The sequence below is a fragment of the Budorcas taxicolor genome, chromosome 12 (genome assembly GCF_023091745.1).
Source record: "Budorcas taxicolor isolate Tak-1 chromosome 12, Takin1.1, whole genome shotgun sequence".
NCBI lineage: Eukaryota > Metazoa > Chordata > Mammalia > Artiodactyla > Bovidae > Budorcas > Budorcas taxicolor.
The window spans coordinates 32,280,491-32,341,438 of record NC_068921.1 but is presented as its reverse complement, the minus strand read 5'-3'; the positions used below and the strand labels follow the sequence as shown (position 1 = coordinate 32,341,438).

Here is a 60,948-nt window from a genome sequence, read left to right as displayed (position 1 = left end):
GGGGAGGTGCCAAGGGCCGAGCTCTGGCGCCCACAGGCAGGTCTCGGCCTCGGGGCGGGGCAGGAGCCCGGCTCCACCTGTCTGCCACCACCGGTTCAGGGGGAGGGCTCACTCAGCACCTCAGGTGAGCCGCTCAGGCTCGGCCACCGCCCTCCTCACGCCGTGGGCGGGGCCGGGGCGGGGCCAGGGGCTGGGCCTCCACGCCCCGCCCAGCAGCCGGGCCCTGCCGCGCCGCTGCGGCTCCTCCCCCCTCCTTCCGTCCGCACTTCTTCCGTCGGTCCTTCCTTCCTTCCTTCCTTCCTGCCTGCCGCGCCCGCACGCTTCGAGGCATGGGGCAGAGCCTCCGGCCGGCCCGCGCCACCTGAGGATCCCGGAAGCCGCCCCCGCCATGGAAGAGGACCAGGAGCTGGAGAGGTAACGGCCGGGGGGGGGAGGCGGGAGGAGCGGGCCGTGCCGGGCCCTGGGAGCCGGCGGGTGGCTGGGGCCTCCGCCTCCGCGGCCTGGCCTGGCAGCGAGGGCCTGACCGGGAGGAGGGCGAGGAGGGGGCGCGGTGGGCGCACCAGGGCGGGGAACGGGGCCCCGGATTGGGAAGGGGTGGGGGGAGGGGGGGGAACAGGATTGCTTGAGTGGAGACGCTCAGTGCACTAGATACCAAAGAGGGAAGACGGGTTGTTAGAGCGGAGTTCAGTCCCCAACGGCCCATCCCCATTAGGAACAGCCAGAGTCAGTAAAAGATAACGTGCACCCGGCCACCGTTCCCCGAGTAATGGGCTTGGCCTGTGGGCCAGGCCCAGGCCACTCCTCTGGGTCGAGCGCTAATTGGTCGTCTCTGTGCGCCGAGTTCTCTTTTTTTCCCCGTGCTTGGAGACTCTTCTCAGACTTTCTAGTTTCCGTACCTCGTGTAAACGGAAACCGTAGTTGAAAAACTGCACGTTGATGAACTTTAGTATCTATTTTTATCTGCGTTTTCCCCCACTCCTTTCAACTCCCCTTTTCATACTTTAGCAGGACCCACCCTATTCTAATCCTGCTCCTCTTCTTGTGGCTCTACTAAAAGAATGTTGTAGCAAACTTTTTGTTGAAGGACACTCCCCTTGGTCGTCATGTGGACGGCCAAATGGAGTAGGGAGAAACTGTAGGCAGTAAATTATTTAGTGGTAGAATAAGTGGAGGCAGAAGAAGATAATAATAAGGGCTAATGCTAATAGTTCTGTGTAATTGGAGTGCATTAGAGTAGTAACCTGTTGCAATTGTGATAGATTTTTTAAAAAAAAGGTAGTTTCAAAACCATACTCTGTGATCTCATTTTTATAAAAACTATGTGTGTAGAAAAATGTCTGGAATGAAGACCTCAATGGCTGAAGGCGAGAGGAAGACAGCCCTGGAGATGGTCCAGGCAGCTGGGACAGATAGACACTGTGTGACATTTGTGTTGCACGAGGAGGACCATACCCTAGGAAATTCTCTTCGGTACATGATCATGAAGAACCCGGAAGTGGAATTCTGTGGTTACACTACAACCCATCCTTCAGAGAGCAAAATTAACTTGCGCATACAGACCCGAGGTGCCCTCCCCGCGGTCGAGCCCTTTCAGAGAGGCCTGACTGAGCTCATGAATGTCTGCCAGCATGTGCTTGACAAGTTCGAGGCCAGCATAAAGGAATATAAAGATCAAAAGGCCAGCAGAAACGAAGCCACATTCTAGTCTCTCACTCAACCATACAGGGAGAACTGACCTCTAGGATATTCTGTATGTGCTCTTGGCAAAACCCAGAAGTAAAAGATTGTGGTGACAGCACGATGTGACCTGCAGAAGGGCCTGCTTCTAGCTCGTAACTCATCTTAGCTGTTGGAGTCCCTGCGAGAAACTGTATTCTTCTAATAAATTCCCTCTTGTACTCAAACTGATTTGAGTGGTTTCTGTTCCTTTGTTCTGGAAGTGGACTCTTATGATTTTGTGGTTTTTTTTTTCCTTTTAATTGAACCAAGGTTGAAAGTGAGGAAACAGATAACCAGGCACCTAGAGAAAGACCTTGATGGAGGAAATTAAAAGGATTTCCCTCCCCTAGTCACAGGAGAGGGAAAGATGCTGTAGAGCAGTGGTCCCAACCTTTTGGGTACCAGGGACCGATTTTGTGGAAGACATATTTTTCCACGGACTGGGGATGGGAAGTATGGTCTCAGAATGATTTGAGAGCATTGCATTTATTGTGCACTTTATTTCTAATCTAATGCTGCTACTGATCTGATAGGAGGTACCTGCCTGGGGCGGGGAGGTTCGAGACCCTATGCCGTAGAGCATGACCCCACATAGGCTGTGAAAGATTTAGAAAAGAAAGGTGGGAGTGAGGGGAAGACTTGGCCTCTTCCTAGATATTTTTTAGTAATTTATGAGAATTGCATGCTTTGCTATGATTGGCAGATTGTGCAAGGGAGGAAAATAATTTGAGAGAATTCTGGTTTCATGTGAGAGAAGTTAGGTGGCCTCAGGCTTCATCTTTATGGTAGTGTTTAGAGGAAGATTCCAGTTTAGTGCTGTAATTTTAGGTCCCTAATATAAGAGGAGACAACTGGGATGACCAGATAACATTTTCAGTTCTTGGGTAGGTATCTCAGTACAGCCCAAGGTCCCATGAAAAGAAACAGTATTTGAGAGAAAGTAAAGACAGGAGGAAAATTGAATGTGTGGAAAATGATTTTGGGGGAAACCTAAAATACTGATGAATCACTTAAGAGCTGCCCTACTTACCTCTTAACCTTGTGTCTTAGACCTGTCCTACCCCAATTTGACTGATAATTCAGCCTATATATCTGTCAACCTTAGAAGCTCAGCACCCCGCCTTACCCCGGCCCCACCCTAGTACTCTGAGAGGGGAATCTGCTTTAGGTATGGAAGTCAGAGAGGATCTCCCAGAGGTCACAGGAAGAGAAGGAGCTGGCCGTGCAAAAAAGAAGAGCATTCTGGTGGAGTAGCACTTGCAGAAGCTCTGAAGCAGAACACCAGTGGTCTGAGGAATCAAAGGCCTTGAAAGGAGATCTGCATGTCTAGAGCAGGGCAAGCAGGGAGGACAAAGGCCTGTGATAGGCTCCAGGGGAAGAGCTCTGGGGCAGAGACTTTGGAAAGTACAAGGGGAAGGCATCTGGGAATCTGATGACAGTGTGGCGGAATGGACGGTGGAGAGGCCAGGGTAGAAGCAGGCGAACTGTAAGAGCTGGAAGGGCCAAAAGCTAGTGATGGAGACGAGTCGATTTGAGATATGTTTGTGCGCCAAATGGTACAGAATTGGTAGACCTCAGGAAGTGGGTGTAGAAGATGAGGAAAGAGAAGGATGATTTCCACCTAGATTTGGGGCTAAATTTACTGAAATGGGAAGCCTAGAGGGGACAATTCGTTGGGAGGTGGAGTGATGGAAAACTTGGGTTGCAGGGAGGGGATTGGTTGGGAGGTGGAGAATCAGAAGTTCATCTTGAATGAGGTAATCAGTAGATATGAGTTGAAGGCCATCAAAGAGATTCAAGTAGAGATCAGCTTTGTTAGTTCTTGCCACAAAGATGAGGTAAATGCATAAAAACTGGAGTGATAAAGAAGAGAGTCCAAGCCAAGCCTTGGGCAAGCTCAGTATTTAAAGGTTGGTAGAAGAGCAACCAGTGAGGTGGTGGGGAAGCCTGTAGAAAGTCAAGTTGTGGAAGACAGCGCTTTCAAAGAGAAGAGTGGTAAATGAGTCACCTGAGGACAGAAAAAAATGTCAGCTGAAATTAACAGGGAAGTCACTGGGCAGCTGGCAGCATTAGTTTAGTGCCTACAAAGGCTAAAATATTAACCCTGGTAACAGATGAATGGCTTCGTTTGGGTTTTCCAATAAAGAAAATACACTGTAGGACGTTAGAGGCTAAATTTAAGTGGGAGCAGGAGTGGGTGGGGAAAGATCAAAAGTTCCAGGGCAAGGACAGGGAACATTCTCCTAGGGTGACAGACAGTAAGAAACAGTTAACAGAAAGCCGATGTCAGCATAAGGAACTTAGCACTTGAAGACGCAGGGAAGTCCTAAAGGGATCAGTGGGAAATGATCAAACACTCGTTTGCCTCGTCTAAAGTTCTGCCTATGAGTAGTTCAGTGGGGACCAGAAACAGGGTAACTTAAATGAAGTTTATACCTATGAGCCAAGACCTGTCAGGAGATGAAGGCCAGATTTAATTAGTGGACACAGCAGTGCAGAATGGTGACAGTAGACTGAAGTAATCAGTAACAGTGCCCGTGGGGGATGCACCCACTGGTGGCCACCCGCCACATCTTGTGGCCTCTTTGCTCCTCAAAGGGCTCATCATCACTCATGATTTGGCATGGAGTCTTGAATCTGTTTGTTGTTTAGTCACTTCAGTTGTGTCCGACTCTTTGCGACCCCAAGGACTATAGCCCACCAGGCTCCTCTGTCCATGGGATTTCCCAGGCAAGAATACTGGAGAGGGTTTCCTCCTCCAGGGGATCTTCCTGACCGAGGGATCGAACCCGCGTCTTCTGCATTGGCAGGCAGATTCTTTTACCACTGAGCCACCAGGGAAAATGAAGTGAAAGTGAAAGTTGCTCAGTTGTGTTTGACTCTTTGCGACCCCATGGACACAGTCCCTGGAATTCTCCAGGCCAGAATACTGGAGTGGATAGCCTTTTCCTGCTCCAGGGGATCTTCCCAACTCAGAGATTGAACCCAGGTCTCCTGCTGAGCCACCAGGCAAGCCCAGCCCTAAACACAGGTTCTTACAAAAACACCATCACAAGGCAGGTGTGTGAAAGGAAAAAGGGCAGGGCAGGCAAGATAACCAAGAGTCCTGGAGACCAGAGAAGAATCTTTGCAAAATGTTTGTCAGAACCTAAGGGAAGGCAAAATTGGTCGATGAGAAAGGGAGGGAGATTGATATGAATCATGTATCTACTTAAATAAACTGAGAAAACTTACTCAGTATTTCTGATTTACTAACAGCAATAATATCAATGGTTCAAGCTCAGAAATTCTGTTCAGCTATAAAATATCTATGCCTAAAAATATAAAATATCTATATCATATCTTTAAAAAAGAGGCAGTTATTAAATAAAATGACTATATGCTAAAGGTTTTTTTAATATATAACAACTTGAGTACTTGCCTAGCACTTCCCATTTTCAAAGCACTTGACAAACTATTTATAAATTGCGTATAGTTGCAACATCTAAGTATTCTAATTGGTCATTATAACGCATAGGTGCCTGTAGAACCTCTGTGGAGATGAAAAGGTGTCTACCTAGAAAGTGGTCCAATCAGTGTCATTCTGAACCAGTGTCTCACATTTTTAGAAATAATGAAAGCACACCAAGTTCTGTGGCCACCGTTCCTCACCCTTCTTTTTGTTTCCCTTTAACATGTTGTTAAGACTATAGTCTCCAGATCACTAAAGTCATCTTTTCCGATAAGCAAAATTTAGAACCAGAGACGTTTGTACTGGCCCTCAAACTGGGCTTCCAGGAAATTTGCTCAGATCCACCGGTCTGCTTTCAAGTACTTATGACCCCAGATCCAGTCCTGCGCTCAGATTCTTAATGCTGGTTTTTCTTTTGCCATTTGAAAGTGTATAACCCAGGTGGTGCTAGTGGTAAAGAACCCACCTGCCAGTGCAGGAGACATAAGAGGTGCGGGTTCAATCCCTGGGTCAGGAAGATTTCCCTGAAAGAGGGCATGGCAACCCACTCCAGTATTCTTGCCTGGAGAATCCCATGGGCAGAGGAACCTGGTGAGCTACAGTCCATGGAGTTGCAGAGTCGGACAGGACTGAGCAAGTAAACAACAACAGCAAGTATGTACCTAGTAGTGGTATCAGTCCTGAGAAATGGTGGAGATAAGAGAATATGAGTCTGCCCTCCAAAGCCCCTTGATTTTGAAGAGGACAGACGAGCCATACACATGAAAAAGTTAGCCAACTGCATTTACAATGAAGTGCCCTCATGTGCATTGTAGGGCATTACCTGCTGAACACAGAATGGAGCTGGTGAGGGACACTCTTGTAGCAGAGATCGTTCCATGCGCACCCAGTCTGCCAGCCACTGCCGTGGGCCCTGGAGAAATTAAACCACACAGTCAGTGTGCCTTCCAATAACTCATGGAGCACTGAAGCAGGCAAACCTGTGAAAGAATTAGTGCTCCAAGATAAACGGTTTCCTTTTTCCCAGTGTAAAGAGGCCATTACAGATTCCCAAGCTAGGGAATGCTCATGCAGGATGGACGAGTGGGAGGAAATGTGGGAAGACGGCGTGGGTCAGGGGGCATGTGTACCAGTCCAGGTGTAATGTAAGGAGGGTACCATTGTAGACGTGGAGGTAAAAAGATGGATACCAGAAAGCTGCTGGAAAAAATTACGGTGGAGCCAGAGTCCGCCAGGGAAGCAGATGAGAGAGGCTGTGCACAGCCCCGGTCCTTCAGCCCAGCGTTTTGCTACCACTCCCTCCCAACTAAAACCAGCACGGCGGGATTCGCGAGCTCCTCTCCCCACCTGTCCTTGCTGACAAGAGTCCACCCTTAACCTCCTTCCCTGCCTGTCAGAGGAACTGCCTTTAACAAGGTCGAGACTCCAGGGCTACAGATGTGGACACTGAGGGTGGAGAGAGGAAGTCGGGCAGTGAGCTGACCAGCCCTTGCTGCCCTCTGCCCGTACCACGCAGCTCTCCTCAAAGGGAGCATCACCATTCATTCATTCATTTGTTCGTTTGGCAAAATGAGCACAGTTTAGATGCAGACATGGTTTAGGTACCAGATGGACAGCAGGGAACAAGCTGTCTCACGTATGGTTTGTTTTCTGATAGCAGAAGTAGAAAATAAAGAATAGTGCATCCACAAATGTATCATGTAGTTAAGGTAGTGATGTAGCAGAGGAATCATGGGCTTGGGGGAGAAGGCACTCAGAGTCTGGATATCTAAGAAAGGCTTTTCTGAGGAGGCGACCTGAGCAGAGAAAAGGAGAGACCGAGGAAAAATGAGAATACACTCGGAATTTCCTGGGCGACAAACTATTCAGCCAAGAAAAAGCAAAATGATGAACCTTTTCAAAGGAATAAACTTTCAGCATTGGATGTGTGTGTAGTTTTTATTAGTACCCAGATTCATATCATTCATCTTTAATCTGTATATTAATTACTAGTAATGATAGTAAAGAATCTGAGTTACTGTGTGGGGCAGTAGGGTATGGTCGAAGTTTGGGATCCACTGATAGGTGTATATGTATTAGGAGAGTTGACCTTAATTTCGGTTTTGGCATTTTTGAGAGAAGCACATCTTTCTTAGAAGCAGAAGTGGACGTGCTTGGAATCCTGCACCCCTTTTCAGGCGAAATAACTGAGTTAAGAGCTCACACTGTTGGAATCACGCTGCCTGAGTCTTGGTCTTTGTGCTAGGCTTTTTAGCTGTGTTACCCCAGACAAGCTGTTTGACCTCTGTGCCTGAGTTTCTTCACCTATAAGATTGGGATAACAATACTTACCATACAGGGATATTATAAATATTAATTTAGATAATAGAGTCAAAGTGCTTAGAATAGTATCTGGCCCATAAAGCATGCTTTCAATTAGTGTTAGCTGTTGATATTATTGTAATACCAGTTGTGTCAAACAAACTGGTTTCGTTCATATTTCTTCTGAGTGAAAGCCTGAAAACAAAAACCTTAGTGCCCTCTGTTATTTTTGTTTGTCTGTTTCCTCTGGCTCAATACAAAACTACAATATAAATTTGTGGACTCCTGTGTGGAAGGTTATTAGGAGAAGGCGATGGCACCCCACTCCAGTACTCTTGCCTGGAAAATCGCATGGACAGAGGAGGCTGCTGGCTGCAGTCCATGGGGTCGCTAAGAGTCGGGGGCACGCCTGAGCAACTTCACTTTCACTTTTCACTTTCATGCATTGGAGAAGGAAATGGCAACCCACTCCAGTGTTTGCCTGGAGAATCCTAGGGATGGGAGAGCCTGGTGGGCTGCCGTCTATGGGGTCGCACAGAGTTGGACACAACTGAAGCGACTTAGTAGCAGCAGCAGCAGTGTGGAACGTTATTAGTCTGCTAAAGCCATTGCTTTTTTAAAAAAAGATAGTTTAAATAAAATAGCATTCCTAATATAATTGAATATAGGTAAAAATCGAAAATAAGTGGATTGTTTCTTCTTTTCATGAAGAAATTAAGATTCTAATGGAACATGCACAGTCTTCCTTAAGCTGTAAGACAGAGGTTAAGCAGGAAGGAAAAGTAAGTTCCATAGCAGATGGATTCCTGGTTTGGTGCCAGATACGTGAATACTGATGGGGAATCAGGGTTCAAGCTATACGCCAGCCAAGCATCGAATTGCATAAAATGTAACATATTGGTATTTTATCTGCCATTGCTCCATAGATTCCATGTTTGCTATGTAAGACTGTTAATAAATGTCAAAAAGAAAAGCTACCACCCACGTGCTCTTCTTAGTTTACATGCTGTCTTGGGTCAGATGTCAGAGCAAGTGCAGATAAAGCCCAGAACAGTTCTGTCCAAAGGGCTCCTGGAGAAGATGAAGCTGCCCGGAGCGTCTAGTCAGACGAGCTGGACTGGCTGGCTTTTAACAAGTTTGTGGTTTGGAGGTTTGGGTTTTTGTCTCTTTCTTTTTTAAGGGTGAAAGAGGCTTTCTTCCTAGGGGCCTCTTTGGACAGGACTGTGTAGAGGTGAAGTGTAAGGACTGTGAAGGCAGGGCCTGGTTGTCATCTCTGCTTCACCGCTTCCTAACTTGCAAACGTGTGGAAGAGCAGCCTAGCCTTTGGGAGCCTCAGTCCCCTCATCTGTAAAATGGAGCTAATAATACCACCTACTTTACAGGGCGTTGGTGAAGTGTAAATGCTCTAAAGCACTCAGCACAGTTCCTCGTAGACTTAAATACTCGATCATTAGCCATTACTGTTACCATTGTTGTGTTGGCCGCGTTGAAGACTGTCAGTGGTGGCTAGAACAGCAGCCTTCTAGAACTGGGCATGTCTCTATCCCCGGAGTCCCTGCCTGTTTCTTCTCGCCACATGGCCAGCTGGGACCACAGGCCATGCTGGCCTTTCTGTTTCTTTCAGTTTTGCCTGGAGTGTTCCATCTCGGGGCCTTGGTGCTTGCCCTTGACTTCCCCAGCCCCTCTTCCCCAGGTCTTCACCTGCCTGTGTCTTTCCAGAGTACTTGCTCAGGCCATCCTTGATCACTGTGTCAGTTACCCATTGCTGTGTAACAAACTGTCCTAAAACTTAGCAATTGAGGAATCTAATTGGAGCTAAGGTAGAAGAATCTGACTCAGGACTTCTTGCAAGGCTGCAATCAAGGCATCGTCTGGGCTGCAGCTTCTCAAGGCCTGAACAGGGGTGATTAATTTCCAAGCTCGCTCACATAGGACAGCCTTGCTCCAGGGCAGCTGGCTTCCCCCAGAGCAAGAGATCTGGGAAAGGGAGAATGCAAGATGGAAGCTGAGTCTTCCTACCCCATCTCAGCAGCGACAGCCCACCACGTCCACCCTGTTCCGTCTGAGAGAAGTGGGTCCAGCTCCCACCGGGGAAGGGGATTGTACGCGGGCAGGAATACCAGGAGGTGGGGATCCCCAAGACCATCTCAGAGGCCACCGACCCACAGCTGCCTTCTCCAGGATAACACGTGCGCATCCATCCAGACTGCCCTGTCTGTCCCCTGACCCAGCTTCATTCCTCCCTGGTCCTCACATTAACTGACATTGTATTCTGTATTTCTCTGTTTATCGTCTAATTCCACTTGAACATCGACTTCCAGAAGGCAAGGGCTCTTTCCCTGTTTGCCTTTGTGTCCCCAGCACTTGAAACCAGGCCAGGCAGGCAGCAGGCTTTCATTCATGCCAGGCCAGTGAACGAATGACTGCGCGCATATGACTTGAGTGTGAGTGTCTGAGCACAACTTCCCCGGCAGAGAGGGAAAGCTGTGATCACACTGACATGACCATGTACACTCACAAGCTGACACTTGGAAACTCAGCCAGGACAGTGACAAGCTCCAAGAAGAAAAGGAATTCTCGACAAGCAAGGAAGCAGGCCCATTCTGTGGCTGCTAAGGGAGAAAGGGCTGAGGCGTGAGCATCACGGAGCAGCTCAATGAAGGTGGCCACACGTAGTGACCCCGCTCTCTGATGTCTTCTCTGCGAGAGCCTTAGGTGCTGACCTCCCTCACCACCTCTCCCATGGGACAGCCTTGCATTTGGTACCTTTCCTCCTGTTGGTATAAAACATTCGTTACAAGAGCAAATAGAAGATGGGCATCCTGCACTTTTAATTGCACTGAATCTGAATTTGTGAGGCTGAGATAACTATAAGCTCAGGGATTGCAAACCACCAGTTGGTAGTTGATGGTCTTTTGCGTCCTCTGTCCATACGGAGGAGTTCATTAGGCAGAAGGTGGTCGTGACGGGAGCAGGTGGAGGCGGAGGTGCTCCTGGGGGAGCAGCCTCCACAGGAGGAACCAAGCGGATCTCACACACACTGACGGGGCGGAGGAGTGCAGAGAGCTCACCTGAGCTGAGCCAAGTGGGCTCTGTTGTTTTCTCTGGGTCTGGAAAGGAAAGGAAATGGTTCCCACTGAGTGCATCTCACAGTCGTGAGCACTGACCCCCAGGGCAGTGGCGGCTGGTACTGTGAGTGCCTGCTTTACACTTTACACACCTACTGCATGGCACCAGATTTGGGGAGTTCACTGATCAATAACACTTCAAAGAATAAAACCTAATAGGGTGAACTGTTGTAGAGTTGCATAGTTTTATTTCGCCATTGAAAATCAACTTTGTTTTGGTTCAAAATTTTCAGAAACCCCAGTCGTTCTGTGGCCTGATAGCACGTAGAGGCCTGCAGGGTGTGTTTTCACTCCCTCCGACAGTTGGTCAGGCAGTTCGGTTCTGACACGGTCTGCCTGGAGATGGTATCAGCGTGCTCAGTCCCTCAAGGCTCTCCTGCCCACCCCCGCTTCAGACACTGGTTGCAAATCCAGGTTTTTACTCGTGCTTCTGACCTACTGGCTGGAAGTTCTCATGACCCTTTCCCTGGGCTCAGTTAATTCGTTCGAGTGGTTCACAGATTTCAGAGAAACATTTACTCATTTTTATCGGTTTACTATAAAGGATACAGATGAAGAAGGACATGGGGCAAGGCCTGTGGGAAGGGGTGGGAGTTTCCACGCCCTTCCTGGGCACTCCACCTCTCCTCAAATCTCCATGCAGTCACCAACCAGAAGTTGGAGAATCGGAAGAGAACCAGAAATTCTCTGCACCCTGTCCTTTTGGAGTTTCACTGAGGCTTCACTCCACAGGCACAACTGATTAAATCATGGGCCCCTGGTGGCTGAACTTCATCGCTAGCCCCTCTCTCCTTCCCAGAGGTCTGTGGATGGGACTGACAGTTCCCAGTCTCTAATCACTAGTTGGTTGCCCTGGGTAACCAGCCCCCATCCCTAGGTGGTGGTTCAGTCACAGAGTCGTGTGCTACTCTTTGCGGCTCCAGGGACTGCAGCACACCCGGTGCCTCTGTCCTCCACTCTCCTGGAGTTTGCTCAAACTCATGTCCATTGAATCGGCAATGCTATCCTACTAGCTCACCCTCTGCCACGCCCGCTTCTCCTCCTGCCCTCAGGAATGGGAGGAAAACCAAACATACGCTTTTTTCAGTAAATCAGCATACCATAAGACCAAAACAGAATTAAATTACACATTCTGTAACTTGACATCTGTTGTGCCATTTTCATCACATTGGCTCCCCACTAAGACAACAGAGACCTCAGTTTTCTCTTGGATCTTCAAAGGACTTGGTCCACAACTCTTAATGTCTCACCACCATACTTGGTAAATTATATAGGATCTCAGAATGAATTTTAATTGGAGCTTAGATTTCAAGATAAGGGTCACATATCATAGAGATGCCTGATCTAAAATCATTTCAGGTCCCGGTTTGCTTGCTTACTGTGTGCTGCATACTTAAGCATAAATCCTGGTGCTTGGAATACTTAACAGGATTTTTATTCAGAAGTGATTAATATACAGTTGGGGAAATAAGTATCAATTATCATCTCATTCCCTGAAGATAAAGAAACGCAACTTTCTCATTGAGTTCAGTGTCCATTAAAGTAAGAGTCCAACTTATGTTTTCCACAGACCTTGTAATCTAAGCCTTCAGAACTTGGTTCTATGATTGTTTTCCTGGGTTTTTGTTTGTCTACATGGCAAACACGGTACATTATCATTAAATGGATGAGAAAAAAATGGGGATTCTACAGCCTTATGATTAGAAACTATTCTGCTGCTGGCACATCACTAAACATCCAGGAAATGCAAACTAAATCCAGGTGAGATACTACCTCCCACCCATCAGAATGGCTGTTAACAAAAAGACAAGAAATAACAAGTGCTGGTTGAGGATGTGTAAAAAGAGAACACTCCTACATGGCTAGTGAGAATATAAATCAGTGCAGCCACCATGGAAAATGGTATGAAGTTTCTTCGAAAAATTAAAAGTAGAACTACCATCAGCCCAGCAATTCCAGTCCTAGATATATATCCAAAGAAAATGAAAACATTGATTCAGAAAGATATATGCACCCCTATTTCATTGCAACATTATTTACAATAGCCAAGATACAGAAGCAACCTAAGTGCCCATTGATAAATGGTTGGATCATGGAAAAAGAAAGAGAGTTCCAGAAAAACATCTATTTCTGCTTTATTGACTATGCCAAAGCCTTTGACTGTGTGGATCACAATCAACTGTGGAAAATTCTGAAAGAGATGGGAATACCAGACCACCTAACCTGCCTCTTGAGAAACCTATATGCAGGTCAGGAAGCAACAGTTAGAACTGGACATGGAACAACAGACTGGTTCCAAATAGGAAAAGGAGTACATCAAAGCTGTATATTGTCACCCTGCTTATTTAACTTATATGCAGAGTACATTATGAGAAACGCTGGGTTGAAAGAAGCACAAGCTGGAATCAAGATTGCCGGGAGAAATATCAATAGCCTCAGATATGCAGATGATACCACCCTTATGGCAGAGAGTGAAGAGGAACTAAAAAGCCTCTTGATGAAAGTGAAAGAGGAGAGTGAAAAAGTTGGCTTAAAGCTCAACATTCAGAAAACTAGGATCATGGCATCTGGTCCCATCACTTCATGGGAAATAGATGGGGTAACAGTGGAAAGAGTGTCAGACTTTATTTTGTGGGGCTCCAAAATCACTGCAGATGGTGACTGCAGCCATGAAATTAAAAGAGACTCACTCCTTGGAAGGAAAGTTATGACCAACCTAGATAGCATATTCAAAAGCAGAGACAGTACTTTGCCAACAAAGGTCCGTCTAGTCAAGGCTATGGTTTTTCCTGTGGTCATGTATGGATGTGAGAGTTGGACTGTGAAGAAAGCTGAGCGCCAAAGAATTGATGCTTTTGAACTGTGATGTTGGAGAAGACTCTTGAGAGTCCCTTGGACTGCAAGGAGATCCAACCAGTCCATTCTGAAGGAGATCAGTCCTGGGTGTTCTTTGGAAGGACTGATGCTAAAGCTGAAACTCCAATACTTTGGCCACCTGATGCGAAGAGTTGACTCATTGGAAAAGACTCTGATTCTGGGAGGGATTGGGGGCAGGAGGAGAAGGGGATAACAGAGGATGAGATGGCTGGATGGCATCACTGACTCGATGGACATGAGTTTGAGTGAACTCCGGGAGTTGGTGATGGACAGGGAGGCCTGGTGTGCTTCAATTCATGGGGTCGCAAAGAGTCGGACACGACTGAACGATTGAACTGAACTGAAAGAAAATGTGTGTGTGTGTGTGTGTGTGTGTGTGTGTGTGTGTGTGTGTGTGTGTAGACACACATAATGGAATTTTATTCAGCCATAAAAAAGAATGAAGTCTCGGCATTTGCAACAACATGCCTGGATCTAGAGGCAATGTGAAATAAATCAGAGAAAGACAAATATTGTGTGATTTCACTTACATGCAATCTAAAACAGAACAAATGAACAAACATGACTAAACAGAATCGGAGTCATGGATACAGAGTAAAAACAAGTAGTTGCCAGAGAGGAGGGATCCGGGGAAAGGAGAGAAAATAGGTGAAGGCGATCAAGAGGTGTAAACTTTTAGTTACAAGATGAATGAGTCACATTATGAAATGCACAGTATGGAAATACAGTCAGTAATTATGTACTCTCTTTGTCTGGTGACAGATGACAACTAGGCTTATCATGGTGATCGTTTAGAAATGTTTAAAAATATCAAATCACTTTGTTTATGCCAGGAAGTAACATAGTGTTGTAGGTCAATTCTACTCGAAAAACAAACTCAGAAAAAAGTGATCAGATTTGTGGTTTCCAGAGGCAGGAGGTGAGGGGAGGAGAATTGGATGAAGGCGGTGAAGGTACAAAATTCTAGTTACAAGAACTAGGGGTATAAGTACAGCATGACAACGATAATTAACAATGCTGTGTTATATATGAAAGTTGCTAAGAGTAAATCCTGAGTTCTCATCACAAGGAAAAAATTTTTTTCCATTTTTTTTTTTAACATCCCTCTGTATGAGATGATGGATGTTCACTGAATTTATGGTCATCATTTCATGATGATGTATGTGAGTCAGGTCAGTACATTGTACATCTTAAATTTATATGGTGCTGCATGTCAATTATATCTTAATAAAACTGGAAAAGAACCTATTCTACTGAAAATTTCAGTCTTTAAAAGTGTCAGCCTACAGGTGTGTCACCACCTGCTGCCCAGACTTGTAGCAGTCAGGGGTTCCCTTTCTGTTTTCTTGTTGTAATAAGTTGGTCCCCATCTCAGGGCAGCGTGCTTCAGAGCAAGCCAGGACATGAAGAATCCAGCTAGGCTTATTTCTAGCCAAAAGCAGACACGTAACAGTGAGTGTAAAGTAAGAAGACCAGCCAGGTGGAAAAACCAGTTTAAATCTCCTTCAAGGTAGATGGTGTTTTTCCCATTTATAGAAAAAGAAACTGAGGCCTGGAGAAGTTAAGTAACTGTGCTGAGTCTGTACAGCTAGTCAGTGGATATGAACGCAGGGCAGCCCAAGCCCTGAGGTCCAGCTGTCTGTGTGCATGGTGTTGCCTGCATACCTCCCACAGGTTCACAGGAAGACAGCAAGGCTCTGCTAGAGTGTATGTTCCAAGAGGTCAGTTCAAGAGATGGCACTGTTGACAAGTAACCCTTGTTTACTTCTAAGTTCAAGCTGAAACATGTTGAGAATGGGACTGTTTTCTGTTAACCTTAACCGTGAAAAGAGTCACTGAGTTAGAGACACTCTGGTCAAGAACCTAGCTTCCCAGATGACACAATGGTGAAGAACCCACCTGCCAATGTAGGAGACGGAAGAGACGGGCGTTCGATCCCTGGGTCAGGAAGAGCCCCTGGAGGAGGAAATGGCAACTCCCTCCAGAATTCTTGCATGGGAAATCCCATGGTCAGAGGAGCCTGGTGGGCTACGGTCCATTGGGTTGCAGAGTCAGACATGACTGACAGACTGAACGCACAAAACTTGGTTCATGAAAACATCATTTTCCTTACTCTTAAACTTCATGGGCATCATCTTTAAATACATCAACTTGTAATCAGTGTTACACCAAAGCAGCACTTCAGCTGAGTCGCTCGGTCATGTCTGACAAAGCAGCACTTGATCATCCTCAAATGTATAAAACATCTTCATGGATGGGATGGAGAAGGCAATGGCACCCCACTCCAGTACTCTTGCCTGGAAAATCCCATGGATGGAGGAGCCTTGTAGGCTACAGTCCTTGGGGTCGCTAAGAGTCAGACACGACTGAGCGACTTCACTTTCACTTTTCACTTTCATGCATTGGAGAAGGAAATGGCAACCCACTCCAGTGTTCTTGCCTGGAGAATCCCGGGGACAGAGGATCCTGGTGGGCTTCTGTCTATGGGGTCGCACAGAGTTGGACACGACTGACGCAACTTAGCAGCAGCAGCATGGATGGGATAAAATGAGGGTGTGTGTGAGCTGAAGGCTGTCTGGATGTGGAGTCAGAGATGTCCAGGTCAGATCAGGTGTTCCCTGACCCACTGACCCCGGACTAGGCAGCCTCCCTGAGCCTTCCTGGTCTAACGGATACAAAGGGAACAATAGCTTTTAAAAGGTTCTTCTGAGGGTCAGTAAGATAATATGTTCTGCTGTTAATCACTATGCACCTGATAGATGCCATTATATAGTATTTTTGTGTTTTAGTTAACAGTTTAATAATTGATCCTGTAGACCCACACTTTTTTAAAAATTATTCTTAAAACCTTACATTTGTTCATTTCTTTATAGTTACAGAGTAATTATATAACTAACTGTATTTGATCCCCTTATGAACTCTGGAAGGGTAGTAGAAATATCTTCATTTTATAGATGATGTAACCAAGATGACAAGGTCACAGAGTCAGTGAAGGCAGCAGTGGAATCACCCTCTCTCCACGCATTGTGGCTGCTTCCTCATTTTTTAAGGTGACCCGAACATGTCCTTGATTCAGACCTAAGAAAAGGGAACTGCTGACTCCCTCTTCTGAGAGCGTCAAGAGATGTGGTAGAGAACGTATTGTAACCCTCCTCAGTCTGAACTTTCCAGGTGAGAGGCTCGGCTCTGAAGGGTGAACTGTCCAGAGCATGTCCCCGTGTTGGTCACATCCTCTGCGAAGTTGTCCAGCTCCCGGCTTTGCACAGAGCAGACGTAGTTCCCAAATGAACACACTGAACTGTTGGAAAGGCTGAAGAACCAGGAGCACCAGCTTTCTTTTTGTACACATGGGATAGGACACTTTCATATTATGTGCTTCTGGTCAGGGAGTTCATCGGTCATGGCCATGTGAGGGCTTTGTGTGCCTGCTGGGTCTGCCCATCTCCCTATTGGCCCCTTAAAATCTCGCTCAGTGTCATGAGGGGATTTGGGGAGCTCTGTCAATCAGGCTGGTGATTTTGGTATCAGGTACACTGTACACAGGAAATCTCCTCCCACTTCATTAACCACAGGAGGATAGAATTTCCTTCGTATTCTTTACATTGATAAATAATCCCTCAGCTTCTCATCGAAGGCAATGGCACCCTACTCCAGTACTCTTGCCTGGAAAATCCCATGGACGGAGGAGCCTGGTAGGCTGCAGTCCATGGGGTCGCTAAGGGTCGGACACAACTAAAGTGACTTAGCAGCTTAGCAGCAGCAGCTTCTCATCAAAACAGAATTATGTTCCCTGGAAATCCAGTGGTCAAGAATCCCCCTGGGAATGCAGGGGACACAGGTTCAAACTCTGGTTGGTTGGGGAGCTAAAATTCCACAGGCCCAGGAGCAACTAAGACCCAGTGCAGCCAAATAAATATTTAAAAACAAAACAAAAAGCCAAAATTGTGCAGCAGATAAAAATTAACATTCTGGAAGTTTTCCTTTACAGAGAATAAATGGAAGGAGATAATTGAGATTAAAATGTTTTGGCAAATTCAGATACCTAAGTGAACCCTGTCCCTCCCAAGGAACATCAGTACAAAGAAAATCCTTTACATGTCTCATCTCTTGAGTTCTCCTAATGCCTCCGTGAGCTGGGCTTAGTCTCCTTTCACGCAGAGGAAAGGTGCTCAGAGGAGGTCCCAACTGGCCCAGAGCGCCCTGCGGCTGGCGGGGCTAGCTCCCACTGTACCGCACTGTCCTCAAAGGTAAACGCCAGTTTCCACAGCAAAAGCTTTTGATTTGTCATGCTTTGAAGTTATTAATTTAGGTCCTTTTATACAGGTTTCCACTTTTATATGACTAAGCAATCATAGCAAATTATTCAAGTAACATTTTCCAGGCTGGGTGAGTTTCAGTCAGAGTACACCTGAATAGCAGCCAGGACTGCTCCCTGTGAAACCATCGCTGGGTGGGCTCTCCTTGTGGGACTTCACACAGCTAGAGACACACTGCAGTGCTGGTCCTCGCAGTGTTATACTCCAAAGGTAATGACCTTGGGCTTATGGTCTATCTTGTCCTAATTTCTCCCCAGGATGACTGAAACATGACATCTAGCTTCTAGGGAGAAGACAATAATTGTGAATCAAATAATTGTGAATTAAACCCCCCCCCCCAAATATCAGGTAACTATTTAGTTTAAGCAAGTTATTAACCTCTAAACCATAATCTCCTTGGCTTTATCCAGTGAGCCATCTAAGTTAAGTAGTACACTGAACTTTAATAAACATTTTCCTCAACAAGACACTACTCCCCAAGTTAGGTCTGTGTGTCTAACTGCTCAATTCCATGAACTGTATAATAGAACTCTTGAGTTTTCCCCCAAAGCACTTGTATGTATATTAACTAGGTTTTGGGTTTGTTATTTTTTTTGGAAAATGGGCCTTAGAATTGCCTTGTCCTACTTAAATACATTGTTAGATACTTTAGCCCCTGAAAATCAACTTGATAACTTGACACTAGAGGATTTACGAGAACATACTGGTTGTTTTCAGTAAATTATTTCGTACCTTAGATCCTCAGATTTAGTTACTGATGTAGAAAATGTCTGCGCATGTGTGTACTGTTCGTTTTCAGAAACTCTCCCTGCCAGTTTTGTAGGGTGAAGCACCATCTCAACGTTCTCCTTGATCCCTGGAGTGTGAAAGACAGGGCGCTCCTGGCACTCAGGAGGTGGCAGGGTGTGGAGGTCCACATGGCGGGGTGGGGGAACGCTCACTGCCCTGGAGTGGGCCGCACCCTCTGTTTCTTCATCTCTTGCCTTGTCCTGAAAGGCCCCAGGCAGCTGTTGAACCTGAGCTGGTGCCTGAAAAACACAGGCTTTCTCTCCCTCCCATCTCATGATGCACTGCGAGACTTCTAAGAATTAGAAGCATCAGTATGTTTTCTTCCTGGGTTCCACATTGCTTAATTCCGCTGTAATGAAAACAGGTTTTAAAGAGCGAGCATTCAGTAGAAAATCCTACACGTTCTGGAACATTCTCTCTTTGTCTTCTCCAGTCCTTGGCTCTTAGCTCCAAGGATAGTTTGTAATCATTTGATGAATCAGACATCCACAAGGAGTGGACAGCTTGTCTTCGGCAGGCTGCTGCAGCTTTGACACCGCTCAAGGAAACAGCTTCTGCGGGCTGACCAGGCTTTCCGCCGCACAGGCCACATTTAGGGCCGAGAGCCAAGGACTCTGAAGCGCCGTCCAGGACGGTCTGCAAGAGCCTTGGTCTCTGGTGTGAAACGAAGCGCTTTTAGGATTAAGAGTGATTTATAGACCACACTTTCGGTGAGGTGGTGTTTCTGGTATGTGGTGTGTTTATCAAAGGACAGCATGCCAAATGTCAGCCCCTGTTAACGAAAGCTGTAGAGGCAAAACTTCAAGGCTTTATACTGGAATATTTTCTTTTGCATCGACTGTAGTGATTTTCTTTCCTTTTTGCGTTTGAAACAGCTATTTGGTGAGAGATGACAAAAATTTTTGTCATTGAGTAAGAGACCTCGATAATTATTCTGACTTTATGTCCTTTGACCAAGTTTATTTCTCCCAACTAGTCTTTTTGTGGAAGGTGTATATACTTTTAAGCTCAGCTGACCTATTGAACAGACATGTTGTTCCTGGCATGGCGTGATTCATGGGCTTTTTAGTCAGCACTGACTCTTTTCTAAGGTAGTTCCCTGCCATCCCCATCCCATCTCCACAGAGTTTTTTCAGTAAGAGCTGCTTTTCTTCATAACACACACCATTTGTTGTTGTCTAGTCGCTCAGCCATGTCCCACTCTTTTTTGACCCCATGGCCTATAGCCCACCAAGCTCCTCTGTCCATGCAATTTCCCAGGCAAGAAAACCAGAGTGGGTTACCATTCCCCTTCTCCGGGGGATCTTCCGATCCAGGGATCGAACCCAGTCTCCTGCATTGGCAGGCGGATTCTTTACGGCTGAGCCACTGGGGAAACCCCATCCACAGCTTACCATGGCACATTTAACTAAGTCTTATAATTGGAACTGAAAATGAGTCGCTGTATTTTCTGTGTGTGTATTTTCACTATATTTTCTTAATCAGGACTTAAGAATAGATATTTGTAGAAATGCTACTTTGACGATGAGGTGATTCCTGTGGTGAGATGTTTTGTGAACTGAGAAATCAGGTTTTCCTCTAAAAAAATAAACTATTAGGAATTGGCCCCCATGTCAGCTGAAGAAGTCATCACCCCACCCTCAGAGGTCACCTCGGACGGGGAGATGTGGACGTTTGAGAAGGTCCACGTCCAGGTGAAGGGCCAGGAGCTCGTCCTCATGGCAGCAGTGCTTGTCGTGAGCACAGGACACATGTGGCCACCCCTCTCCTTGCTTCCTCTCGCTCAGCTGAGCTGCGTGAGGCTGAGGTCTTGCCTTCCCACACTTCGCCTAGCGTGGGAGTCAGCTAAGAGTCAGCTGCCTGGGTTCACATCCCAGCACCAGTTTCTCGTTTTTCTTACTTTCCCCTTATCACTGAGACAGTAGTCTCTTAGAGGAGTCGTGAGGGTGAAGTGTTCATCATATTCCTGGGGTGCATGTTAAGAGCTTATCTAGTATGTTGATATTCAAAGGAGAGTCTCCTTGAACCTGCACAGCCCCAAGTATCACAGACACGTGCGAGTCCCCTGCCGGGGCAGCTCCCAGCCCAGGAAACACCCTCCTTGTGTTCCGACGTGTCCTAAAGTGAAGAAACAGTGGGGTCTGTGGCGATGGGGGGCTGTGCCCTGTTGACCTCAGAGCAGATACTGCCTCAGAGTCCAGGAAGGATTTGAGCCACAAGTGATCCAAAGAGAAAAGACCCTGAACATGTCAAGATCATCTTATCAGCATGAATGCAGTAGCTTTTGCCATAAGGAAATATCGTTTCCCAGTCGAGCCAAGTTTCCATTTGCTTGCTTGTCTCAGGATTTCAGGTCAGTGTTCTGGGGGTTCTCATGACTTTGTTCAGTATGAGGAATAGTTATACTTGGAGACTGACTAGTATTTGTAATGTTAAATCAGATTACTCAAGCATTTGTCTGAGTCCATAACACTTTCTTTCACCATCTCTCAAGAAAGTGTGTACAGATGTCTTTTTTGAGCAATTACTTGATATTTAGCTTCTCTGGTATTCTTTTAAAATCTCATTTTCTTGTGTTCATTATTTAACTTCTGTTGTTTCCTTGTAGTTGCCTTGAATATCTCGCCTTTTGTCTGGGCATACGAACGTGCCCAGGGCATGCCCAAAGGGCATATACCCTTTGTCTGTCCTGACACAGTTAACATTCAGTTATGTGAATAAAAAGGAACACAGACCCAGATAAAACTCAAAACTAATTTGTTTGACTCTGGACTTTAAGACGATTTTGCGCCAGATTTGCGTCCCCACTTGGATTTTATTTAAGCCGCTGTTATGATCAGTTTACATTCCATAAGCATGTACCAGCTGGCTAATGGAACGAACAGGCAGGCCTGAAGAAGCCGCACTCAGATGGAAATTGGCCATAGATGATACACACATGGATCATTGAAAACTGACTGCAGTTTGTTCCTATGCCCAGAAAACTGTCTGCTTAATGATCTGGCTTCCTTGGACTTCTTGTCTCCATTGCACTGTCTATTCTACTACAATGAATTTGGTTTACAAAGAAACCTTTAGGATGTGTAAATGATCCAAGTATAAAAACCATGGCACTTAAATTTGTGTCTGAAATTCCATTGTTCAAGTTCTCCTTGTACTTAGTTCTTGTATATTCTCCCGACTGTTTGCTTTTCCTATACTTTAATTGCAGTTTATAACTCCTGCTTCACGATCTCATTAAAAACTATCTTGATTCGTGATGCCGATGCTTCATTATCTTTGATCATTTAAGTATCTGGCCTCTATGATAATGTGCGGTAGGAACTGACTTTGTTACTTCCTTACCCAGGAATTCATTAGTCAGGAGTTCCAGGGAAAACAGCAGAGGCTACAGGAGTGAAGAAAAATACTTGATTTTTTTTCTTCCTCCTTGATTTTGAAGGTGATGTTGTTATTTCAAGGACAAAACACAGGACAGCTGGAAGCTGTCGCTTTCCTGTTTGGAAGGAAAGCCCTGCAGCAGGAGCATGTGAGGAGTCGGGTGTGAGGCGTCAGGAGGTCCGCATTCCCAGGACCAAGGCTGGGCTCCCGGGCCCCTCCTCCCCCTCTCCAGCTCTCTGAATGAGTGTGAAGCAGTGGCAGCTCTGTCAGATCCCTTTTCTTCTTTTCCATTTATTTTGTGCCTTTTAATGATAAAGAGAAAACGGCTTCTCCAGGTCTTGCCATGCCAGTGCTTGTGGAGGAGACAGGAAGTACAAGAAGATGGAGGCAGGCAGCCTTAAACACGCTGGGCCTTTTGTTCTGTTCCTCTTCCTCCTGCTCTCTATGTCCCCACTACCTCCTTCCTCGTCTGAAAACTGGTATTGATAACTACATAGTCACGTTCAGATAGGGCAGTACTTTGTAAACTGTATTACCGGGTCCGCCCCAGTCACAGGCAGCCTGCTGGGCCTGCATTGCAGCCCACCTGTCACCATCTCCCATCACTCGTGAGCTGGTATATGCCAGGTGGTCCTTCTCATACTCATACCTTCTTTTCTCTTGGGCTGTTATCATAAATCAGAAAGTGAAAGTGAAGTCGCTCAGTCGTGTCCGACTCCTAGTGACCTCATGGACTGCAGCCTACCAGCTCCTCCGCCCATGGGATTTTCCAGACAAGAGTACTGGAGTGGGTTGCCATTGCCTTCTCCAATCAGAAGGTATCCTTAACTGTGGCAGATCAGGTTAACAGCAGCACCGGAGACAGTGTTAGGAGGAGTGACAACTACAGAAGAATCACATCCAACCTCACTCTCTTGAAAGTGCCTGGATGGGTCCTCAGGACCTGGGCAGGGGTCCTGACTGAGTGTTGTCTCCTGCAGATGGCATTTCAACTGCATCACCATACAAAGTGGCTTCTGTAGGCGCGTATAGAAAGCCAGGCAGACATTTAACAGTTTTTATGGGAGAATGCATCCTGGCTCGTTTGTTCATGACTGGGGACCTGCGCGAGCAAGTTCGCTCCCTGACGATTTTCATTCTTTCTGCCGTCAGGAGGGAGGACACGTGTGGATCCAAGGATGATTGACCTCCTAGTTGTTTTTGTTTGTTGGTTTTTTGAAAACTACTGCTCTAATTGATGGGAAGGTAGGGGTGTATTTGGAATATTTTTACCCTTTGATTACTATTATTTTTTGTTTACATCAATATAAGGGTGAAGTCGAGATCTCTGTTTTGGAGCCAGACAGGATAAATTTTTCCTGAAATGCCCTATGAGGCAAAGCCCTCAGATCACATCAGTAGGATATATTATTATTTTAAGGAGATGGAAGAAGGCTATGTGGCGACCAGCTGCACTTAGTATTCCCGACACCAGGGGGCTGGGCTGTGACCCCTGGTCTGAGTCCAGGGATGAGAAGTGGGCAAGTTGGTCAGTATTTCTGTTTTTCATCAGCCCATCAGTGGGCCCTCCCAGGATGGACCAGAAAGCATCCAGCTGCTGAGTTAGCTGAAATGACATTTTCTGAAGATCTCACTATTAATAGGAGTGTATTAAAATATATGTAAGTTATGTTAATATAAAAATAGCCAGATATATCTGCTGAGGACTAAGAGGGTGGTGAAACAGTTTGAAAGAATACTGTTAGAAACCTGGAGGTAAATATGGAGAAACAGATAAAGGAGTTGAAGTTTTTAGTGGGCAGGGAAGGGTGATGCCTTTAATTTTTTCTTCATTGTTTTTCCTCTTTATGGAAAGGATTTCTTTTTAATTTTTATGTATTTAAAACCATCAACCATTTAAGAACATTTTTAAAATTTGTCCCCCAATTTTGAAGTTTTATGCCTTGAAAGCTGTTCCTTTTCCAGAGTCACATATGTGGGATATATAGATTTTCAGAATATAGTGAGGTGACGACCTCTCAAATTTCTTCCCTTTTTTTCCCACCAGGAAAGCAATAGAAGAGCTGCTGAAAGAGGCAAAACGTGGGAAAACAAGAGCAGAAACAATGGGACCAATGGGCTGGTAAGTACTTGAGTCATCATCCTAAAAATTTAAAGATATGTAAATACACATTAAAGAGAAAAGTTTGCATGCAGAGGGAATGTAGAACCATGCGTGTAGAGGCGATCCCCCAGAGCCAGGTGGTGGAGGACGGACACTGCTGAGGGTGTGGCCGTGGAGCAGGGGGCAGAGGGGTGCGGGCCAAGAACACCAGTCATGGTGTCAGCACCTCCGGCCCACAGGTCCCCGGTCGACCCTGCTGTGCCTGAGGCCACCAGAGTGCGAGTAATATTACGCCAGAGTTCCTTGTTTAAGAATTTCTGGCTTAATTATAGTCCTCAATAAATTTACATTTACTTGTAAAAATTCTAACTTTAAGTATTTTGTTTTTGTGACAATTCAGCTGTGTAGAACAAAAGTTTAACCATTGTGTTTTTTTTTTTTTTAATAAACAGAGCTTGTTAAAACTTAATATAAACAAAGGAAGAATTTAACCTTAAGAACCACATCTACTCTTCTAAGTGTTGCTTTAGCAAGAGCATTTGCATCCAGTAAATATGCTGACTTAGATCTTTTATCTATAGTTTAAAATTCACTCTAATGGAGTACTTTGGGCTGCTAAACAGTGTAAAATGTAAAAGTGGATGGGAGTACAGGCTAGGTCTCTATGGATTTGACTCTTACAAGAACAGGGCCTACATCAGATACAAACCAAGGTTAAAGTCAGAGAAATGGAGGAAGAAGGCAATTCCTAAAAATCAAGCAACATAAAATAAATGGACCTAAATGTGCCATATAGTAGACAGTTTAGCCACATACAGAGGAACTATTTCAGGTGATCTGTGAAACTTGACTGTATTTCCAAAAGACAGACAAGAACTAGAAAGAAACTTTACATTGTTTCTCCAGTCATCACATTGTTAGTAATAATGTTGATACTGTTATTCTGAAAATACTCTATAGTAGGATAAAGCGAGTAAGTAAATATTTATTTGTTATAGATACTAAGGTTTTTAGTATAAAAGCTACAAATATAAAATTAAAGACATAAAATCCATAACCCTAAATTGTAATTGGTAATACCATTATGAAGTTGTGCTAGATTTTCACTTTAGAAGAGAAAGAAAGGGCTTCCCTGATGGCCCAGTGGTGAAGAATCCACCTGCCAGTGCAAAGGACACGGATTCGAGCCCAGGTCCAGGAAGATCCCCCGTGCCATGGGGTAGCTAAGCTGGTGCACTGTAGCTCTGAGCCCGGGAGCCACAGCTGCTGAAGCCCATCACCCTGGAACCCGAGCTCCCCAACAGGAGAAGCCAGGGCAATGAGGAGCCCGTGCACTGCAGCTCGGGAGCAGCCCCTTTCCACCACAACTGGAGAAAACCCACACGCAGCAGCAAACACCCAACACAGCCATAAAGAAACTATGGAAGAGAGAGGAATCAGCTTCTCTAACTCTGTCCACAAAAAGCCCTAGAAACAGTGACCTTCCACTCAGTAGCAGTGAGGACCCCCCAGCACCCAGAGATGGCATATAATACTACAGTGGTGTATATAAGGCCGTCTCTCACGGACAGGAGCCAGAGATCCTTAGAGAAATAACTGGCTGCAGATCCGAGCCTGAGCCTGGAGTCAGCCGAGCTGCACACGAGCTGGCACAGCCTCCTTACAGCCTCCAGCACCGCCCACACCCCCTGTGCCAACTGCACATTCAGGGAGTTCCCAGAGCAACCCTCAGCCTCAGTGATCTGCTAGAAAAACTCATGTAATTCACAGAAAGCTATTATACTTACGGTTACAGTTTATTACAAGGAAAGCATACAGATTAAAATCTGCCAAAGTAAGAAATGCAAAGGGCATGGTCTGGGGAGGTTCCAGACACAGAGTTGCTATTGCCCACCGCCTGTGGAGTCAGGACAGTTACCGCGACCTCCCAACCCAGCGACCAGCATCAACCTATGACAGTGTACTTGGCATTCTGCCAACCAGGGAAGCGACCCTGAGCCTCAGGTGTCCAGAGTTTTTACTGGAGTTCCTCTCTGTAGCATGATTGATAGATTGCTCACATGACGGATCCCAGTCTCTGGCTCACCAGTGCCCCAGGAACCCAGATGCCCACCCTGAATCATGTGGACTCTCTCTCTGGCATTGGCATCCCTCACGGTCAGGTGTGGCCAGCTCCACCCCAAGCAGAGACGATTCTATCAGGTATGACGTTGCCTCCCAGAATTGATATTACCTCCCAGAAGCCAGGGCAAAGTCCAGACAACTCTGTGGGCAAGACCACTGTTTACTGTGCAATCAGGACACATATAAAGCTGAGCCAGGAAACCTTATCATATCAGAAAGTAAAACTCTCAACATGACTACAGTAATCATGTCAGAAAGACTAGGAACCAAGTTGAAAGGCCTCCCGCTAATTGAATCATCAAAAAAATAAAGCTGTAGTGCCAGAGATACCTAAAACATGTCACAATCCATAAGGTCATAACAATAATCACATCAGGAAACTCAGTGGTCCCTTTTGGACAATGCTAAGGAACCGAATCATTGTTTGTAAAACTGGTAAGCAATGAGAAAGAACCAAGTATTTATCCTGTTGCTTATACAAATTATACATCAAAGTTATATAACAACTGATGAAAGAAAACTTCTTTATAGAATTGTAACTGTTAAATGGGAGACTGCAGAATAAGATTATCATTTGTATTCTTAACAACTCCATCATAAGACAATCTAAGAACAGACAAAAGATTTGAATAAACACTTCACTAAAAATGATATCAGATTGGCTAATACCTTTTCATTGGCATATGAAAAGATGCTCAGATCAGTTACTAGGAAAATGCAGATTAAAACCACAGTTTTTCACTACAGATGCACTAGACTGACTAAAATTTAAAAAGATGGACAGCAGCAGATAGAGAGGAGGATCTGGAACAACCAGAATGCTCACACATTGTTGGCAGAAATGTAAAGTCATACAGCCACTTGGAAAACAGTTGGCAGTTTCTTACAATATGCACTCACAGAATTATTATTCTAACCGCTGACCAGAGGATTGACAGTGTAAGCCCACACACAAATCTGTCCAGTAATGTCCACGGCAGTTTTACTCATGATAGCTCAAAACTGGAAACAGCCCAAATGCCCATCAGTTGATGTGTGGACACGCCCTGGTGATGCCCATACATTCCATACGAGTCAGTAACACAAAGGAGCGGAGCTGCTGATAACACGCTGCATGGATGAGTTTCAGATGCACTGCGCTCATGAAAGAAACCAGACTCAGTACATGACACCGTGTAAGATTCCGTTTATATGACCCGGAGAAAAGCCAGAAAAAGCCAGACCCGGAGGGACAGAACACCGCTCATCGCTTGCCAAGAGGCGGGGGCCACAGGACTGCATTTACTGCCCAGCTTTTCTGGGTGATGGAAGTATTGTGCATCTTGGTTGCTGTGATTATAACATGACTACACACACTCGTCAAGACTCATCATGCTATTTACTTAAAAGGATAAATGTGATTCTGTGGAAGCAGACAGTAAATAAGTCTGCTTATACAGAAGACATACGTATAAATTTATGATTTAAAAATTTGATTTTTTAAATCTGATTTAAAAATAAGAAGAATGTCATTATTCTACAATCCCTAATGATAGACTGAATCTAGGCAAAGCTCTGTCTATGACTTGCTAAATCTATTGGATGAGAAGCTGATGGGGAACCTTCTAATGAGTGGGTCAGGCTGATGACACTGGACCCACCCATCGATCCTTATGCCACAGAAAGGTGCAAGAGGAAGAGGGTGCCACCACTTAAGAGACATGCTTGTAAAGAACCTGAACCTGAATCTGATCAAGTCTCTAGTGAAAACTACTACTACTCTACTCAATGACTGTAGAGATAAAATTACAGAAATGGGAAATATGAGGAAGTCTACAGGACAAACAAACCAGTTTCTTTAACAGATGAATTCCATGGCAAAAGGGGAGGAGGAGTACCGCATGGATTAATAGATCCGAGACAGCTCTAAGTGTAACCTTGTCTGCATTCTTATCCAGACTCGTTGAAACAAAGGTGTGTAATGATACAAGAAATTAATGTTGACTTCTGTTCAGCTGTGATAATAGTACTGCTATTATTTTTTTAAGCTGTTACCTTTCAGAAATTCATTCTTACGTTTTTATGGATGCAGTGATATAATGAAATGCAAAGATCCAGTGTGGATCAATCTGTATGTATGATTTCATTTTAGCAGATACCCACAAGGAGCAACTGGTCAACTACTGGTGGGCGGTGGTCTGCTTTTCTAAGCATCTAGAAGGTTTTTACATTTGCTCTAAAATTTAAAATAGAACTAGAGCAAGTGACACTCTTTTTTTCCTCTTGGATATTCCGTAAGAGAGATCTCAAGTGAGGCAGTTGAACTGTTGCCAGAAAGAGATTGCTGAACTAGGGAAAATGCAAGTGGGATGAACTTTTTTTATATCATAAAGAAAGAAACCATTTGGTGCTGTGTACTTCCTTGGACATATTTCAGCAAAAAGAATCTCTTGAGAAGCTGTTCTTGACAGACGCCTTAGAGAAGCTGAAGTATTGGCCTGTGTGACTTCCTTTCAGTCAACATAAAGGAATTTATAAGCACAAATTTCAGAAATTTGCTCAGCTTCACAGTCTACAAAGCTGTATTTATTCGGTCACATTCACTTCTACTGATCCTAGCCCGGTGTAATAATTGAGCCCAGTGCCTGGGTAACTTCCGCCTTAGACATGGAGAGGCTTGTACTTTGGTACAAAAAGTCCCAAAGGTTGGATTTGACAGAAAACGATTCTCCAGTTTTCATAACGCAGTTGTTTTAAGGGGAATGACATTTTGGCATTTTCTGTTTGGCTTGGGGTCAATCTGGTGACATGGGTGAGCACTTCTACATTTTCTGATATTTTATGTCAACAGCGAATCATTTCCCCGGCCTTGAGCCAGTCATGCAGTGTCTATTCATTTAAACGTCCTAGGGGACCAGCACCGCCCCTCCTTGTCCCAGGCCCAGTGGCTGTTGTCTGTTAGCGCACAGGACGCTGGGCATCCCGCCCCTGCCTCCCGCGTTCACCCCCCTTCCTGCCCAGTTAGGAAAGTGGGTGGGGAGCCCCGAAGGAGCGACCCTCAGCTCACATAGTGGCGGAAACGACCTGTGTGGCTGAGGGAGCAGGGGCCCAGGGGCCGTGCCCTGTCGTACATTCCAGAGCCCCTGCTGCTCACACCCCTGCTCTGACCCTCTCCTTGTCCCACCTTCTGTCCCTCCTGGCCATCGCCTCAAACACAGGCAGCCTGTGATGTATTTCTGCTGCAGGACCTAGCATAATGCCTTACACATGAAAGAGCCTCAGATTTTTAGAAACCAATACTGCAGATACAGATGCACATATGTGTTGGCTCTTCTTCATTACTTTTAGGTGTAGTTTTGGAGGCGGAGCATATTGAAAACCTACTTCATTGCAGAAAAGCTGCTGGCACACTGGTCGCCAGGGCTGCTCCCTTCGGGACAGACGCACAGAAGCAGATGGTACGTGGTGTCGGGTGGACTCGGAACACCGGCCCTGCAGGAGCCCAGGTGAGTCTGACACAGACAAGGACAGGGGCACAGAACACCCTGGACACACATGACTTGGAGATCTGTGAAGTGCATCAGGCCATGGGAGATGATGGTGGCTATTCCTCTGTTTAGGAAAGCAGAGCGGGGTCAGGGATGCAGGCTCCATGCATTGTACCCTGATCCAGTCCTTTGTTTTGCTGCCAAAGCCCTTCCCATACAACATTTTATTTTCCCTTCTCCATGCTCCTTGCACGCTCTCAGATGTACATCTGAGGTAATAGCCACAGAAAGAAGCCCAGCTACAGTCCCCACAGCCCAAGGAGCCAGGTGATCCTGGATCTTGAGCCTGCGGTTGGTGACAACTCAGCTCGTCTAAGGCGCCACAGTCACCATAACTGCCCACGGTGCCACAGGTGCTAATCTGGCAATCAAATGCCTCAGCTGCCTGAGAAGTTCTTGTAGAGTGTTATAATCCCTATAGCTGCACTGCTCATCCTTAATTACTCTGCATTACTCGCAAGCATACAAAGAAAAGTGCAGAATGCAAGATAAAATGCTGTGTGCCTGCATGGGAAGGGCTTTGGCAGCAAAACAAAAGAATGGATCAGGGTACAATGCAAGGAGCCTGCCTCCCTGACCCCAAAGCTCTGCTTCCCTAAACAGAAGAACCACCACCATGTCCCATGGCCTGACGCATTCACAGATCTCTAAGTCACATGTGCCCAGGGCATTCTGTGCCCCTGTCCTTGTCTGTGTCAGACTCATCTGGGCTCCCACACGGCTGGCATCTCGAGCCCACCCGACACCACATACTATCTGCTTCTATGCATCTGTCCCAAAGGGAAGGACCCCCACCCCCACCCCCACCCCGCCCAGCTACCAACTGGGGTCGTGCGGGGAGGATGGACTCTGGAGTCAGAGCCCTGGTTCCCGTCCCAGCTCCACACCCTCCCAGCTCGGGACCCACAAGCATGCAGCTTCCTGTGCATCTGCCAGAGGGGTGATGGCGGGAGAGATGGAGGGAGGCGACGCTGGTGGCAGGAATTGCCTGACAGCGTGGTCGCCACCCTCCTGGTTCTCACTTGCGAGTGGTCACGTACCACTTATTCGATGGGTCACATTCATGAAAGTGTTTCAGAAACTGACGTGGCAGCTCTACGTCTGCAGAGTGTTAGATATTACTACCTCTGTCCAAAGTATTAAAATCAGAAAGGAGAAAAACAAAAAAACTACATTTATCTTCCCCCTGCTGTTCTCTGCGCTTGTTTGAAACAAACCTGTGATGAAAAACAAAACAAAACAGTTGACTGTTTTTCATGAGTGGAGTCTGATAACTGCCAGGAGAAAGTGCCTCACTTTTGTGAAGGACGTTACACAGCACGCCTGCTCGGGAAATGGGGAGAGCAGGCTGAGGAACTGACACTCCTGGCCTCGGTCCATCTCAGTCTCTGCCAGGGCAGGCGAGACCCCTCCTCGCAGGCTCTGCATCAGCAGCTTTGAAAGCAGAAGGAAGTTGCTTAACTTTTTGGTTTAACATGGATAGAACGCCAGGTCTTGAGTCTGACGCTGCTGTCATGGGTACTTTCTAAGGCAGTTTTAAGCATCTGATTCTATTTATAGAATTTCATATCCATTTATTTTGTTAGCACCTTAAATGTGGCTCTCCCCATGTGAGCTAGTATAACTTTCTAAAATCAAACATGAACCAAAAATAAGAGTAACCGGCCAGGGTGAGAAAGTTGACATTGTGGGGTCACAGCTCCTTAGGAAAGCAGCTGCACACCCCATGGCCCCTGCCCCTCATCCCAGCACAGCCAGTGACAGAGCCACTGCAGACGCGCCCAGCGGCCAGGCCTGCGCCCGCGCCCCAGGGCTCACGCTCTCCCTGTAACGCTGACCTGGAAGAGGCTTCAGGACAGTTGAGGATCTAAGACTAGCGTATCGTGTCATCTCAAATACAGAAAAAAGTGGCACTAAAAGAGAGCTGAGAGACAAGAAGCCAGAGAGCAATGAAATAATTTTCTCATGTGGTGAAGGAGAGAAGGGTAGTTTTCCAAAGGGTCAACAAACGTAGAGAACATGAGACGCTCCAAACAGGAAGGGCCCTTTGAGGTCACACGTCACTCCAGCCTCCAGTGTTACTGCACCTGAGGAGTACCTGTAGATGGAGTTTATGGGTCACTAGGAAATGCAGATAATAAGCGCAGAGGTCATGCCCACGAGCCCACTGGCTCTGACATCAGTGGAGAATTGAGGTGTCCTGGAGAGTGAAGCTTGCAGATATAGAAGCTTAACTATTTTAAGCACCAAAACTTTAAAACTGTAACCATTTTTAGGAACATTTCTGTAAAATATCTTATTTTTTTCTTGATGGCTCAGGGTTTTATATTTAATAATTTTTTTTTTCATTGAGAGACATCAGATATTCTATGTTCTTAATTAACTTACTATCTCAGGTGATTTGAGACTTAGTGGCCTTGGGTTCCTATCCTGGACAAATCCTGAATATATGAATTTGAGTGCTATATATATTCTCTTTCATGAAAGAATGAACAGTAATAACATTACATTATTACTATAATGAATAATAATAAGGCTCCACAGTCCCTTGTTTAAAGCCCTCAGATCCAGATAAGTTTCTTAGAAAGGTACCATAGCACAGACAGCATGCACGACAAGTACCCTCACGGTATCTGTTCAACACACAGTCATCTCCCCAGCAAAGCATATGAATGTTACTCCAAAGGGGACGCAGACTAGAAATAAGTGCCCAGCGTCAGATTAGGTCAGGTCTGGCTGCCAAATAAGTTGTGTCCAGAAAAGGAACTTGGTTTTCAAATTTTGGAGTCATGCATAAGTAATCATAGACCCACAGATACCATTTATCAGGAATTTGCTCTATGCCGGGCACTATGCTAAGTGCTTCGTGGGTTATCTCATTCAACTCTTGCAGTAGATGAGTAATTCTGTTAACAAATAGAAAACTGAAGCACAGAGGCATCGGGTAACTCTCAGGATCCCAAAGCCAGTGAAGCCGAAGGGCTAGGGTATGCACCAGAGCAAACCTCTACCGAGTGCCTGTTACCTACCAGGCATTGTTGCAAGCACACATTCAGCCTCCATCAACCTGCCCTCTAACTCGGTCACTATGATGGTCCCCATTTAACAGAGGATGGGCAACAGGGAGATGATCTGACATGCCCAAGGTCCAGTCTGGTAGACACTGTGACCCCAGAGCACATGTGTGCACCCTGTTGTATGAGTTCATTGCAGAAGAAAAACTGGTGATGAGATTCAGCAAAAGTAATTACCATGTTACATACCAGAGCTCAAGGCCAAGAGACAGATTCAAGTTTTCACTGTGTGCGGTTTTCTGTGTAGCCAAATGAAAGATTGGCTCCACCTAAAAAACGAGTACTGCATGTGTAAATATGTGTCAACATGTAAATTAATGATCTGATCAGTGACATCCTTCCTCCTGGGTGAACTTGAATCATGAAGCCCCTGAAATGTACATGGCCCAGAAATTCGCCTGGAGGGGAAACGTGTGGCCAGAGCTCCCTGGCAGAGCAGGCTCTGAAACAGAAAGTCCTCAATTAGAATCTGAGTTTTTCAGAGGGTAAAAGGTGGTTTTAATAGACTCTTTAGATGATTATTTTTTCATTTCTGGAGTAGATCATGTAGGTCCAGTATTCAGGGTATAGCAGGAGATAATTTTTTTGTTCCTCAGGGAGGGACTTACCCTTATTCTTGGATATTGAAAAGCGGGCCACCACAAACATAAATCTGCATTTTGAGTCAATGCCTAGTCAAAGCAGGCATTATGGTAAAGGGGATAAATGACTCAGGAATTTAAAAAAAGGAATTAAATGACTCAGGTGATGTGTGTTGTGGTCAGTACCTATACACACATTTTGTGTATTCCTTGGCTTAATTAGTCTCAGCCAGGAAGACAGGGTCAAGGTCTTCAGACAGGGTCCAGCCACTCTGGGAATTCTCAGTGTCCTGGGGTTTTCCCCCTTGTACTCGGAGTTTACACTAGGTGGCATGCAAGGAAAGCTGAACAAATTCAGAAACTTGACTCCGGGGAAGCAAGATTCTTTGGCACAGGCCCTGATGGGAGGGTTCGGCTCTGGAGTCCACATTTGATTTGTGGTTGTTCTCTCTTTGCCCCCAGGATGAAGTGTCCTCTTGCCGGGACAAATAAAAGATTTCTAATTAACACAATTAAGAACACCCTGCCTTCCCACAAAGAGCAAGACCACGAACAAAAAGAGGACAGCAAGGAACCGGCGAAAAGCCAGAGCCAGAAGGAGGAAGGGCGCCAGAAGCACCGGTCTCACCCGTACAAGCACAGCGTCCACGCCCGGCGCTCTCCACCCGGGAAGCGGGGGAAGCGGGGCGGCCATGAGAAGTCGCACACGCGGTCCAGCAAGCGGTGAGGGGGGGGCCCGGGGCCCAGCGAGACCCTCCCAGCGCCCGGGCCTGGGGTGGTGCGGAGACACCAGGACGGGTTTACAGCAGGGCCTCAGTCCTGACGGCGGACAGTCACCCGAGGCTCCACGATGGAAGGAGCACAGCCACGTCCCGGCAGGTTTAAGCGGCTTCGGCAGTGTAATATACATTTGTCTGGGTTTTCTTCTGTCTTGTTTGGAAGTTGGTTTCAAAATAAATCTAGAATTTACAAGTTTTCGGAGATTATTAAAACTAGTTCCAGTTTTTGTTTTTGTTTTTTGATGTGCTGCACTTGTGGTCTTTTCTCGGAATTTCTCAAAACAGAAAGATAGTTGTCGATCCTGTACTTTTTAGGGGTGACGATTTCAGAAACCTGGCCAGTGGCCATATTTATGAAAAGCTGTAGCCCTTGTTTACCCGGAAATTCTTGAGAGCTCTGTACCTGTTAACCTTTAAACGAACAACGTAGGAAAATCTCAAAATCCTTTTGAATTTAGCGCCTCACCCCTCCCCCACTAATAACCAGGGGTTAAAAAACTGTCCCTCTTCTTTCCTTGTGCATTTTCAAACTCATTCCTGAGATAGAACACTTTTTCTGTATTTCATTTTGGGGGGAATATGTACGTTTTAAGTGGTGCTTTTAAAAGAACCTTCAAAAGTTAAAATTACTATTATTTTTGTGCTATGTCTTATTTAGCTAAAGACCTACGATGCCATTCTTAGCTGTTGTACAGTTGTTTCAGAAATCTGGATTTTAAATAAAAGTGTTTACAATGCCTTTCTTCTGTTTTTTCAATATCAGTGTGGCTCTGTTTTTAACATACAATTATCATTACTCACACCTGTATTTTTCCTTTTATACTCAGAAAAATGTCACCAAGCACGCTCTTCCCCCATCCGTGAAAGGAAGAAGAATCTGTTCACACCACCCACCACCTCCCAAAGCATCCGAGCTTATGCCTGGCTGCTCCCAGATAATCACTTGATGCAGCCCTGCTCCCTGCTTCCCAGCAGCAGAAAAAAACCCTTTCTAAGTGCTAGAAAGGAGACCATCCGCAAAGTCAGCTTCAGGGTGTTGAACGGACCCACTCTGCCCCTACCGCAGAGCTGCCCACCACACCTGTTCAGCCGGCTCTGAGCCCAAAGCTTGGGGCTCAGACCCAGAGCTTCTGCACAGCCCTGTTCCCCAAGAACCCAGCCTCACCCCCATGACTGTACAAACACCCTTTCCTCTTAAACACTGCAAAGGGACCGTTTGGTTCATACGACTTTATCCAAGTCCAATTACACATTAGCCTATATCATTTGTGCTAAATTTGAAATGTTTTATATTTAAACATCTATTAGAGACAGCACAGAGTTGTGGTTTTTAAACACTTCTAATTAAGTAAAAGTTGAACTCATTTGTCTATGTGCCCTGAATTTAGAGCACACTGGCAAGCTCATTATTCTGAAAAAGGGGATGATTGTGATAAGCATATTCTTCCCCTCAACAGTAAAGGAAGTGCTTTAGCCTCATCACACTCACCTCTCAGCCAACTGTGTTAAAGGACAAGCATTCCTCAAAACCATTTTCCCCTTAAAAACCTCCACCCCACTTCTGAAATTTTTATTAGAGTCTTTAAAACTTTCATCAGGGCTTCCCAGGTGACTCAGTGGGTAAAGAATCCACCTGCAATGCAGGAGATGCAGGTTTGATCCCTGGGTCGGGAAGATCCCCTGGAGAAGGGCATGGCAACCCACTCCAGTGTTCTTGCCTGGAGAATCCCATGGGCAGAGGAGCCTGGAGGGCTACAGTCCATGGGGTCGAAAAAGAGACACAACTAAGTGACTAACACTTTCACTTTTCACTTCTCTCTGAAAAACCTGTACACCTGTGCTTTGACTTCTGATGGGCAAACTAGATCTCAGAGCTGAGAGGTTGTTCCTGGGTTATAATCCTAACTTTGGCTTGAATAAAATTTTTCATTTCTTTTTTAGATTGATTTTTAAATTTTTTTTAATTTATTTTTAATTGGAGGATAATTCTTTACAATACTGTGTTGGCTTCTTCTATACAACAACATTGTATCAGCTGTAAGTATATATGTATGTCCCCTCCCTCTTGAACCTCCCTGTCACCCCCTACACCATTCCAGATTGTTGACAACAGGCATACAATGCAATTCAACTGCAATTTTAAAACCAAACAAGTTTCCTCTAAAATTTAGATGGAACTCCAAAAGACCTAGAGTAACCAAAACCATTTTGAAAAAAAAAAAAAAAATGCTGGAGGACTTGCTCTGTCTCACTTCGAGGCTTATTATAAATTTACAGTAATTTGGAGAATGTGGCATTGACATCAAGATGGACAAATAGATCACTGGAACAGATGGAGAGTCCAGAAAACGACAGTACATGTATGTTACAATGACTTTTGACAAAAGCGAAAAAGTAAGTTGGTAGTGGGTGGACTTCCAGGATAACAGGATGAGGACTTCTGCAGAGGGCCTCCCAGTGAAAACTGTCTTGAGAAACAGTTAAAGTCTCCAGAAATGAGACTAAGGGTACTGCAGCACATATATATTTTTTTATAAGTTAACAAAGATATAGTAACAGTGATAGTCTGGGTTTTTAATCACACCCACTCCCTCCCCACTCCCAGCCCAGTGGCACAGAAACCCCACTCCAGACTTGCGTGGCCCAGAACACAAATCTCGCTCTGCCCCCAGCATGTAGGCTGTTCTCCCAGAGGGCAGGATGCCAGCATTTCTCATCATGTCCCCAGACACCCATTGTTGAGACAGTTCTGAGCAAGAGTGGCCAGGAGATGAGGCTGCCTCCTCCCATCTGGTTCCCACTGGGACAGAGGCTCTATCTTGAGTCACAAAGCCTCTGGGAGCTCTGAAGCCCCAATTACCCTCGCCCCAGCTTATGAGACAGTGGTTCCACATCAAGAAGACCTGAAGCCACTGCACCCACCTCTGCCTCCTGCTCAGTTCCTAAGGTGGGAGTATAACTCAGATAGAAGCTCATCACTGTCCATATACCACTTCCCAGTTCCAGAGCTCTGGCTCAGAGATTTTTCTGGAGGAGGAAGCAGGCTATAAAACAGATAGCTCCTAGCCTCTTCCCAAAGAAACTGACTTTGTTTGCCAAAGAACATGGAGAAGTTCGCATAATGATGCATTCAAAAACAGTGGAGATTGTGGTGAGAAATAAGAGGATATTGGTAGATTTGTTGAAGACAGAGGCTAAACTGAAGACTTTGTTTGCAGTAGAGAACTTGGGGTGGGAGCGGGGCACTGGGAGTAGCTCTCCTAGGATAATAACAAATATCAAACACTGATCTCAGAAACTATTTGACTGGTTTAGTCTCCGGAACAACTGATGCCCTAGAGCATTGTTGAAAACAATAGAGCAATTATCCTACAAGTTGTGGAGCTTAACAGCTAGATGTGATCAGGGGAAAAGATAGCCGAAAAGAAGCCCTGCCAATGCACTGTCATCCAGGGCAGCTGGGCACACTCAAGGCTGCATACCATTGGTTGAGAAGCAACATCAAAGGTTTAACACTCCATGTGTTTGTGTAAAATAGACTTCTCTGAAATAAAAGTCACTAAACAAGCAATGGAGAAGGAAATGGCAACCCACTCCAGTATTCTTGCCTGGAGAATCCCATGGACGGAGGAGCCTGGTGGGCTACAGTCCACAGGGTCACCAAGAGTCGGACACAACTGAGTGACTTCACTTCACTTTCACTTAAACAAGCAATCAAGTAAATGGAAGGGGGGACCAGAACCCAGAATTTCTATCCTAAACTATCTAAAATGTCCAATTTCCAACAAAATGTATGAGACATACAAAGAAACAGAAAAACATGACTTACACATGGGGAGGTAGGGGGGGTGGGCGGTGGAAGCCGACAACACAAATTGCCTGTGAGAGTGACCAGATGTTGGATTTAACAGTTAATGGAGACTTCAAGTAGTTATAAATACTGTATGTTCAAATAACTAGTGGAAACCATGGTTTATAAAATAAAGGAAGGTATGCTGACAATGTTACATCAAATAGCTAGTATCAGTAAAGAGATACAAACTTTTATAGAACCAAATAAAAATTCTGGACTTAAAAAGTACAATTGAAATGAAAAATTAACTAGAGAAGCCCAAATTCTAGCAGAACAATTTACAAACCTGAAGTTGACAGAGACTTGGCAAGCCAAAGAACAAAGAGAAAAAAAAAGAATGAAGAAAAAGGAACAGAGCCTCAAGAAATGAGGAATGCCATTAAGTACATCAAGATACATGTAAGAGAAATATCAGAAAAGAAGGAGAAAGGAAAAATATGTGAAGAAAAAATGGTTGAAATCATTCCTAATTTATTGAAAACACTAATCTACACGTTCAGAAAGCTCCACAAATTCCACAAAGAAATCCACAAATAGATATGTGACAGTTTGGGAAAAAAAAAAAAAAGCAAATACAAGGTGAAAATCTTGAAGTGGCAAGAGAAAAAAGGCTTTCCATTTGTAAGAAATTCAATGAAGATTAGCGATTTACTTCTCATCAGCAACAGTGGAGGGCAAAAGGCAGTGGGATAACATAATCCAAAGGGAAAAAAAACCCTGTCAATCAAGAGTCTGATATAGCAAAGCTATCTTTTAAAAAACACACACACACAAAAAGAAGACAAAACAAAGACATTAGCCAATAAACAAAAACTTAGGATGGTCGGAGGATCTAAATCTTGGCCAGAATAAAAATTTTCAAGTAACTCAAAGGAAAAAAATTGAGAGAGTTTGTTTTTGGCACACACACCATAATTTTTTCACCACAAGCAGTGATCTCAGAGGGTAATTTGAATTCACATAAATACATGAGCACTGGTAAATGTCACATAAACCAAGTAGAGAGAGCTTCACCTATTTTAACTGAAAAGTCTCAGTAAAAATGAAGGTAGTGCATCTCAAATGGAAAAGTTACAAAACTAACACATGACACATGAAACTGTGCTATTTTTATAAATCCAATATTAAAACTTTTGTTGGGCTGGGGGGAGAGGTTATTTCAGGTAACTGAGAATTAGATGCATACTTTGTAACAGAGTGAATACTTTCTTATTCTGAGAATTGTTATGTTCTTAAATGGTTTGAAAAAATAAGACAACTGAGAGTATGAAAGAGAGACCATGTGTGGCCTAGAGTCTAAAATATTTATATAGCTCTTTACAGAAACCATTTGCCAACCTCCATTTAAACATTTTAACTTAAAATATGTATATATACATTTGTTCACTAATACATATATAAGGGGGCTTCTCAGGTGGCTCAGTGGTAAAGCATATTCCTTCAGTGTAGGAGACATGGGTTTGATTTGTGCATTAGGAAGATTCCCTGGAGAAGGAAATGGCAACCCACTTCAGTATTCTTGCCTGGGAAATCCCATGGACAGAGGAGCCTGGCAGGCTACAGTCCATGGGGTCACAAAAGAGACACGACTTTATGTAATTATAAAATATAGTAAAAATACATCTTTATTCTCCTTTCTTAAATTATTTGAAAAGCAATTGTATGAAACAATATGTATTTTTGTTTTGGGGGGGGATTTTTTGGCAGGGGTGGTAGATTTTATTTTTTAATTATTTTTTTAAATATAAATTTATTTATTTTAATTGGAGGTTAATTACTTTACAATATTGAAACAATGTATATTTTTGATCCTGTAACATATAGAAGTGTAATAATTTTGCCAATAACAACATAGAGGAGGTGAGTGAGCACAAAGCTAGATTGACCTAAAACAGCAACATAAGAGTTGTTCTTGAATTCATAAGAATGAATCAAGAGAATCTGAAATGATCAGTGGGAAGGTTGATATAACAAAAGCTATAAATACACTTTTAGTTGGCACCAGTGCCACTTGCTCAGTTTTGAGCACCAGACCAGGCAAACTTGGTCCCCAGAGCCGTAAAATGATGGGGCATCAGGGGAGGCCTGAGAATGGGCATTTGCAGCCACTCGAAGGTAAAGTGGACCAGCACACACTCACCCATTCATTCCTGCAGGTCCCTGAAAGCCCTGTACCTGTCCTGGGAAGAGACATCTTACATAAACTGGGGGCTACTCTCCACAATGGGAGACAAGCTAGAGTCTGGGGTCCCCATAGACAAGGGGCACAAGATAATGAATGACATGGATGGCTGAGGACAAACCTCCCCAGATAGAGTGAGTCCACCGCCCTGAAGTGAAGCTCAAGGTCTGGGACCAGGGACGGATGGGATGAGCTGTCAGAGCAAGTCCGGTAATAGTCCATCTAAAACCCAGACACACATGGCCCAAGAGAAAACAGTACCCTTGCCATCAGGGGGCCTTGTTGGGCACTGCCTGCCCCTGTACAAGACCTGATTGGCTAGGGCCTTATCCAACCATCCAATCGGCCAGTAACACCCTCACTCTTCGCATAAAGAGACCCAGTGGGGAACACAGGATGGTGCAGGTTGTTCTGTGGTTGTTTAGTCGTTGTTAAGTCATGCCCAGCTCTTTGGGACTCCATAGACTGTAGCCCACCAGGCTCCTCTGTCCATGAAATTTCCCAGGCAAGAATCCTGGAATGGGTTGCCATTTCCTTCTCTGGGGTATCTTTCTGATCCAGGGATTGAACCGAGTCTCCTGGATCTCCTGCATTGGCAGGCGGATTCTTTATCGCTGCACCACCAGGGAAGCCCCACAGGACCTCAGGGCGGTAATGAAGCCCCTGAAGATACACATCCAACAGTCCCTAATCCCTACACCCTACTGGCCACTCTCCATCCACCAGGACCTGGTATTCTGGGTTAAGATTTATAAGCCTTCTGGGGCTTCCCTGGCAGTCCAGTGGTTAAAACTTTACCTTCAGATGCAGGGGTTGCAAGTTTGATTCCTGGCGGGGGAACTAAGATCCCAAAATGCCTCTCGAACAAAAAAGAAAAAAAAAAAACACTGAAAAAAACAGATGCAATATTGTAACAAATTCAATAAAGACTTTAAAGATGATCCACATCCCCACCAGAAAAAAAATCTTTTAAAAAAGCACTTCAAAGAAAAAAAACAAAGATACACCTCCTATATTCCATTTGCCCCGAAGTCACATGGAATTTTTGCTTTTGAGTGGCAGGACCCAAAGACACAACAAAAACAATACTTCCAGACAGTACTGCTCTGAGAATTCAAAAATTCCCCCATCATCTTTGGGGAAACAGCTAAAGGCCTAAAAGATCTACATCTGAAGGAGGGATCCCCTCCTCCAAAATATAGACGACAGTCTGATCGCCAGGCCTACTAAAAAGGCTTCCGATTAAAAATACTGTAACCACTTCCAAACCACCTAGCCAATAAAGTGTATGAAGTGTCCAAGAAAAGGGTTTGGATATCACAAACCAGAATCACCCCCCTGGCAGCATTCTCAACAGAAGGTTAGGGAAGTCCACCTTAGGAGAGGGGAAACATATGTAGCCTCACCCCTCCTAGAATAAGAAGACTTCTTGAGGGTCTCCTGAAGGTGATGGCACCTGGATCCCCAGCCCTAGTCTAGTAGCTAAGCCTCTACTTGAAATGGTGAAAGGAAAGGATGATGATCCTTCTAAATGGAAACCAGAATTCAAAGGGGCCTTTCAAGAATTGAAACAGCAATTCCTTCAGGCCCCCATCCTGGCCCTCCCAGACTGAGCTACTTCAACAGAGATCCGGGAGGCCGGCAGCGGCCAGTTAATGACCACAGACGATACCTCTTTCCCCAGCTGCAGCTTGTCAAGCATAAGGGAGGCTCATCAAAGAACTCACTCCAGGAGGGAAGGCCTATATCATTGGTTAACAGGGTCACGGTAACTCCTGGCATGAAAGTTATAATCAGTGGGATTGTCGAAACACGCCTAACTGTCCCTCTCCACCAAAGGCCCAGATAAGGACCATTCAGATCAGGGGGACATACCCTGGAGAAGACTGACATACTGATCTCATGCTGAGGACAGCTGGCAATTTCAGGTATCTCTTGGTGCTAGAAAACACATTTTTTGAGTGGATAGAATTCCCCGCTAGAACTGAAACAGCAGCTGAAGCAGCTAAGGCCGTAGTAAGAGAGATAATCCCCAGGTTTGGGCTCCCAGGATCCCTACAACAAATGATGGTCCAGGACTTGTATCTCAAGTGACAAAGAGGATGACTGGACCTTCCTCTCAGCCCAGAGACCTCAATCAAAAGAGAAAATAGATCAAATCAGATCTGGAAACAGGTGTTAGCCAAGCTGTATCAGGAAACTCTGCCCTACTGCACATGCAGTCAGCTCCAGGTTAAGTGCCCTTGAACTTGGTGGGAAATGAATTCCCATTTCCACAGCTGGAGAGAAAAGACACCTCAGTCCCCTTGAAATGGAACAACTCAAGTGTGCCCTCCAGTTAGGAGCAACCAGGAAAGCTCTCATGGAATATGGGACCCAGCTGCTGCTTGCACTCACTGACCCAGCTCCGGCCTTCCAGCCAGGAGCCTAGGTGCATCCGAAAACCTGGAAAACCAGCATCCCACAAGCCCTGCTCACCCCTAAGTGGAGCAGATGCCACCCAGTGACCCTCACCACCCTCCCCACTCTGAAGTCTCAGGGGCTACTCCACGGGGACGCTATACTCTAGTGAAGAGGCCCCCAAGCCCCAACCTCCGGAGAAACAAGCTGGGGCCATGGGCCCCTTGACTGCTCACGTGAACCATGCTCTGACCTGGAGCTTCTTTTCTGAAAAACCACCAAAATGGGCCAGGGACACTCAGGTGCATCTAGCCCAAAGACCTGGAGTCCTGCCTTTTCAGGAGAATGTGACAGGTAACCACTGTTCTCCTGTTGATGTCTGAGCATGTATCTTAAACCATCTCCTTTGTCTCCAAGAGGTTAGACAAATGGGAAAGGAGGGATTCATCACCAGCAAAGCCCAATGCACAATTCCAGGAGAATAAAAGCAGAATCTGGGTAATAAAATCAAGTCTGACCTTTTCTTCTTTTCCTTGGTGCTGAGTCTAGTGTTGCTGGCTCACAGGCAGCCGCGGACAGAGACCTCGAACCCGGCACTTCAGACCAGGGTTCCTGATGGGTAGTGGCTGCACTTACACCTGGGCTCAGGGCTGTGTGCAGAGAGCCCCGCCCCCTCGCTGCTGACCGGGACCCTATAAAGCAGCCCCGCCCACAGCCTACAGGCGAGCCTGTGCTCTGGACCGGGAGCTCACACCTCTCTGTTCTCTGATCAGGGAATAAAGCTTTCCTTTGCTTCCGAATCTAACTCAGTCTCGTTCTGTTGACTCAAACAACACCAGGCAGGCGGCCCTCCTTGGGGCCATCTCGGAAGGGTCAGTGACACGTAGACTGCTCTTCCCACCTGGCAGCAGAGAGGAAGCGCCCTCCCTTCCACTTCTAGGGTGGTGTGAGATGAAGCCAGCTAAAACAAAATTTAAATAAGTACCAAAGTCTCATAATATAATACCACAAAGTTCCAGATTGCAGTAATAAATTACTCGTTATATCAAGAACCAGGAAGATCTCAAACTGAATGAAAAAGACAATCAATAGAGGACAATATCAAGATACCATCAGTAATAGAATTCTCACACAGACGTGAAGCAAACATAAAAATGCCTCAATGATTATAAGCACCCTGATAGTGAATAAGAAAATAGAGCGGCTCAGCAGAGAAATAGAAGATATAAGCAAAAACCAAATAGAAATTACAATAACCAAATTAAAAACTCAATAGAAGGGCTCTACAGCTGAGTGGAAAACCCAGATGAAAAAATCAGTGAACCGACAGATAGAAATTACCCAAACAGAACAACAGAGAGAAAATTCTGAGGTGAAGAAATGAATCACCAACATATTGCTGGTGGGAATGAAGAATGATTTGGCATTTATATATATATATATATATATATATATATATATATATATATATAACATGCAACTGCCATATAGCCCAGTGATTACATTTCTAGGTATTTAGCCTAGAGAAATGAAAACTTATGTTCTCACAAAAACCTGTACAAAAATATTTATAGCAGCTTTATTCATAACAGGGGCTTCCCTGGTGGCTCAGATGGTAAAGAATTTGACTGCAGTGTGGGAGACCCAGGTTCAATCCCTGGGTTGGAAAGATCCCCTGGAGAAGGGAATGGCAGTATTCTTGCTTGAAGAAGCCCATGGACATAGGACCCTGGCAGGCTGACGTCTATAGGGTCGCAAAGAGTCGGACACGACTGAACGACTTTCACTTCATTTACTCATAACAAGCAACAATAAGAACAGATGTCCTCCAATGAGTGAATGGTCAAACAAAAGGCAGTACATCCACACCATGAAACACTACCCAGCAATGGACAAGAGCAAACTGTAGACACATACCCTGGTTGAATCTCCAAGGAATTATGAATGGAAAATCCAATCCTAAAAGGTTGCATATTATGCCACTTATGCAACATTCTTGAAACGACAAAATTATAGGAATGGAGAATAGGTTAGTGGTTGGCAGCAGTTTTAAGGAAAGAGCGAGAGTGAGAAGGATAAAAGAGTGATGAGATATCCTTGTCGTGGTGATGGAAATGCCCTGTGCCTTCACTGGATGGATGCCCATGTCCTGGTGGTGATGATGTCCTAGAGCTTTGCAAGATGTTACCATTGGGAGAAACTGGGTAAAGGGTACAATAGAACCTCTCTGTATGAGATCTTACAACTGCATCTGAATTGATAATTACCCCAAAATGAAAAGTTTAAATGCATTTGTAAAAAACAAAACAAAACAAAAAGACAAATCACAAATTAGGAGAGGTTATTTGTACAAAACAGTATTCTTAAAGGATATTTTCATTAGATATATAATTGGGGGTTGACATTCTTTTTTCTTCAGCATTTTAAAGATGTGTGTTCACTATTTCTGACCTCACTGGTTCTGGTTAAGTCTGCAACCATTTGAATAATTTTCCTCAGTTCAGTTCAGTCCCTCAGTCATGTCCAACTCTTCGCAACCCCATGGACTGCAGCACGCCAGGCTTCCCTGTCCATCACCAACTCCTGGAGTTTACTCCTACTCATGTCCATTGAGTCAGTGATGCCATTCAACCATCTCATCCTGTTACCCTCTTCTCCTCCCGCCTTCAATCTTTCCCAGCATCAGGGTCTTTTCCAATGAGTCAGTTCTTTGCATCCAGTGGCCAAAGTATTCGAGCTTCAGCTTCAACATCAGTCCTTCCAATGAATATTCAGGACTGATCTCCTTAAGGATGGACTGGTTGGATCTCCTTGCACTCCAAGGGACTCTCAAGAGTCTTCTCCAACACCACAGTTCAAAAGCATCAGTTCTTTAGCGCTCAGCTTTCTTTATGGTCCAACTCTCACATCCATATTGCTGGAAAGACCATAGCTTTGACTATTTGGATCATTTTTGGTAAAATAATGTTTCTGCTTTTTAATATGTTGTCTAGGTTTGTCATAGCTTTTCTTTCAAGGAGCAAGCGTCTTTTAATTTCATGGCTGCAGTCACCATCTGCAGCGATTTTGGAACCCAAAAAAATAAAGTCTGACACTGTTTCCACTGTTTCCCCGTTTATTTGGGGAACCAGATGCCATAATCTTTGTGTGTGGTTTTTTTTTGTATTTTTATTTATTTTTTTAATTAAATTACTTTATTTATTTTAATTGGAGGCTAATTACTTTACAATATTGTAGTGGTTTTTGCCATACATTGACATGAATCTGCCATGGGTGTACATGTGTTCCCCATCCTGAACCCCCCTCCCACCACCCTCCCCATCCCATCCCTCAGGGTCATCCCAGTGCACCAGGATCTTTGTTTTCTGAATGCTGAGTTTTAAGCCAGGTTTTTCCACTCTCCTCTTTCACTTTCATCAAGAGGCTCTTTAGTTCCTCTTCACTTTCTGCCGTAAGGGTGGTGTCATCTGCATATCTGAGGTTACTGATATTTATCCCAGCAATCTTGATTCTAGCTTGTGCTTCATCCAGACTGGCATTTTGCATGATGTGCCCTGCATATAAGTTAAATAAGGAGGGTGACAATATAGAGCCTTGACATACTCCTTTCCCAATTTGGAACCAGTCTGTTGTTCCATGTCCACTTCTAACTGTTGCTTCTTGATCTGCATACCGATTTCTCAGGAGGCAGGTAAGAGGTTCTGATAATTTTCCTGCCTTTGAGTAAAGTGTTTTTCTCCCTATGTTTTTAAGACTTTCTCTTTGGTTTTCACAGATCTCACTGTAATGTGCCTAGATGTGGCTTCCTTTATAAATTTCTTGTTTGGGATATGCTAAATCTCTCATAATTATGAATTTATATATTTCCACAGATTTGGAAAGTTTTTTCTCACTGTTTCTTCTAATATTTCTTCTGCTTCATTCTCTCTGTTTTCTCCTTTGGAAACTCCAAGTCTATGGATATCAGACTTTTTTGTATTAGTTCATAGTCTCTGAAGCTCTATTAACATTTCTTTTTCAGTTTGTTGTTTGGTTTTTGGAGGAGGGAGGGACTCGTTTTCAGATTGAATGATCTTTTGTTTGTTTTTGGTCACTCTTCGAAGTCTTTACATAGTTGGTATTTTTAGCTTTATTGAGATATCATTGATATATGATAAGCTGCATATATGTTAAGGTATAATTTGATGTGCTTTGGGATATATTTACACCAATGAAACATCTATCAAGAAGAGAAGCAACCTATCTATCACAGTCAGAGTATTCTCATGCCCCTTCTAACCCATCACCCTACTCTCTTGGACACCCTCTGTCCATTGATACCCTTTCTATAACTATAGATTAATTTGCATTTTCAAGAAGGCAATGGCAACCCACTCCAGTACTCTTGCCTGGAAAATCCCACGGACGGAGGAGCCTGGTAGGCTGGAGTCCATGGGGTCGCTGGGAGTCGGACAGGACTGAGTGACTTTACTTTCACTTTTCACTTTCATGCATTGGAGAAGGAAATGGCAACCCACTCCAGCGTTCTTGCCTGGAGAATCCCAGGGACGGGGGAGCCTGATGGGCTGCCGTCTCTGGGGTCGCACAGAGTCGGACACGACTGAAGCGACTTAGCAGCAGCAGCAATAGCAGCATAGCGCTTCCCAGGTGGTACAGTGGTAAAAAAATCCAGTGCAGGAGACGCAAGAGATGTGACTTTGATCCCTGGGTCGGGAAGATCCCCTAAAGAAGAAAATAGCAGCCCTCTCCAATCTTCTTGCCTGGGAAATCCCATGGACAGAGGAGCCTGGCAGACTACAGTCCGTGAGATCGCAAAGAGTTGGACACGACTGAGCAACAGAGCTTGCACACACATGCACACGAGAAGTCCCTAAAGCTTGGGGCTGGCCTGATAATGTTACCACAGAAGGAATGTCATGATGACTTCCTCCACTGCACTAACCTGGAGATGCCTCTCCACAGCCCAGTATTAGGAACATCTCAGGGAAAGGGGAGAAGATGGCTCCCAGGGGACTGGCAATCTTGAAGGGAAACGGCAGGTGCGGTTTTGTGCAGGATCAACTTAGCTAAGCTAGAGCTGAGTTTCCCAGAATCTCCTTTCTGTATGGTTTTGTTAAGATTGGCTGCAGGGAAGTAGCCCCCTTGAAGCCCAAGATGGAGGGGCCTGCGCGTGGCTGCCGATGTACAGGCCTCCTTCTCTACAGGGGTGGGGTGTGGGGGCCGTGGCTGAGCCTATGGCTCCCCCAGCTCCTCTGAGCTCCAGGCAAGAGCCAGATACAGCTCGGTAAGGAGAAGGCCAGCTTCTTCCATGGGTGTCCCAGGCTGCCTGGGTGAGGGACAGGCACAGGTCCAGGTTGTCTTCATGGGTTCTAGTTGGTTCTTGCAGGTCTGGCTTGCCTCTCTGTCCTTTTTCACATCTGGGTTTTTCCCTGACTGCCAGCCCTGCTGGCCTACAGCAAAGTTATGCCCACCACAGAGTCAAGCTTCCCATGGACACTTCACCAGTTCCCACCACTATAAAACATCCAGTGCCCACAAAAGTCTTTTATTCCACATCACTCGTCACGGCTCTGCATCCTAAAATGAACCCTGAGTGATATCGCCTGGCAGGCTGCAGTGACCCTATCTGATTGACAGAAGGGAAGGACCTTTTTCATTGCTTTGGAAAACAAAATTCCAAGTGATGAGCTTACTTAAAAAATTTACAGAGCTCTCAGTAAATAAGTGGACAATTCCTTATTGTTAGAATTTTCTCCCAGGAAGCAACTCTTAAGAACCTCAAACTGAAATCTGACACATATTTCTTGATAAACATAGCTTATAGGAATTCCTTTAAATACTTTGCAAAAACTCTAAACTTTTAGAAAAATAAAAGAAGTCAACCTCCAATCAAAGTATAACATTAACCTCAAATTATTTCTATTTAGCTATATCCTCCCCCCACCCTGCCTTTTACAAAGCCACTTGAGAAATTCCATTTGACAAGGGATATTATTACAGTTTGTAATGCCCAACATCAGGGCAAGACTTTTTTTCCTCTTTTGTAAAATCAATTTGAGTTATTTACAATGAACTTAAAAACCATGAACTTTAATGAAAAAGCTTGACAGGTTTGATGTATGATAGACTAAAGTTACCAAAAAAAAATTTTTTTTTTCTTTTTTTGGCCATGGAATAAAAACATGGGTCTAGCCACTCGGTCTCGTCTCATAGAGCAGTGAAACAGAGTTGCCTGGTGATTATAAAATTTCTACAGAAAACTAGTTAACAAAAGAGATGTAAATGTTTTTCCATCAATGGAATAATGTAGCCAGAGGGGCCTTTGTTTCTCCCCAACAAATAGAATCAGTTTTTGTGTGTTTGTCTGCAAGCTAGTTACTGATTACATTAAGTCATTTATTCTGTCCAAGCAGTTTCTTATAATTATTTTTCAGGAGAACCACAAAATAGATAGGTACAGCATACTCTCGCCAAACACTGGATTCTGGCCACAGATGGCTTGACTTAAGTGATGTTGTCCAACACATTCCTTCAGGCCTTCCTTTGCGGTTGCACCCCAGCTCCTTGTTTTGTTAATGACTTTGCAGTAGTTGTAAGCAGTTTCTCAAATGTAACCTTCAGCCCAGTGTTTACTTTGACCACTGGCTGTTGATTTAGAAGGAACTCTTTTTTCAAAGAAAATCCCTCCACTTTTCCTGTGCCTACAGGCAAGGCAGAATAATTGTCATGGCACCCGGCCCCATGCGTTTAGAGCTTTGAAATGATCACAAAATTACTTTTCCCCTTTCATTTATTTTCCTCTTAAATCCTGTTTTACAGTAATCATTCAAATGACTTCAATACATGGTCAGCCAAATAATGGCTTTAGGAGGCTGGCTATTTTAACTAGCAAGGACTAAATAGCCACTAGTACAAACCTTTTAAAAAGTATTTGTTTAATGAGCATGAAATGTCTAGAATATGAATGCAAATACATCAGAAATGCAATCACACTTTTTCTAAAAACCTTTTATGCAAAAAAAAAAGTAGATTTTATTCCTTACTTGTAACTTCCTTAAAGATTGTATTTGTAAATGTCTCCACATGAAATAAAAAGGAAAAGAATAGGGCAAGGAAAGGAAAACATCTTTTAGAATTGTTAGAGATATCTACCTAGTGACTTACTACTTAATATTAAATTATTGACTTCACAATATACATATCAAATTAGTTCCTTAGCTGAGGGAATCTCTACACCCTGTGTTCTATCCCTTTCATAAATTCTTTGACTCTGTTAAGTATCTTTATGACATGTCATTCATTGAGATTAATATTTAAACTACAGAAAGAATAAAACTTGGCTCACTCTAAATTTGTTAGACTTTTCCTTAAACTTGGTAATTTCTGTTCAACAGTCCTTCCCTCCCCAAACTATGACAGCATGCTGTGCTGTGCTAAGTTGCTTCAGCCATGTCCGGCTCTTTGCGACCCTACAGACTGTGGCCCGCCAGGCTCCTCTGTCTAGGGCATTCTCCAGGCAAGAATGCTGGAGTGGGTTGCCATGCCTTCTCTAGGTGATCTTCCTGACCCAGGGATGGAAACTGCATCTCTTTCATCTCCTGCACTGGCAGGCAGATTCTTTACCACTAGTGCCACCTGGGAAGCATGACAACAACCAGTTCAGTTCAGTTACTCAGTTATGCCTGACTCTTTGCAACCCCATGGACTGCAGCACGCCAGGCTTCCCTGTCCATCACAAACTCCTGGAGCTTACTCAAACTCATGTCCATCGAGTCGGTGATGCCATCCAACCATCTCATCCTCTGTCATCCCCTTCTCCTCCTGCCTTCAACCTTTCCCATCATCAGAGTCTTTTCCAGTTAGTCAGCTCTTCGCATCAGGTGCCCAAAGACAGATAGATCCTGGGTGAGAACATGCCTCCTGGCTGGGCTTGGGTGAAGATGGGCTCAGGGAGCCCTTTAATTGCTGAATTGACTCACAAGTGCTATGGTGTCCAAGAAGCTGGTAAAGCTAGAAATACTCAGATATAGTCAGAAGGAATTTAAATAATTGATTAACTTTGTCATTTAAAAAATGTATTAAAAATTTTGGGGGTCTAAGATAACAAATTTGTGAAACGTTTCATATTTTTTATGTGTGTACATACAGCTGAGTCATATTGTTGTACAGCAAAAGCTAATACAACACTATAAAGCTACTTCAATTAAAACATAAAGTTAAAAAAATTGGGAGGGGGATAACTGCTTTGTTTGGAAAATGTCCAGATGTAGGAAAAATGCTAGAACTAGAAAATCACCATTTGGCAGTAATCATTTCAGTTAAGAATCATCAACTGCTAAAATTTGTGGACGAAAACAACATGAGAAAAAAAGATATCTGCACAGTTTCAACATATCTTTGCCCATGTTGTTATTGTTCAGTTGCTAAGTTGTGTCTGACTCTTTGAGACCCCAAGGACTGCAGCATACCAGGCTCCCCTGTCCTTCACTATCTCCCAGAGTTTGCACAAATTCACATCCACTGAGTCAGTGATGCCGCCCAACCATCAACCATCTCATCCTTTGTCAACCCCTTCTCCTCCTGCCTTCAATCTTTCCCAGCAAAAGGGTCTTTTCCAATGAGTAGAGCCACTGCATCAGGTGGCCAAAGTATTGGCGCTTCAGCAACAGTCCTTCTAATGAATATTCGGGGTTGATTTCCTTCAAGATTGACTGGTTTGATCTCCCTGCTGTCCAAGGGACTCTCAAGAATCTTCTCTAGCACCACAAATCGAAAGCATCAATTCTTCAGCACACAGCCTTCTTTATGGTCCAACTCTCACAGCCGTACATGACTACTGGAAAAACCATAGCTTAGACTGTATATCTCCCCCGTAGGCTACATTACAAATGAGGAAAAGAGTTATATTCCAGTGGAAAAGCCTGGCCTCACTGAAGACAGTTCTTTTGCCTCTTTCCTGTTTGCCCATTTCCATTCCCCTCTAACCTTGAAAGAGCCTAATTAACCTGTTGATACTTTCCTACATAAAAGGAAGAATAAAGAATTAAGTAGTTACAGAATGACTAGCTCTCTCCCCTCAAGAGCACTCTTAGCAATCCTGCAGGCAGATCCCATGGGCGAGATCACTTGGGAAGACAGAGTCAGCCAGTGTGCTCACAGTGGACAAGGGTGCAGAACCCCACCTCCTGCCTCGATGACCACTAAGATTCTTAACCCTTTAAAACCTGTCGTGGCTGGGACTTCCCTCATGGTCCAGTGGTTAAGAATCTTCCTCGCGACGCAGGGGAGGTAGGTTCCATCCCTGGTCAGGGCAGTAAGATCCCATATGCCACAGAAGCCCGCCAGACACAACTAGACAGTCTGGACATTGCAACCGGGACCCCATGTGGCAAAATAAATAAATATCAAAATAAATACTGCATGGCTGAGCAGAAACCTTGGAGATGGTCTCAGGACATGAGTTCACCTTCTCACTAGCTTGATGACTTTTCTAATTAAAGCACCTTTCCTTTCTGTTGACACCCGCCTCTCCAGTTACTGGATTTTGAGCTGTGAGCAGCCGAACCTGAGTTCCGTAACATCACCACTTGAATCAGAGGTCCAGGTTAACTTTATGAATCAGGGAACAAAGCAACACATGTGCTTCCAAGGACACACACAAGTTTTCTGGCACAAGTGTGTAACTGAATCTGATCACGGAGAAACATCAGAAACATCCAGATTGGAGGATGTTCTACAAAACAGCTGCCTTGTATTCATCAGAAGAGCCATGAAAGACTGACTGGCTGGAGGGTTCCTGATTAAAGCTGACCAAATAGACATGGTGACTAAATGCAACTCACTGTGGAAATGGCCATCTGAGTCTGACAGAGGGGACGCAAAGTTCAGAGATTCAGAGGCTGGCCTACAACATCAGTTTATAATGTGACCCATCTATGGGATCCAAACAGAGGCACACAGGTCAAAAATCAAAAACTGATTTTTGTTGGAGGCAATTTTGCATAGTCAAAACCTATGAATTTTAATAGAACAAAAGTCATGGGCTACTGAATACTGTATTTGGCAACACATAGGCTGAGCGCCGAAGAATTGATGCTTTTGAACTGTGGTGCTGGAGAAGACTCTTGAGAGTCCCTTGGACTGCAAGGAGATCCAACCAGTCCATTCTGAAGGAGATCAGCCCTGGGATTTCTTTGGAAGGAAGATGCTAAAGCTGAAACTCCAGTACTTTGGCCACCTGATGCGAAGAGTTGACTCATTGGAAAAGACTCTGATGCTGGGAGGGATTGGGGGCAGGAGGAGAAGGGGACGACCGAAGATGAGATGGCTGGATGGCATCACCGACTCAATGGGCATGAATCTGAGTGAACTCCGGGAGTTTGTGATGGACAGGGAGGCCTGGCGTGCTGCGATTCATGGGGTCGCAAAGAGTCGGACACGACTGAACGACTGCACTGAACTGAAGGCTGAGTAGGGAAGTAGAAAAGAGGCACACAGGTGGGGACACCAGAGGAGTTGTCCCTGTCACCCCCTCCACCAGCCCCACGAATGCTGTGACAGTTGATCCTGGCATAGAGTGTGGTTACCACACTGTGTAAGGATCAGCGTTTGCCTGAAACACCACTGCTATTCACAACAGCCGAGACATGGAAGCAACCTAAATGTCCACCAACAGGTGAATGGATAATGAAGATGTGGTATATACAATGGAATACTACTCAGTCAGAAAAATACAAAATGAAATAAGGCCATTTGCAGCAACACAGATGCACCTAGAGATTATCATACGAAGTGCAGTAAATCAAAAGGAGAAAGACAAATGCTGTACGATGTCGCTTATACGTGGAATCTAAAATACAACGCAAATGAACTTAACTATGAGAGAGAAACAGACTGATGGACACAAAAACAGGCTTGTGGTTGCCAAGGAGAAGGGGCAAAGGGGAAGGGCAGGGTGGGAGCTTGGGATTAGCAGATGCAAACTATTACATATAGGATGGAGACACAACAAGGCCCTACAGTAGAGCAGAGCAAACCACAGTCAATATCCTGTGATAAATCGTAATGGTAAAGAACATGAAAAAGAATGCAAATATAACTGAATCCCTTTGCCATACTGCAGCAATTAACACAACACTGTAAATCAAATACTCTTGAATAACATTTTTTTTAATGCATTTCTCTTTCTCACAAATGCCTGAGATGAAGACGAAAGCTTAAAACCTTCATTTTGCAAAGTTTGGAAGTTGTTTTTTGATGTCAGGCAAATAGGAATGTTGGGACCTGAATGCCTTCTTGCTTTGGGACAACCGTTTTAGTCCATTTAATTCTGATTACACTTGGCTTCAATATGAGGTTTAAGTGAATTTAGAGTACTTAGCAGTCTCTCTGTTTCTCTATGGCCTTGGTCCCAGACACTTACAAAACATCAGCTGTGCATTTCTGAGAGAGTTGCACACACAGAGGTCCAGGTCTTGGCAGACCTGCTGGGAAACCAAGACAGATAGAAATAGAGGACTCCAATCTGTGGTCACGCTTTGCTACAATATCCAAAAGCAAAACTGCTTCAAGGGAGAGCATTAGACAGTAAGCGTTAAACAAAGTTTCCAGAGCCAAAATATCTACTGAGTGTGGATGCAGTGACTCGTGGTTTAGCATCTAAGGCAGGACAGGGAAAGACTGTTGGCTGTATGCTGATTCGGTTCCATTTTAGCCATTTCCTTCATCGGTGCCTAATTAGTAGAAACTTCCCCAAAGGAGCTAAGGTTCACTAAGGCTTTTCATTCGCAGGGGAGAGAGAAACTGCTGAAGGGGAGCCTGACAGTGAATTGTTCAAACTATATCTCTGTTCAGTGTGTCCAATACATTCTTGAGGCAGGTGCTCGAATTCACAGGCTCTTTAGAGAGAATTTAGCAGCCCCAGGAATATACTGGTTAAGAAGAAAGGAGGGGCCGGGGGTGGGGTAGGGGAACCCACAGCGTGAGCTGCTAGGAGGGAAAAAGCTAATCGCAGGAACTTGTCTGCCTGCCGGGGAGAGGTGCAGCTGTCAGAGCACTAAGGTAATGAGTCTCAGACCAAAGTGGATTTTGCAGCAGAACTGTGCTCTCCGATAAATAGAGGAGCTTGAACTCCAGCACCACCCCGCGATTCCGTGGTAATGCCCCCATTTTGGCACTGACTGGGTGGTCTTAAGCCCACTGCCACCCTGGTTACACTGGCCACACCAATCAAGGCCCCGCAGCTGAGACCCTGCCTGACCTGACTCAGGAGCCTCTTTCAAACTCCGATTCGCTCGTCTGTGTGGGATGCTTTTTTCGCTACTTTTATTTATGGGATTACATAAATGAGCCATTAAAAATGTAAATCTTCAGGACAGTGGAATAATACAGATTTAAACAATCAGCTCGGGGGCGGTACAGTACAGAAACTGCCCTGCACCCACCCTATCAGCACATCGTGACTATGGCAACAATAGGGGGTGACGGCAAGGACCGAGAGGAGAGGGACAAAACATCCCGCATGGTGGCCGTCACTGGCACCAGAGAAAGATTAGGGTGTTCTTTTCTTTTTTTTTCTAAAAAGAGTATTAGAACAATGATGAAGATGTGCCATTATGATCAACAAAGGATGGGGCATCCCTCACACGCTGCAGTCAGGCACAACACAGAGTTGAGAAGTTTATCCCCGCCTCGTGGCAAAGTATTTAACCCTTTTGTGGCTTTTTTTGCAGAAGCTAAGGAAAAAAAAAAAAAAAGGGAAGGGGATGAGTTGGGACAGAATCACTCTCATCTCCTTGTCCAGTTGTGATACTTTTAGGTTAATGTTTTTAACTCTGTCCCTACAAGTGAAATCTAGGGGAGCCCCCGGTCCGCATAGTCAGACCAGAGCCACCGTTGCCATCTTGCTGCACTGAAGGGCAGCAGGGCAATGTGGGGTGGCGGGCGACCTGACGACCTGGAGGGCCCCCAGACTGCAGTGGGTCCTGAGGCCCCCCCTCTACAGAGCTGGAAACCACTGTCCTCTGCCAAGGTCCCCACCCCGCCCCTACTACCACCATCCTGCAGCTCCGACATGGAAAGGGGCAGCATACTGGCAAGGGTGCCACGGGGAACACGCAGCACAGTGGGCGAGAGGCGGGGGTACCTGGCAGGGTGGGTGCCCCAGGGAGAGGAGGCTTGCTGTGAGCCCAGGTGAGACTCTCCCTCGCGTCACACCAATCAAGGCCCACACCACACAGCATCCCGCACAGACGAGCGAATCGGAGTTTCAAAGAGGCTCCTGAGTCAGGTCAGGCAGGGTCTCAGCTGCAGGGCCTTGATTGGGCAAGTAGGGACAAGGGCCCCTTCAGAACCTGTCCCCTTATAGTGTGCTCGCTAGCACCCACAGTCTAGAAGTTCAGGTCAGGCAGGTGACGATTACCACTGCCTCTGTCCCATGGAGGTCAGCGAGGCCTGAGCTCTGCGTCCTGGTCTCCTGGGCAGCCCTTCTCTTGGGGCTGCCTCATTGCCTCTCTGGCTGTATCCCCCACCCCCCAAATTCACCCTCTGGACCCACCTTCCTCATTGGCTTTTCTCCTATCGTGCCCTTGTAAACGTCCAGCCACTACCCAGAGAGGTGGCTTGGAGCTTTGTAAGATACAGCCATCTGCTTCCCGAAGCCCAGCCAGACTGGGGAGAACAGGGCCAGTTCGTAGCTCTCTGGGGAGGCTGCGGAGAGGGGACAACATGCGCCAAATGACCCCTCCCCACCAGCTCACTGAAAGCTCCTGGTCACAGAACTCTTGGACCTCTGAACTCGGAGGTTGTGATGACCCTCCAGAGAAAGAGTTCTCAACCTCTACCACACGCTGGGACCATCTGCAGGACATGAAGAAATCCTGAGTCCTAGGTCCAGCCCCAGACATTCTGACTTGGTCAGCCGGTGTGGACCCTCGGAATCAGGCGGAGAACCACCGGTCTGGAGATAAAACGGTTGTGCGAGAACTGTCTAAACGGACACAGTGCTTTCATCCTGGGTGTCATAGTGACTGCGCTGTCACAGTTTAGGACAGTTGGGCACAGAGTTGGCAGAGGGGTCTGGACAGCAGGCGGACAGAGCCCTGCAGAGTTGGACTGACTAGCTGGGTTAACCCAAGTGAATGTGAACTAACAAAAACCATCACTAAGCAACACAAGTTGGGAATAATATCGCTGGTGCTAAATCCATGTGCACCAAAGAGGCTCTGCAGGAGAAATGATGAGGTTGTATATATGTGTACGTGTGTGTGTGTGTGTGTGTGTGTGTGTGTGGTGTGTCTGCATGTTTGTGTGTATGTGCATGCATGTGAGTGTGAATGCATGCGTGTGCATATGCGTGTGTGTGCACTGGGGAGGGTCTGGGAGGACAGGATGGATAAGACAGGCAGACAGAGAGGGAAGCATTCGCTGGAGGGGAAGGCTGAAGTCCCTGCCCCGACTCTGTTGCTCTTTCCCCTCCTGGGGCCTTGGCTTTGGCACTGCTCCGTCCCACCTCCCACCACCGTGTGACACTTCCCCATCAGCTACAGTAACATGGTCCTACCCAAAGCTCTTCCTCAAAGCCCCATCTGAAAGACACTCCTGTATTCACAGAGGACACACACAACACAAAAGGCTCACAAGGACATGACACATGTTCAAGGTGCACATAGATAGTAAAAGAGGTTAGGAGTGACCATCGTTAACCCTCAATCATTTACATAAGGAATGGGAAGTCAGGCTACAGAAAATCCAGAGCTATTTTCTAATAAGTTCTGGAATGCAATTTTTTCTTTATCATATCTGTAACGGCAGATTGGGAGTCTTTTGAGGGCAGAGACTATGCTTAATGTTTTTATGCTGGTAAGAAAGGAACTTGCTTGTAATAGGAATGGTGCATTAATCTTTGCTGCACAATAATTATTCAGTTCAGTTCAGTTCAGTTCAGTCACTCAGTTGTGTCCGACTCTTTGCAACCCCATGAATTACAGCATGCCAGGCCTCCCTGTCCATCACCATCTCCCGGAGTTCACCCAAACTCATGTCCATCGAGTTGGTGATGCCATACAGCCATCTCATCCTCTGTCGTCCCCTTCTCCTCCTGCCCCCAATTCCTCCCAGCATCAGGGTCTTTTCCAATGAGTCAACTCTTTACATGAGGTGGCCAAAGTATTGGAGTTTCAGCTTTAGCCTCAGTCCTTCCAAAGAACACCAAGGACTGATCTCCTTTAGAATGGATTGGTTGGATCTCCTTGTAGTCCTAGGGACTTTCAAGAGTCTTCTCCAACACCACAGTTCAAAAGCATCAATTCTTGAGCGCTCAGCTTTCTTCACAGTCCAACTCTCAAATCCATACATGACCACTGGAAAAACCATAGCCTTGACTAGACAGACCTTTGTTGGCAAAGTAATGTCTCTGCTTTTGAATATGCTATCTAGGTTGGTCATAACTTTCCTTCCAAGGAGTAAGTGTCTTTTAATTTCATGGCTGCAATCACCATCTGCAGTGATTTTGGAGCCCAAAAAAATAAAGTGACACTGTTTCCACTGTTTCCCCATCTATTTGCCATGAAGTGATGGGACCGGATGCCATGATCTTCGTTTTCTGAATGTTGAGAAACATTGAGCTTTAAGCCAACTTTTTCACTCTCCTCTTTCACTTTCATCAAGAGGCTTTTTAGCTTCTCTTCACTTTCTGCCATAAGGGTGATGTCATCTGCATATCTGAGGTTATTGGTATTTCTCCCAGCAATCTTGATTCCAGCTTGTGCTTCATCCAGCCCAGCGTTTCTCATGATGTCCTCTGCATAGAAGTTAAATAAGCAGGGTGACAATATACAGCCTTGATGAACTCCTTTTCCTATTTGGAACCAGTCTGTTGTTCCATGTCCAGTTCTAACTGTTGCTTCCTGACCTGCATACAGATTTCTCAAGAGGCAGGTCAGGTGGTCTGGTATTCGCATTTCTTTCTGAATTTTCTACAGTTTATTGTGATCCACACAGGCAAAGGCTTTGGCATAGTCAATAAAGCAGAAATAGACGTTTTTCTGGAACTCTCTTCCTTTTTCCATGATCCGGCGGATGTTGGCAATTTGATCTCTGCTTCCTCTGCCTTTTCTAAAACCAGCTTGAACATCAGGAAGTTCACGGTTCACGTATTGCTGAAGCCTGGCTTGGAGAATTTTGAGCATTACTTTACTAGCGTGTGAGATGAGTACAATTGTGTTGTAGTCTGAGCATTCTTTGGTAATTGCCTTTCTTTGGGATTGGAGTGAAAACTGACCTTTTCCAGTCCTGTGGCCACTGATGAGTTTTGCAAACTTGCCGGCATATTGAGTGCAGCACTTTCACAGCATCATCTTCCAGGATTTGAAATAGCTCAACTGGAATGCCATCACCTCCACTAGCTTTGTTTGTAGTGATGCTTTCTAAGGCCCACTTGACTTCACATTCCAGGATGTCTGGCTCTAGGTGAGTGATCACACCATCGTGATTATCTTGGTCGTGAAGATCTTTTTTGTATAGTTCTTCTGTGTATTCTTGCCACCTCTTCTTACTATCTTCTGCTTCTGTTAGGTCCATATCATTTCTGTCCTTTATTGAGCCCATCTTTGCATGAAATGTTCCCTTGGTATCTCTAATTTTCTTGAAGAGATCTCTAGTCTTTCCCATTCTGTTGTTTTCTTCTATTTCTTTGCATTGATCACTAAGGAAGGCTTTCTTATCTCTCCTTGCTATTCTTTGGAACTCTGCATTCAGATGCTTATATCTTTCCTTTTCTCCTTTGCTTTTCGCTTCTCTTCTTTTTACAGCTATTTGTAAGGCCTCCCCAGACAGCCATTTTGCTTTTTTGCATTTCTTTTCCATGGGGATGGTCTTGATCCCTGTCTCCTGTACAATGTCACGAACCTCCATCCATAGTTCATCAGGCACTCTATCTATCAGATCTAGGCCCTTAAATCTATTTCTCACTTCCACTGTATAATCATAAGGGATTTGATTTAGGTCATACCTGAATGGTCTAGCGGTTTTCCCTACTTTCTTCAATTTAAGTCTGAATTTGGCAATAAGGAGTTCATGATCTGAGCCACAGTCAGCTCCCAGTCTTGTTTTTGCTGACTGTATAGAGCTTCTCCATCTTTGGCTGCAAAGAATATAATCAATCTGATTTCAGTGTTGACCATCTGGTGATGTCCATGTGTAGAGTCTTCTCTTGTGTTGTTGGAAGAAGGTGTTTGCTATGACCAGTGCGTTCTCTTCGCAAAACTCTATTAGCCTTTGCCCTGCTTCATTCCATATTCCAAGGCCAAATTTGCCTGTTACCCCAGGTGTTTCTTGACTTCCTACTTTTGCATTCCAGTCCCCTATAATGAAAAGGACATCTTTTGGGGGTGTTAGTTCTAAAAGGTCTTGTAGGTCTTCATAGAACCGTTCAACTTCAGCTTCTTAAGCATTACTGGTTGAGGCTAAGGCTTGGATTAAGGGAAAACCAAAACTACAAAGAATGGCCATCATTAAAAAGTCTACAAATAATAAATGCTGGTGAGGGTGTGGAGGAAAGGGAACCCTCCTACACTGTTGGAATGTAAACTGGTGCAGCCACTATGGAAAACAATACGGAGGGTCCTCACAAAACGAAAAACAGAATTGCCATATGATCCAGCAATCCCACTCCCCAGAATATATCTGGAAAAAAACTATAACTGAAAAAGATCCATGCACCTTTATGTTCATAGTAGAACTATTCATAATAGCCAAGATATGGAAACAGCTTAAATGTCCATCAGCAGACGGATGGATAGAGAATATGCATAAAGGGCATATATACATAATGGAATACTATCCAGCCATTAAAATGAGCAAAATAATGCCATTTGCAGCAACATGGATGGACCTAGAGATTATCACCCTGAGTGAAGTAAGTCAGAAAGAAAAAGACAAGCACCATATGCCACGTATCACTTATATGTGAGATCTAAAATACCACACAAATGAACATATCTTCAAACAGAAACAGACTCACAGACATAGGGAACAGACTTGCAGTTGCCAAGGGGAGGGGTGTGGGGGCGATGGATTGAGAACAAGGTCCTACTGTGCAGGACAGAGAACTATATTCAATATCCTACGATTAGTCATAATATTATTTTTGATTATTATTTATCCATTGTGCATATAATAACATCTACTAAATCTAAATTCTGAATCCATTGCCTACCCCCCAATCTCCTCCCCTTGGCAGCTACAGGCCTGTTCTCTATGGATGGACTTCCCTGATGGCTCAGATGGTAAAGAATCCACCTGCAATGCAGGAGACCCCAGTTCAATTCCTGGGTTGGGAAAATCTGCTGGAGAAGGGATAGGCT

At 45.0% G+C, this 60,948-nt stretch overlaps 2 protein-coding genes across 3 annotated transcripts in view; both read left to right on the top strand.

Moving 5' to 3' along the window:
- The first annotated feature begins 267 nt into the window (after positions 1-267).
- On the top strand, positions 268-34,351 carry POLR1D (RNA polymerase I and III subunit D). 2 transcript variants are annotated; one of them, XM_052650018.1, is made up of 3 exons: positions 268-414; positions 24,010-24,084; positions 33,835-34,351. In XM_052650018.1, exons 1-3 carry the CDS (start codon positions 389-391, stop codon positions 34,097-34,099), a joined length of 366 nt encoding a protein of 121 aa, XP_052505978.1. In that variant the 5' UTR covers positions 268-388; the 3' UTR covers positions 34,100-34,351. The 2 variants fall into 2 exon arrangements, with proteins under 2 accessions (XP_052505978.1, XP_052505977.1); XM_052650017.1 differs by lacking the exons at positions 24,010-24,084; positions 33,835-34,351 and adding an exon at positions 1,330-1,908.
- A 20,698-nt stretch (positions 34,352-55,049) lies between these two features.
- Positions 55,050-60,948, top strand: part of LOC128057570 (transcription factor Spi-C-like) — a 21,011-nt gene continuing 15,112 nt past the window's right edge. The window contains exon 1 of the mRNA XM_052650029.1: positions 55,050-55,141. Coding sequence (XP_052505989.1) covers positions 55,050-55,141 — 92 coding nt within the window. The remainder of the gene's footprint in view (positions 55,142-60,948) is intronic.

Coding starts and splice junctions, on each gene's coding strand:
- POLR1D (XM_052650017.1), top strand. CDS start 389: ATGGAAGAGGACCAGGAGCTGGAGAG. Junction 415..1,329: donor GAGGACCAGGAGCTGGAGAG/GTAACGGCCGGG, acceptor CTATGTGTGTAG/AAAAATGTCTGGAATGAAGA.